At 47.5% G+C, this 70,085-nt stretch overlaps 2 protein-coding genes across 7 annotated transcripts; both read left to right on the top strand.

The window, feature by feature from the left end:
• Window positions 1–32,853: 32,853 nt before the first annotated feature.
• On the top strand, window positions 32,854–50,953 carry Erlin2 (ER lipid raft associated 2). 4 transcript variants are annotated; one of them, XR_009055683.1, is made up of 13 exons: window positions 33,379–33,669; window positions 34,354–34,475; window positions 37,181–37,262; window positions 38,368–38,414; window positions 38,866–38,927; window positions 39,065–39,190; window positions 42,620–42,693; window positions 42,849–42,907; window positions 43,486–43,577; window positions 44,799–44,888; window positions 47,475–47,554; window positions 47,915–48,317; window positions 49,700–50,953. XR_009055683.1 is itself a non-coding variant. In XM_057752690.1 (12 exons), exons 2-12 carry the CDS (start codon window positions 34,369–34,371, stop codon window positions 48,113–48,115), a joined length of 1,020 nt encoding a protein of 339 aa, XP_057608673.1. In that variant the 5' UTR covers window positions 32,854–33,048; window positions 34,354–34,368; the 3' UTR covers window positions 48,116–50,953. The 4 variants fall into 4 exon arrangements, 3 of the variants coding, with proteins under 3 accessions (XP_057608673.1, XP_057608672.1, XP_057608671.1); XM_057752690.1 differs by lacking the exon at window positions 33,379–33,669 and adding an exon at window positions 32,854–33,048 and having other exon boundaries at window positions 47,915–50,953; XM_057752689.1 differs by lacking the exon at window positions 33,379–33,669 and adding an exon at window positions 33,229–33,291 and having other exon boundaries at window positions 47,915–50,953.
• A 2,389-nt stretch (window positions 50,954–53,342) lies between these two features.
• Plpbp (pyridoxal phosphate binding protein) lies at window positions 53,343–68,474 on the top strand. Of its 3 annotated transcripts, none has more exons than XM_057752759.1 (8): window positions 53,343–53,500; window positions 55,849–55,956; window positions 56,035–56,070; window positions 56,580–56,655; window positions 62,231–62,365; window positions 64,603–64,745; window positions 66,197–66,295; window positions 67,204–68,474. In XM_057752759.1, the coding sequence occupies exons 1-8, from the start codon at window positions 53,402–53,404 to the stop codon at window positions 67,309–67,311; spliced, it is 804 nt and encodes a 267-aa protein (XP_057608742.1). In that variant the 5' UTR covers window positions 53,343–53,401; the 3' UTR covers window positions 67,312–68,474. The 3 variants fall into 3 exon arrangements, with proteins under 3 accessions (XP_057608742.1, XP_057608739.1, XP_057608741.1); XM_057752758.1 differs by lacking the exon at window positions 53,343–53,500 and adding an exon at window positions 53,667–53,769; XM_057752756.1 differs by lacking the exon at window positions 66,197–66,295 and having other exon boundaries at window positions 53,359–53,500.
• Window positions 68,475–70,085: the final 1,611 nt, after the last annotated feature.

Here is a 70,085-nt window from a genome sequence, read left to right as displayed (position 1 = left end):
CACGGTCTTGACTCCGAGTTGGTCGTGTTTTTAACCTTCCCAAGCAGCCTGTGTCACTCGGGAAATTCGCCATTCTCCATTCGTAGACAGCTCCGGCCGCCTAGCTCAGCCTAGCCTACTGCATGGTGTTCGTAGACATGCTAACTCCCTTCTCGTGTGTGTCGGGGCTGGGTAGAATCCGTCTTGCCATAATCCTGAGGTCAGCATTTCATTAATCATTCTGTAGGGGAAGCTCCACTCCGGTTTTCTGTTTGATTTGATTTCATTCATCCTGTCTTTTTGCAAAATAGATGGTTGGGCGCATCCGATAATGTATGGTTTAATTTGGAGCACTATGGGTTTGAATTACCATTTTCATAATGTGCTGCGCCTTAATGTGTTACATCATTTATAAAGAGGAATGTGCTAGGTTTCAAACTTTTCCCTCAAAGCCAAAGTCACCTGAAGGAAACAAAGCTCAGATTGCTTCTACGAGTCTCCTCCTCCCTCCCAGAATACCTCCTGCCTCCTCCACAGGGTCACATGGCCAGAGCTCATAAAACCAACATGAGGGTTTTCATTCACATAACGCAGGTGGGTGTGGAGGTTGGGGGGGGTGGGCGCGGTCAACGTGCACATGGCTGCCCGAGCTGTCCATGGCAGTACAAAGCGCCCCCTCATTATTGCCTAACAACGGTTTTGCAGCCAACCAGCTTGCGTTTTTCGCCTAGACCTCCAGTGGATGGCTCTCCGTCGACCCTAATCCCAGCATCGCCTCTCCCCGATGGCTGTAATAACACCAGCTGTCTGTTACTCAAACTCTGAGTGAGGAGGAAAAAGCACTGATTATCCAAATACAGTCATTAAAGGGGAAATGTGTTTTTAGGACTGTCAGGGTGATTAATGAGAGCGAGCCGTCTTTGCAAACGCGCTTGTTTAGTCTAACTGGCAGCTTCTATTTTCCCATTGATTTATTGCAGCCGTTGCCGGGCCTTGGTGTGTGCAAAGTCAGGGCACTTCACAACTGCGCCCTGTTTAAACAGGAAAAGCATGCACCAGGAGGGAGGAGACAGCCTGAAGTCTCTCTCTTCTAGGCAGCCTCCAGGGGTGCAGACCAACAAAGAGGACATTAAAACCTGCAAGCAAAGAGGGAAGGAAATGGGTTCCCCTTGGTCCTTCCCAGTCATTTTGCTCCAAGGTCAGTGGAGACATAGCAGGGCCCTGGACAAAGCCTGCCCTATTGTAACCCTCAGCCTGGCCACATTTCTCCTCCCCGTGGCCAGAATCCAGCTGTCAGTTACTGGGTCAAAGGACAGGAAAGGGCCTTAGCAGAGAAAGAGCCAAGAGAGGGAAACTGATGAAGAGGAGGAGGAGGAGGAGGGGAAGAGGAGGAGGGGGGAGAAGGAGGAGGAGGAGGAGGAGGAGGAGGAGGAGGAGAAGGAGAAGAAGAAGAAGAAGAAGAAGAAGAAGAAGAAGAAGAAGAAGAAGAAGAAGAAGAAGAAGAAGAAGAAGAAGAAGAAGAAGAAGAAGAAGAAGAAGAACCAAACCCGTGTAGTAGTCCAGCAAGGAAGGGGTGGGGCATGCAGTACATTGATAGACACTAACAATTGGGTTCCACTTTTAAGAGAGATAAAGGGACCACCAAAGCCTCCATCTTTTGATATATATGGTAAATAATGACCGGAAACAAGAGTGGCCACTCTAAAAGTCTCACAGGTTGGGGCACTGTACTTGCAGGTGGTGGTTTATGGTCCCAGAAAGGAGTTTACAGTTGGTCTGTGCCGGCACAATGCAGGATGCCATGCAGTACCAGAGGTAACTCGGGAAACCTCCCGCCCACGAGGCAGGGGACACTATAGGATGGTACTTAACTGTAGCTCTGCACAGCTGACCTGGCACCACATTCTGCCATGCAGCTAGAAGACTATGGAGAGGCTCAGGAAGGTACCATGATGCTGATGAGATTGTCACACTGCAGAAGATGGGACCATTGAAGGAACAGCGGTGGGACCTGGGGCTCCTAGTTGTCCTGAGGGCTTTGGGTTAGTTGAGGCATTTTGTAGTGGGGACAAGGATGGATGTGAGTCCCTAGGTCGATATTTTCCACTGTCAGAGCGAATCAAGACACGGGGTTTAGGACCAGAGAGACAGTTCAGTAATTAAAAACACTTACTGCTCTTCCGGAAGATGAGTATGGTTGGCAACCACCTGTTACTCCACTTCCAAGGGATCTGACTCCCTCTTCTGGCCTCCGCCAGAACTTGTACGCTTATGGTATTTACTCACTTGGACAACATAGACTTAAATAAAAGTAAAAACAATTTTTTTTTAAAGAAAGAGATTTTAATCTGTGATGTAAACTATAGGGCTGATGCAATATAGTGGTAAGTCCAGCACTTGGGAGGCTAAGGCAGAAAGATACCAAATATGAGGCCATCCTGGGCTACAGAATAAGGCCCTTGTGATGGTTTGAATAAAAATGGCCCCCAGAAACCCATAGGAAGTGGCACTATTAGGAGGTGTGGCCTTGTTGGAGGAAATGTGTCATGGGTGGGCTTTGAAGTCTCAGAACATCAAGCCAGGCCCAATGTCACTCTCCTCCTGCTGCCTGCAGGATGTAGAACTCTCGGCTACCTCCCTCCAGCTCCATGTCTCCCTGTGTGCTACCATGTTCTGCCATGATCAGAATGAACTAAACCTCTGAACTGTAAGCTAGTCCCAGTTAAATGTTTTCCTTTATAAGAGCAGCCATGGTCATGGCGTCTCTTCACAGCAATAGAAACCCTAAGACAGTTCTATCTCAAGAAAATAGAAAAACATCTGAATCACCACCTGTCCACTCTTTCCTGGTCAGCATGCACCTTCTGCACAGCAGTCCTCGGGTGGGAAGGGTTTCTACTTCTTCCTGAATGAAGGCCCTTCCCAACATTTCTAGGATATATCACCAGTACCATCAAAAACATTTCCTGCAGCAGGAAAAGCTGCCCCTGGATTCTGAGTTGCAGATGAACCAGAAGCATTTTTTTTTCTCAAGACAAAACAAACTGAACCTACGGCGTAGGAGAAAAGAGAGTGGCTGCACTCTATAAACTTCAGAACGGAGAGCCATGGGATCAGCACGCTTTGGTGAACTTGGAGACTATTATGGAAAGCCTGGGCTGCCCTGTCATTAATGCAGCTAGCAGGAAGAACACTGAGCTAAGAGACAGGAGACTTAGCTATTGTTCCGCTTCTAAAACCCAACTGGATAACAAAATCCATCACTTTGTACTCTAAGTTAAAGTAAAAAAGGGGAGGGGAGAGCTGGAGAGATAACTCAGTTAAGAGCACTGGCTGTTCTTCAGGAAACTGAGGTTTGTTTCCCAGCACCCATATGGTTCACAGCCATCTGTTAGCTCCAGCAGCAGAGGGTCCGCCACACTCTTCTGACCTTCATGGGCACCAGGCACACATGTAGTGCGCAAGCGTGCACATAGGCAAGACACCCATGCACACAAAATAAATAAGTGATGGTTTTAGTTTTAAAAAATTGTAACTTCGGGCCAGGAGTAAGCAGTGGTGCACACCTGTAATCCCAGCACTCTGAAGACAGAGGCAGGAGGATCTTGGGTGTAAGGGTACCCTGAAGTACACAACAACTTCCGGGGTGGCCTACTTAAAAATCATTGATTAATTACATTCAATAAAACCCAGCTGCTGCTGGCCCCTGCTGAATCTACTTTTAACTTCTGAAATAAGATTCTTAGGCCGTATACTTATCGCTTCCTGACCAGACTATTCTGTATTCTTAAAGGTAGGCTCGTGACATCCTCCTGCCTCAGCCCCTACAGTAGCTGAAACTACAGACATGTGCCACCATACACAGCTCCTACAGATTTATGAGCCATTTAAAGAATAAAGTACCATGATGATGTCACTGCCTAGGATGCTGCCACTGGTCCCCACCAAGTGTAACTCTAAAGTCCCTTTCAGACCTGGAGACACAGCTCAGTGGTACAATGGGCCTAGCATGCATGAAGTCCTGGGCTCCCTATCAGAGAAGACAACATGGATGGTCCAGTTGAAAAGTCTCCATGGCCTCACCTCACCAGCAGGCAGAGGAAAGGGGTGCCCATGAAAAGTTCCTGCAGTATAGAATTCTTCACCCCCAAAACTGACGCCTCCAAGGTGAATTGCTACAATGTTTTCTTTTTAAATCAAATGCTCAGTATAGGCCGAAACTGCAGGGATGGTTCAGGTAGGGTAGAAATTATTTTAAATAACTTTGAGAATCCTGAAGTTAAACTAAGATCTTCAAACAGAATTCTATTGTTCATAGCCTACAGCCAATGGCTTTTGGGGAGAAGGACTAGCTGGAGAGAAAAAGGAAAAGCGGATAAACATCAAACCACACTGGTGGCCTTTGCTCTCCATGGGCTGTGGCCATCTCTGCATGGTTCAGAACATAATGTGAAGTAGTCTTGGAGCTTAAATCAGAGCCAGATTTGAGACTAGAAAGAGCAGTTTAGAAAGTGCGCTTGCACGTCCCTCCACATCCTGTTTGCTCTCCTGGGGGTGTGGATTTGTGAGCAAATGTGTGTGTGCATGTGCTAGATGCAAGACAGTGCTCGGTCCTTACAGGAAATGGCGTGACTCTGCTTTTCCAGTGACTCACACATATGGAACTCTAAGTCAGGCGTGTCTGGGGAAATCAGGAAACATTGCTCTGTGTTCGTCATAACATACATATTGAATCATATATACATTTAATATAATAAGATATGCTCAGCACTTGGTTTCTCCTTCTCTGTGTGTGTGTGTGTGTGTGTGTGTGTGTGTGTGTGTCTGTGTGCTGGGGCTGGAACCCAGGGCCTGACACACACTAAGCTAGTGCTCTCCCCCGAGCTATATCCACAGTCCCTGCTACTTAATTTTTATGACAAATCACCATTTTCCTTTGATGATAGGCTGAGATTTAAAGTTAATTTCCAAGGTTTCATAGTTAAAGGACTGTGGAAAGCTGGGTGTAGACGCACCCAGCTGTGGTACCAAGTACATAGGATACTGAGGCAGGAAGACAACTGCCAGATTCAACAATGCGCTTCCAGCGTAGGTGGCGGCATAGGCGGCGGCATAGGCGGCGGCATAGGCGGCGGAATGAGACCCCATCTCCAGTAGAAATGAAAACAAAGGCTGTACTCACGATCTCACTGTTCTCCCGACTTTAAAACACTTCACGCTTATATCTCGGAGATCTCCAAACTTGCTGATCTGGAGGTTACTCATCCTTCAAAGTGTCTTGGACCGCAATGCCGGGCAGGAGGGTAGGTTCGAATCACTGAGTAAACAAAGTGACCACCCCGTGCCAAGTAGAACCAGCTGGACTGGAACCCAGGGTGCCGCACAGGTGGAGCAAAGTAAAGCGAGTGCTCGTTCTACCTCTGAGGCGGGCTTCTCTCCAAAAATATTTTTTAAGAGCTGCGTGGACATAGAAAATGACAAGGCTTGCATCTTGTCATCATTCCTTAAGCAATACAGTGTCACAACTATTTACACAGTGTTCCATTCTGTCAAGTGCTATGAGCAACCTACAGGTGGTTTAAAGGGTAAGTGTACCTAGGTAATATGAGAATCCTATGCCATCTTCTATAAGAGACAAGCATCCATGGATTTGGGCCCTGAAGCCAATCTAACTTGGTTGCTGGTACTATAATCTGACCTAGGGTTCAACAGATGTGGAACCAGTTTTATTTCAAGGAACTTATTGTTGAATGTGGCGTAGAGACACATTCTAGCTAACACATGTGTAATAAGGGACCCATCAATGCTGTTTCGATAGCTAGATTCTGTGGTGACAGACAATTAACACCGAAATCCCATGGCCTTAACACAATGAAGATCTTTCTTCTTCACTCACACTTCGTGTCCAATATGGACTGACAGGCATCCCATCATCCACACTTCAACCAGAAAGCAGTGGTCAGACACTTCTTCCAAGTTATTAGTCTAAGCAATTGTAGTGGCTAGCTATGCAAATCAGAAGTCTGTGGGGCAGTGGGAAGGAAGGGAGGATCACAAACACATGCTGGCGGGATCCATGAATTCAGGGGAGGCTTAAAACCTCTCTCAAAGGGCTCACCTGACTAGGCTCGGCTCACCCCAGACCATCTCCCTTTTGATCAACGTAAAGTCTACTTCTTAGGAACTCTGACTATAATCTGCAAAACTGTTTCACAGAGGCGCTTAGATTGGCATTTGATTGACTAATGGGACTATGGCTCAATCTCATCAAGCCAATGTGTCAGAAAGCATCACTCTCTGTGAACTAATCAACTGGACCCACTGACTAACAGGGACAATAGCAGAGGATCTTGAACAAATGGTTGCATGCTTCAAGCCAAAAATAGCCCTGGGTGTCTCTTGTGCCGCTAACTGCAAGACTAATATGTAGATAGTCCCAGTGAGCAGAGGGGGTGAGCCCAGTCAGCCCCTGAATGGGCACCTTCCACCCTGCCATCCTCATGCTCATTGCTCCTAGGGCAAACCAGGTCAGTGAAGAGATGGAGGTGTCCTGCAGACGCTGGAGCTCAGCTCAGCTCATCTCCACCTGCTTCCTCAGATCTCACCACACAGGAGGCTCCCCAAACCCAAGTCTTGCTTCCCTGGGAAAAGCTGATGTTGAAGTCACAGGGAGAGCGAGAGTTGATAGTATGGGTCTGGAAGACCAGCACCATGAGGGTAGAAGTAGAAGGGTCACAAGTTTGAGGCTAGCCTGGGCTACATGAGAAGTTCCAAGCCATCCCAGAGTGAGATCCTGTCTCAAAAATAGAAAGGAAGGGGAAGGAAATGGGGGGGGGGGAGAAACTATAAGAAACACATACACACTCACACCCCCAGGGATGTAATGGTTCAGCAGCTGAATCTGGCATCACTAAGAGTCAGAGCTACTCAGAGATCAAGACCTGTACCCTCCATAGAGTTGAGACCTCCCCCTTGCAAAGAATCGCAAATCTGAGCCCTTGAGGTGGCCTAGAAGCAAGCCTCTCTAGCAGAAAGCCTGGGGTGCTTTGATGTGTGTAATGATAACCATGACCTCGTGGTTTACAGGAAGCTGAAGGTTGACTCAAAGTGATAACGATCAATAGCCACAGGCATCAATGGTCACCAACAGGTGCTGTCAATAGAATGTGCTCCAAGTTCAAATGGAAAAGCTTGGGCCACCGGGATGGACCTGAGCGAGCCTATTGTCCTCTAGCGTCAACTGAATGCTTACTGTGCATCAGGCACTGAGCTGGCATTACTGCGCACACGCTCCCATCAACAATGCCCCTCCATAAATCTTGATGCAAAGTCACACGAAGAGACAGAAACAAGATCACCTGATTGCACTGCCTGTGTTCCACCTCCCAGGCCACCACACTATTGTCAAGGTAGAGCCTACATCAGCCAAAGCAGCGAGCAGGGCTCCACAGCTCCTATGAGACCCAGCCTGGGCTGCACCCACAAAGGCGAAGCAGCAAAGAGAGCCTTGCTCACCTCTGACCCTACACGCCAAAGACCAAGGTCAAAAAGGAGCCTTCAGGCCCTGGTCATAGGTTCCCCTCCTGGAGTCTGACACTAAGGATAGAATTGTGTCGAGCTACAAAAGACTTTTGGAGTCCAGTGTCGGACACCCTAAATCCCAGTCTTCAGGAAGCTGAGGAGTGAGGCCCGTTCAAGGCCAAGTTCAAAGCCTATAAAAGGATGTCTCACAAAGTTTTCTGGTTTTTGTTTGTTTTTTTTTTTTCTTTTTCCTGGAAAATTCAGTGTGTCTTAAATGTTATTGGACATATCCCGTGCACCAAATTGCCTACGATCCAGTATAAAAAACAAACACGAACTCATGCTAATAATGAACACGATAATGGTAAACAACGGAGATCCCCCCAAAAGTGCAAGGGCTTCAGAGTCCCCTTAGAGCCCCCGCCCCCGGAAGAGGAGGACAAGAGCTTGCTGAGAGGACAGCCTGAGCAATACCCAAAGCAGGACTGTGCAGAGGTATTGGGATGCCCCAATGAGTCTGTTGGTCAGCTTGTACCCAGAACAGAAAGATGCCCAAAGCCAGCAGTTCATTTTGCTTCTGGGTCACCTGCAGCGATGCAGCCACCCAGCCGGCAGACAGGAGAGGACCAGAGGCTCCATGCAGGGAAGTAGCATAGCCAAGGGATGTCAGCAGGAGAAAGGGGCAGCGCTTCACTGGGCGGTTTCGATTTGAAATGAGCGCCTGCTCACTCAGCCAACTTTCCAAGTCCCAGCTGCCCACCCTAGACTCGCATCCTCACAGGGACCACCTCTCTGGCTCTGTTAGAGCATCGGGGTCCAGAGCGCAGTGAGCTCTCGGGAACTTTTCCACGGTCACACCAGCAAAATGGGACCTTCACCCATGTCGAATTATTCAGTCACCTGTCTCCCCGGACTCAGCTCCTCCCTCCCTCCCCTCCGGACTGTTGGGGAACTCTGAGCACATTTCCTTGCACCCTTGTACCTCACTGTAACTCTCTCCCTTGTGCCCCTCCCCGCCGGGGCCATTCCTCCCCCAAGACACACTCACATGCATGCTCCCTCTCGCCCTCACCTCCCCCCTTTCCCTCCATTTGTTTCAATGAACAGACCCTTTTATCTATTCTGTAGGTACAAATGAAGCTGTCAAATTTGATCAGGCGCTTGATATGACAGGCTGTGGGAGTCAGGACCCCTTGAACAGAGTGCGCCTTGTCTGTCACAGCCCGCCTGACACTTCCCATAATGCCCAGACTGATGAGATTCTGAGTAGGGCCCAGCACATTTTCAACTCTATTTTGGGTGAAAACCCTTCTTGAAAGGTCTTGAAAGGAGCTGGCAGTTTGGCCGCCCAGATGATTAATGAGCCTTGGCTCCCCTGGATGGATTTCTCCTGGTGCCAACAGCCGTCCTCCCAAGAGGCCAGAACGTGTTGCCTCTGACTCCCCCAGTGCTTCCTCTCAGGCATCACCCCAAAAGTCCCTTCCCATCAGCCTTCAGACTGCCCCCTCCACCCCCCACTTCTTCCACCAGCCACCATCGCTCCCAGTCCCCCCAACAGCACCTTCTAATGGGGGCCTCCCTCACACATGGAAAAAGTTAGCCTCACAGCTAAGAGGCCAACTTGAGGCAGTAGAGCACTCTGGACATCTTTTGAGGAGTGGGGGCTGTGAGGGACAGCTGGGCAGGGACTGTGGAGGACGTTACCCATCGACTCCTTGTGTGTATTCCATGTCCCACATGGGCAGGGTGGGTTTTCCCTTCAGGGATCTCAGGGGACAAAGGCCCCAAAAGATAAAACATCAAATTCTTTATTTGTTTTTCTTATCTTTGGGTGTTTCTCAAACAGAACAGCTTACAGCCATTCAAGTCAGGAAGGCACCTGTGGAGGGTAGAAGGCCCTTGGACTGGAGACACAGCTCTAACAGCCACCATGGAGATAATTAGAAGTGCTCTAAATGCCCCCGAGGCACCGCCTGCTAAACCAGCAGCCACCTTACTGCAGAAAGCCCTTCTGGCCCAGGTACCTAAAAAGCCAGGCTTGCTCCCTGTGCAGCTTCATAAACTCCTATATCCTTCCAGTCCACTCTACTGCAAACTGCAGGGGCCTTCTCTTCCCTCCTTCCTTCCCTTATCCCTCCCCAGCCTCTCTCTCCCCTCCTACCCTCCCTCACCCCTCTCCAGTCTCTCCCCTCCTACCCTCTCTCATCCCTCCCCAATCTCTCTCTCCCCTCCTACCCTCCCTCACCCCTCGCCAGTCCTTTTCCCTCCTTCCCCCAGCAGCAGGCTTTCGAACTCAGAACCCTCCAGAAAGGAGCAGGCTGGAGGTAGTTGGGATTAGGAATTCGACGTGCCCTTCCTTGCTTGCTTTTTTCCTTTCTATCATTTTGACAGGATCTCCCGATTTAGGCCAGGCTGGCCTCAAACTTGCAATCCTCTTGTTTCCCTAGTACTGGGATTGCAGGTCTTCACCACCATGCACACGTGACTTCTGTTCCCTCTGAGACACACTGTAGCTATGTTGTCCAGAGGTCAGCCTTATGAGTAACAGCGTTTACAGGCACACACCACTATCACCAACTGGAAATTTATTATGTCTTCTTCTTCTTCTTTTAGCATTCATCAATTTCTTTTTCAAAATAGGTCTGAGGAAGAAACCAAGTCCCTGTAACCAGAGGGTCCCCTTTTCATCTCTTCCTTTTCTCTGAGAAGAGAGAAAGAAACTTCAGAATATACCCAGGCCTCCGGGTCAATGCCTAACCAACTTTGACATCCCCTCTCAACCCACACTTGAACCTGAGACCATCCACACTTTCTGTCAGCACCGTTCATGCATGACTTGGCACTGAATTGGCTCTGGGCAGACACCGGTCAGTCAAAACTTGCAGCTTCCCCCTTCATGCAGCTGACGGGTTAAGGAGATGAAGCCCACACCGATCAAGGTATAATTGGGAATTGTGGGATAATGATGAGGGCAAGGCCGAGTGCTGTATAAGTCATACAGGAGGTATAATGAGGAATCCAAACCTAGAACAAAGTTCCCAGAAGGCCTCATTGGAGCACGACACTCACACCAAGACCCAGTGGCTAAACGAGTTTGGCCAGGCAAAAAATGTGTCAGGCTGGAAAAGTCATGAGTGACTGTCAGCCAACCTCCTGTGATCTTAAGCTGAGACTTCGCAGAAGGACAGAAACTCAGAAACCAACCATACCTTGGCAGAACCATGCAAACAATGAGCTGGGGAGAGAGGAAAAGTCTGGAGATGCAGGAGGCCGCTGACCACAACAACCTGGGCAAGGCAGGACCTCTGACCTAAGGCTGGCTGCAAGAGTATGCAGAATGGGTGTCTCTCAGTGTGATACAGGGACCAATGGGAGGCTCTAGGTAGTCTTCTGCTCCTGGAACTAACTCTACAATCAGCCGCTGAGGGAGACAAAAACCAGCAGGTTATCCTGCTCATCAATACAGAACAATTACAAGCCCCTTGCCGGAGGTGTTTAACTTGAAGAAAACATCGTCTCTCCTTCCAGAAGATGATTTTTAAAGTAATTATTGACGAGTATGTTTCCTACCTCTGGAAAACTCCTAGGCTCTATCTTTAGTTTGTTTTTTTTGGGGGTGTGGGCTTTTTTTTTTTTACTTACAACAAATACTTGAGATAATCAACCTGTTTTTAAAAAAATATAAAGTTTGGGGGGCTGAAGAGCTGGCTTTGTAGTTAAGGGAATTTGAAGTTCTTGTACAGGACCCAGGCTTGGTTCCCAGCACCTACATGGTGACTCAAAACTATCTGTAACTCCAGTCCTGGAGGATCCAACACCCTCTTCTGACCTCCACACGCACCAGGTACATAAGTGGCTAACATACGTACATATAGGCAAAAGACTCATACACACAAAACAAAAGTAAGTAAAATTTAAAAAAGCATTTAACAGGAAGATGAAGTAGGGTTCTATTAACAATCAGGAGACAGAAGGAGGAGGAGATGGGGAGAGGAGTAAGGAGAGTGGGGGAGGAAATGCAGAAAGGGTTAAGGGAGAGAAAGAGGAGTAGATTCCCACAATCTTCCTCCACATCATGTTTCCAGTGACCCTAAACCCTCTACTGGGTCCTCCCCCTAAGGTTACACCAGCTCCCAATAAGGGGACCAAACCTTTAACACATGGGCCTTTAAGGGAAGTTCCACAACCAAACTATTGAGCAGGATGGCATTGGGCCCCATTTGTCTAAGAAGGCCAGACCTTTACTACTGCTGAAGTCCTGTGTCTCCAGCGTACCTACGTTGGCTATCAGCATCCTCACAGGAGCAAATGGGACAGTTTGCTGCTATCCAGCAATCTCTTGAGGACTTACACCTTCTTCCAAAGACGCCCACAGCCCTTGACGCTGTCAGTTTGCCTCTGAGCCCTTATGACAGTTTTGTCTTCGCTGGAAACATTCTCAATTCCTATTCCTCTCCTCTGTAACCCTCGTGTATTTCCCTCACGTCTTCACATAATGTGCCAGAAACCCCTTAAAGAAAAGAGGGTTGTTCTCTTCATCTTCATGTCCCCTCTGCCCAGGACAGTGCCCAGCACCTGGCAAGCAATCAATACGTGTTTGCTGTGTCCCCTTAATTAAAGTCACTGCAGGGGTAAACATTTGTCTGTGTCTCTGAACTGAAGTCATCACGTGGACAGGAGAGGAGCCCCCGGGATGAAAGGCAAAGGAGAGACCAAAGGTGGACATTGAGAGAGGAGAGAAAGCATGCATGGATGCTACCAAAAATTGGTTATCCCAGGATTCCTCTCTCTACTCAATCTCCCATACCCAGACCAGGCAGGTGGTCACTCTGAGGAGTCCAGCTTCAGCAACATGCTTTGGAAGCATACAGGAGAGACAAGTTAAACAGGACAGCAAAGACCCCCCTCCTCGACCAACGTGCAAAAATGGTTGAAATGTTCCCTTCAAGTCGTTGCTTGGAAAAAGAATTAAGTCATAAGAAAGCACCATAGTAGCCAGACAAGATGGTGCACATCTGTAATCCCAGCCCACAGCAGGCTGAGGAAAGATGACCAGAGCTTGTGGGCAGCCTGGGATTCATAGCAAGTCCAGTGCCCACCAGGATTAAGTAGTGAGACTTGGTCTCTGAAAAATAAACAAATAAATAGAAATATGCCTATAAGAATGAAAGGGAGAGGAGACAGTCCTGCTAATGCACTTGTGTGGAATACTCCCTTACACTGTGTGAATATATGTTGCTGTGATTGGTTTAATAAAGAAGCTGGCTGGCCAATAGCCGGACAGGATAAAGTTGGGTGGAAGAACCAGACTAAGGACACTGGGAAGACGATGGGCAGAGTCAGAGGAGTTGCTAGACAGACGCAGAGAGAAGCAAGATGGGCATGCCGTACTGAGAAGTATCAAGCCATGTGGCAAAGCATAGGGGAAAAAATGGGTTAACTTAAATGAGTTAGCTAGTACACGCCTGACCTATTGGCTGAGCATTTATAATGAATATTAAGCCTCTGTGTGTTTACTCAGGAGCAGCTTACAGAATAGAAACTTCCTCTTACACACTCGCGCCCACTAAAAGGATAAAATCCCACCTTAGGTAACTAGAATCAGGGTCTGAAAGCAGAGATAAGTTCAATAAAAGGTGAGCCTGTGCCGGGCCACAAACACGTTCCCAAGAAAAGCAGTTCCTGGGGGTGGGGGACAGATATTCCCTTTTTTGGCACTGGAGATTTCTCTCCCGCCCACCAGTTCCTAAATAACCACTCTGAGGCTTAATATTAACTACAAACTCTTTGGCCTGTTAGCTTAGGTGTATTATTAACTAGCTCTTACAACTTAAATCAACCCATTCCCACTAGTTTATATTTTATCACGAGGCTCATGACTCATTACTTCACACCTGGCTTCTCTGGCATCTCTCTTGACATCCCCTTCTTCCTCTGTATCTCTGCCTGGATTTTCTACCTAGCTATATTCTGCCCTGCCATAGGCCAAAGCAGTTTCTTTATTAATCAATCATAATAAAACATATTCACAGCATACAGAGGGGCATCCCATGTCACTTTTTAGATTTTTTTAAATTGTTTATTGTGTGTTTATATAAGTGGGAGTGTGGGTGTGTGGGTGTGTGCACAGACAAGACACAGAGCACATGAAAACATCAGAGAGGACGGTTTCTGGGAGCTGATCCTCTGATTTCACCACGTGAGTCAGTCCAGGGAATTGAGCTCAGGTCAGCAAGCTTGGTGGCAAGCTCCTTTTAAGCCCTGAGTCATCTTAAGGGCCCATGGATATTTCTTGACTATGAAATGTTTTCTTTAAAAAAAAAAAAAAAAAAAAAAAAAAAAAAAAAAAAAAAAAAAAAAAAAAAAAACTACAAGAGAATGAATGAGACGGTGAAAATGTGCTAAAAATAGGATTCTAAGGGAAAGCTAGTCTGTGCCCTTTGGATTCTGCAGCGGGACCTGGAAGGCACGCTGCAATGCAGTCTAACCCACTAGATGCAATACTTGGAATGAGCGGCGTGCATCTTCCAGCAAACCAGGTCTATGCCTACAACTTGGGAAAGATGTACTTCACAAATGGACCCACCCACACCTGGTCTCTAGACCACAACCGAGCTCTCTCCTGTTTTCGGGATCTCTTCAGGGAAAAAGTAATAATTTTCCCGCCCATGAAGCCAGAGTAGAAAAACAAAGCTAAAAAAAAACAAAAAACCACACCTACAAGGCAAAGAGTAGGCCAAAAACAATACGCTCACCTCTCATATATGTTCTTCCCCCTAGGACCTCAGCTTCTTTCCCAGTGGTAGAGGGCAGGGGAGCAGGGCAAGCCTCGTGACCCTCTGGGTCTTGTCAGACCAGAGACCCTCACATTCGGGGAGTAAAAAAAAAAAAAAAAAAAAAACTTCTCTGAAGCTGATTACCAAGACGGAAAGGAGGTGCATGGAGCACATGTGAGCAGCTCCTCGTTTCCAATTCAGGTCTGTCAGATGGTGATTAATGACTAACATCCACGGAGCGGCCGTGATTGCCAAGTGCCGTATTGTTAAGCCTGACATCTAATGAGGCTGGACACAACTCCAGCACAGTTGCACACCATCATCTGCAAATAGTGCTCGACGGACTTAATTGGTTAACTATTTGTGTGTGTGTGCGCGTGTGTGTGTGCGCGCACATGTTTATATGTGTGTGTGTCATGTATTGCGTGGCTGGGCAAGCTGTCCTACTGTGAGTTTGCCTTCTTGTGTGCAGTGTGCTTCTCTATTTTAATGTGCAGGGCTGGGTTATCACTGTAAGGGCTGCCTACCTATCCATTAGAACCTCTGACCCCAACGGGATGAAACCTGCCCACCTAACGACCTCAGTGCCCTGTTGCGGCTCCTCCTCACCACACCACTCTCCCTGACGCTGTCTCCGACAGGCAGCTGGAAGCTGGCACATTTGTGAAGTTAAAACACATGAAAGAAAATTGAAAGGAGTTGCCCAGAAGTGGGCCAGGCTCCAGGGCTCCTGAGAAGCCACTTTTCACTGGCTTCAGATCAACAGTGTCTTGGCCTGCCTCACTGGGCAGTTCCCCCTTTGCCAAAAGAAAACTATGTCACCCCCATTCCGGAACTCAGGATTCTCTTGGGAAATGGGCTGAATCCATCTTATTGTTCTAGAAACAATATCCCAGGCAGTAGGGGCTGAGAGACAGGCCTGGCATAGATTTTTTGGGGGGGCCAACTGAGCAAGGTGACATGGGGTTTAGGAGAGAAGATGTTGGCTCCAAAGGGCAGATCAATTCTGGGAACCAACGCCTAGAATGTACTGGCTCTCCCTCCAGTTTCGTGTCTTACAAGGACGGATGGAAACAAGTGACCATCTAGCTGGGCGGGGCGGGGCAGTGTGGGGCCGGGCAGAAGAACAAATGGACATGTAGAACAGTCTAGAATATGAATGCTGAGGAAAACCGGTAAATGCCTCAAGGGTGCTCATAGAGGCCAACCTACAGGGGCTGGAAAAACACATCCAGAAACCCAGAGTGTGTGTGTAAAGGGATCCGAAAAGTTGGAAGCACTAGGAAAGCATTGAGAGGGCCATCTTCCAGGTGGTGACTTGGGGAACATTAATCCCTGTGAATTAATTCCCACTAACTACCTTCAAGGCCTGTGCCCCCAGTTGTAGAAGATTTGCAGCATCCCCATGGCCTGGCAGTGTATCGTAACGCAGACTCTAGGACTCAACGCTAGACTCACAAATCCGCAGCTGTGATTTCACTTGAGCCCGGAAGTAACCATGTATACATTGTAGATGAGAGATGTCCTCAGGCACGCTGGCCAAGACACTGCACGGAACAGCAAGCCTGGTCCAAAAACATGATGCCTGGCAGTCCCCTGGTAGGAACCCACTGTTCTTCTACAAAAAAAAAAAAAAAAAAAAAAAAAAAAAGCCTCTGTGGACCAGATGTGGTGATGCTTGCCCGTAATCCTAGCCTTGAGGAGCTGAGGCAAGAGGAATTCCAGTTCAAGGGCAGCCTGAGCTACGAGGAAAAGGGATGGAAGGGAAAGGAAGGGGAAAGAAGAATGGAAGTGTGTGGAAGGGAGGGATGGTGAGAGAAAGCTTTAGAGAGGAGAGAAAACTTAGTCCTGGTCCTCTGGCTACAATGAGAATACACTGAGAAACTTTGCAAGGCACGGTTTTCCTGTACGCTGAAGGGCTCAGGTCAGGGGCAGGGGCAGGCAACGTTCTCCTGTGGGTGTCCCAGCTCTGGTGTTTCTTCAAGGTCAATGGTTGGAACCTAAGGACCCCACGCTGAGGAATTCAGCTCGTTACTGCGGCCTGGTATAATTACTGCCAGCTACAGTTCAGCCCGTCAGGCATTCCTACCCTCCCATGATTGCCCTGCTCCAAACCCTCCAACTGTGGGAGGGCTGTGTGCCTCAGAAAACAAGAATTAACAGTATTTTCCAACTGTGACTTGCCTAGGGGTGTCCCTGCTGGGGTTCAGACCGCCATGCCTTCCCACCTCAGCCTCTCCTCTCAGAAACCAGCACACACACAGACAGTTAGGGCCTTACCTCCTGGGCACCGGCTTCTCTCCCTGTAATAGATGATGCTCCTACGGCTTCTGCCACCCAGAGTCCCAGGTTCTAGTTCTGTGTTCCAAGTGATCATGCCCCATTATTGGCCTCCATCTTCCTCCTTGGAGAATGTTGTGATTTGATAGAAACGTCCCCCACAGACTCACAGTCCTGGTCCTATTGGCAGGGTTTGGGGAGCCTGACCGCCCCTTTAGGAAGTGAACTCTAGCAGGTCCCCAGGAGTAGGCTTCTGAAAGATACAGCCCAAGGCCCTAGTTCTGGCCAGTCTCTGTTTCCTGGTCAGCAGTTATGTGAACAGTCTGGCCACACACTCCTGCTGCCATGCTTTCCCTGCCAAATCCTTAGCGGAAATAATCCTCTTCTCTTAGGCCATTTCCTTCGGGCATCTGAGTCACAGCTACAGAAAAGTCACTTGTACTGACACATAGAATAAGTCATCGCATGAGGCAGTTGATTTTCCATATCCTTTTCCGACACTGATTTTATTAGAGAATGGTTTTGAGAACTACAAAAATGAGAAATGTTAAAATTCACTAAAGCATCTTTTTGTTTTTAATGATCTATTTTTATTTTATGGGGATTGGTGTTTTGCCTGCGCGCGTGTCTGTTGGATCCCCTCGAACTGGAGTTTAGAACAGTTGCGAGCCACTATGTGGGTGCTGGGAGTTGAAAGCTGGCCCTCCAGGCATTCCTTACTGCTGAACCATCTCTCCAGCCCCTCCTACAGCATCTTTAAGGACTCTTAGCACCTGGACCTATGGAGACACTCGTGCTCACTGGAGTCCCGGCCAGTGAAGTGTCCTGGAAGTGCGCTGTTGTTTTCAGGGCCCTATGTTCCTCACCAGATGGGAGGTGACCTGAGAGCCATGATGGAAGCATCCATTTCTTTATGTCCTTCCAATGACTGACATCCACAGAAGCCACTGTGTGCTAGCAGCAGACGGGTATTCACTTAAATAGAGCTGTGAGAGGTTCAGTAGGAAAGCCGTTACAAAGTAAAACCACTCTCGTGTATGCGTGCGTGTGCGTGCGTGTATGTGCGCTTTTCACTTCTCTGGAAGAAGACAAAATTAGTTTAGCTCTCAACATTAGCTAGAGTTGAGCCAAGCTAGTGTGTGTGTGTGCGCACAGGCAATCACAGTACTTGGGACTGGCGCTGGAGAAATACAATCTTGAAACTGGCAGGAATGCCTAGTGAGGTCCTGTCTTTTAAAAAGGTTGCTTGATGGCTCGGTCACTAAAGGTGTTTGCCTGCCATAAGCTAAGTTTGTGCCCACTTAGAAAGGTGGAAGGGGAGAACCAACTTCACAAAGTCGTCCTCTGGCCTATACAACACACACACACAAAAGAAATAAACTAAAAAATTTTAATTATCCTTTTTTTAAAACAATCTTTTCTCATTTTATATACCAATTCCAGCTTCCATTCCCTCCCCTCTTCAAACTCCCCCCCACCTTGTTCCCTCCCCACCCCTCATTCACTCCTGAGAAAGGGTGAAGCTCCCCATGGGGAGTCAACAATGCCTGGCACATCACTTTGAGGCAAGACCATGGCCCTCCCCACTATATCTAGGCTGAGCAAGGTATCCCTTCAAAGAGAATGGATTCCAAAAAGCCAGTTTAGCACTAGGGATAAAACCTGGTCCCACTGCCAGTGGCCCCAGGGACTGCCCCAGCCCCACAACTGACCCCACATTCAGTGGGCCTAGTTTGGTCCTATGCAGGTTCCCCTGCTGTCAGTCCAGAGTCAGTGGGCTCCTACTAGCTCAGGTCAGCTGATTCTGTGGGTCCCAAGGATAACCCTAATAGAGACATACATCAACTGTCTTTCAAACCCATATATTGCAGATACTCTCACCCTTGGCCAGAGAGGGTGTCTTTCCAAAGTTGCTGAGAATAAGTGACCGTTGAGTGCTCGGTTCCAAGGGGACATCTATATCAACCGCCCAAAGGCTCAGGGGACATCATAGGAGAATGTCCCTATTTACAGCAACATAGGGTGCTGTAAAATGCTGTCTTCTAGACACAACATGGCCAATGCTCTCAGGAACTGACTGCCCCAGAGTTTGCTGCACACGGTCAAGCCAGCAAGCTCAGTCTACATTCCTGCACACAGACCCAGGAGAGTCACCGGAGGAAAGGGAGAGCGCCTGAAATTGAGTCGGGGGTGTCTTGGGAAATTCCTGAAGGGGCATTGGGAGGGAAGAGTTGGGGGGGGGCGTGACTATGATCAAAATACATTTTGTGCATGTATGAGATTGCGAAATAATAAATAAAATATATTAAAAATATTTTGGCACGCGAAGTGATTTTAAAGCTTTATTTAGACATCCAAATGAAATTTCTTATACGGCCTTGCAAATGAACACCACACTAACATGTCCACAGTTTAATTCCACTCCCCGGGTTCTTATTGAGTGTGTTCTCTGCCAAGCTCTGGCTCAGCAGTAAGGGAAACGTGGAAGCGATAAATGTCACATGACTGTTTGAGACAAGGTCGCACTCTGAAGTCCAGCCTGGCCTCCAATACACTAGATAGCTGAGGCTGGCCTTGAACTCTCGATCCTCCTACTTGTGCCTCCCAAGTGCTACCATTACAGGCACGCACAGCAGGACTCAGCAAAACAAACACTGCCCATTCCGAATGGCCACTTTGAAGGATGCAAGGATGCATGCCTATTGCACTGTGCTGCCTTGCTCAAGTCCATCTTTAAAAGCTTGTGGCCTTCTGTACAGGATGTTGACACGTCTTCACGTACTGATGAAGAAGGCAGGGGGTTTGTAGGTTTTCAACCACTGGGATAACGTGCCTGAGATAAATCAGCTTATGAAGAAGAAAGCTTTGGTTCCTAGCTTCAGAGACTCTAATCCACGGTCACTTGGCCCTGTTGCTTGGGCCTGCAGTGAGACTCTAGTCCATTATCACTTGGCCCTTTTGCTTGGGCCTGCGGCGTGTGACAGGAATGCATGACAGAGGCAGCCTGGTTACTTTATGGCATCTGTGGCACAGAGAGAAAGGGGTTAGTTCCTTGTTATCCCCTCAAAGGGCACACCTTGCTACTAGGTCCCACCTTGTAATGCCTTAACCACCTCCTAGTACCCTCACAAGCTGGAGACCAAGCAGCCTTCAAGACATGGGATTTTAGCCGGGCAGTGGTGGCACGCGCCTTTAATCCCAGCACTCGGCAGGCAGAGGCAGGTGGATCTCTGTGAGTTCGAGGCCAGCCTGGTCTACAAGAGCTAGTTCCAGGACAGCTAGGATTGTTACACAAAGAAATCCAGTCTCAAAAAAAAAAAAAAAAAAAAAAAACCAAAAAATTAAAAGATTAAAAAAAAGAATTATAGGGCCCAGCAGCGGTGGCACACCTTTAATCGCAGCACTCAGGAGGCAGAGACAGGCAGATCTCTCTCTGTAAGTTCAAGACCAACCTGGTCTACAGGCTGGAAGGCTCCAAAGCTACAGAGAAACCTTGTCTTGAACCCCCCCACAAAAAAAACCCATAAGCATAGGATTAGAGAAAACATAAGGGGCAAAAGAAATAAGGAAGTACAAGGAATTGGGAAATGGGCCTGAAGTACTATGGTCCTCTCCATCCTCTCCATTTTATTCTCCTCAGAGGAAGCTCTACGAATCAACTGTGACCAGAGCTACCATCCTCTTCCTGCTGCTCTGAGGAGTAGCGAGAAGTCAGTTCACGGACAGAGCAGACAGCACCAACTAAGGCAGCCAAGGCCCCTGGTCCGTGTGAAACTCCAGGCCACAGGAAGGTGTGGGGAAGTAAATGGCTATTTCCAGCCACTGGAAAGTATGTCGCAATTTCTCCCTCCTTGGCGTTAGCAAACGGCTTAGTCTCCAATGCCTGCCAACGGAGCCCAAGCATAGTAGCCCTCTGAGGCCAATGTCTCAGAACGTCTTGGCTAACCCTCACGCCCCTTGTCCCTCTACCTGCTGTGAGACTGAGCAGAAGTCCAGTGTCCTCCTTCCAACTGACAGCTTGGTAAAGTGCTCTGAAGTACCTGCAATGTGACCTTAAGAACCAGGCTGTCCCCTAGATGACCCGTGAAGATTCTCTGCTGTTGGGAGCAGTGAGACCCCATATCCTGAATTTCTTGTAATCCCCTGATCTGAGTGCCTACAGCTGCTCTGAGCACGAGTCCTTCAGGAGTTCCTGATGGCAGGAGAGTGGTTTCTGGTGGGTTTGGCTGGGGCATGGCGATCTCTATATAATCTGCCCCTGAACACAATAAAAGGGGCATTCTTGGGGAATTCAAGGATGACCCGTGTTGCTGTCTCTCTGTCTGTGTGTGTTTTAACCTCCAGCCCCCTTGCCCGAAGCTCGCGAACTGGGTGCCAGCGCACAGAGCGCAGACACCGGGGGCGCGGTGTGGCACTCTGCACTCTGCTTTCTTCCTCTGGGCCCTTTCTCTGTGCATATAAGCCAGAGGGACAGAGCATGTAGCCAGGCTGATCTCCTTGTGAGTTGACTTCGGGGGCTCCTCTACACCTCTGTCGCCACACACACACACACACACACGGGGGGGGGACTTTCCCTCTCTCTACCAGACATCTCTTCTCACCATATGCCCCTACTAGGAATGAAGCTGGGAAGACAAGGGCCTCTGGGAATGGAAAAGATGGAGATGAAGTTTCCCTGAGAACAGATTCTGCTTATTTGAGAGTGAAGGGTAGGGGCCAAGAAAGGAACATAAAAGAGAGGATGCTGGCATTCGGTGGCGGAGACCCGGGGGGTATGGAAAGGTGGCCTAAAAAACCGATGACAACCCTCCAGATCTCATGGCTGCCAAGGGCGCAAGGCAGGCTCTGGAGGGCAGGCCCCTTCCAACTTTCTCATTCCCCTCTGATCCTTGTGTGCAGAAGCAGGGCTGGGCTTCCAGGCTCTGCCATCCTGTGGCCTCCCTACACTGCAAAGGGCCCTGGAAAAGCCGCCACGGGGAGAAGAGACCAGGGCGGAGCAGGGAACCACACATCTACCCAAAGGAAACTCTAAACTCCAGTGGGCCCGGGGAGGGGGGCACGGGAGAGGGGGAGAAGTTTTTCCACTTCCATTCGCAACTGTCAGGCGGGTGATTAATGGCCAACAGGTTTGGAATCGCCTTTATTGCCAGATCAGTATTGTTGCCCGTGACAGCTAATGAGGTTGGACAGGCTTCTCCACACTGAGCTTTATGGAGGCTGCACCCTCCCCTGCAGAGCTCACGAGCCTTGCCAGCTTTTGTGCGCTGGAATGTTCAAGCCCTACCCCCCTTTCTTCATTCCTCCACCACCACCTCCCCCAACTCCCCAACCACCATCTCACCCAGAACCTCACCCATCTACAAAGGAAGCTGGGGAGTGGAGTGCTGGAGATACTCATCTGTGACACCTAGGTCTCCAAGGCCTCTCCATAGCCACCCTGGAGCTTGAGCAGTAGGACCGGAAGGAGGAAGAGGAGTGGGGACAAGCCTCACAGCCTAGGCGGCAGAGCGAAGCGAACGATTGTGTGAAGGCTTGCACAGGACAGCTGCATCTGGGTCCATCACCCTTGGCAACCACTCGGGTCAGCTGTAAATCTCAAGACCGATTTTACATACTCACTGTGTGAGTCTGAAATGTGTTTAGGGGCTGAGGGTGTCGGAACAATCCGAATGGAGAAAGCTTAAAACCGTCAAGAAAGATTTTCAAAGCAGGGCGCCTGCTTCAGCTCCTAAGTTGGGCACTGGCGTAGTAGCATGAACAAGTCCTTGAGTGCCACCCCAAGAACAGAAGGAAATGCTATTTTAACCCTCACATTAAGGGAGATCCACAAAGCCAAGTTTGAGTTCAGAAATCAGGATTGTCCTCGTCTGAGGGCTAAGACGTGAAGGAAATGCTGGTTTCACTTTCTTCCCTCTTACAAAGAAGACTTACCTTTGTGCTAGCCCACATCTTGATACGGTTAAGCACATGCTTGCCTGTGGTTTAATATTTGGAGGAGTTGGAGCAATGTAATAAGCAAACAGCTTAAAAGGCCCAGAAAGACCCCCTCAGCTTAAAAATCTATTACTTTTCAGTGTGATATAAATGCATTTTGCTTCTGCTTAGAGCAATTTCCTAGTTTGCTCTTATTAAACCAGGAGACGGCTTAGCAGCGATCTTGATTTATGAAACACATACTAGATTCATTAAAACCTTAAAAGATTTAATACATTTTATCAGGACATTAAATCTGTGCAGGCTTTTTAAATCAAATACCTGCCATATTTCATTCCCCATGCCCTGTACACTTACTTAAGGACACCGAAATCTGGACTGACAAACATTATGGGTATTTCAGGCCTGATTTCCAAGTGCATTAAAGTCTTCCCTCCCAGGATTTACAGCCCCACCTCTCCCCAAGCGTGATCTTTCCAAGGAACAAGTGATTCGTCTCTTTGGAATTCGGTTCAGTAGGATGGACTGACATCCGTATTTCTTACAACACACCAGTGTTCCACCTCAGCCATCACCAACCACCAACCAGTGGTTCCCAACCTTCCTAACGCTGTGACCTTTTAATGCAGTTCCTCATGTTGTGGTGAGCCCCAACCATACCATTTGTCTTGTTGCTACTTCGTAACTGCAATTTTGCTACTGTTATGAATTATAATGTAAATATTTTTGGAGATAGAGGTTTGCCACTTTGCGACCCATGGATTGAAAACTGCTGCCCTAGACAGTGGGTTCTGTTCTCTTGAGTTCTAGAGGAACCTACCCTCCCCATCAGCCATCTTCCTCTGGAACTTCTCGTGGGTTAAGTGGGTTTGGATCTTCACTATGCCCCCAAAGGCCAGTCAGTCACCAGCTATGACTGCTATGTGCTGCGATGGGGTGTGAAGTCACCCTTAGGACGCTGGGCCTCGGGGAAGATAGGTCACTGGAGAAGTGCTCTTTGAGGGGTTGTTAGAGCCCTGGTTCCTTGCTCTCTGCTCTTCTCTCGGGCTCCGTCCTAGCCAGCATGAGGCACACTGATCTCCTCCTACCACACATCCCTGCCGTGACATATGGTACCAGACCAAAAGCAGCACAGCCCCACAATCACGGTCTGAAACCTCTGATGCCACGGACCAAAATAAACCTTCACTCTTTGGAGTTCTTTACCCCAGGCATTTTTATCACAGTGGCAGAAAGCTAACATGTTCCTGCCATGAACCCAGCCAGGCCCACATCTCAGCCACCCTCAACTCTAGTAGCATGGCCTGTGCAAAACCACATCAGTGCAACATAGCAGACTTGGGAAGACAGCAGGCCTCCCTTCTTGTTCTTAATGCCTCACCTTCACTCCCTCCCCCACCCAGGGTTTCTCTGTATAACAGTCCTAACTGGCCTGGAACTAGCTCTTGCAGACCAGGCTGGCCTCGAACTCACAGAGATCCGCCTGCCTCTGCCTCCCGAGTGCTGGGATTAAAGGCGTGCGCCACCACCGCCTAGCTTATTGCCTCATTTTTAAAACCTCGTAGTGATGCTCTCAGCTAGGACGCTTTGGTGACAATACAGAGGGGTGGAAATGAACATTGGGCACACCTGACACATACTTGTTGGCACAACCGGATGAGGCAGAGTGCTGCTGGCCCCTAAGGACAGACACCAGAACTATCACTCACCATCTTATACTGTATGGGTGCCTTCCCTACTCTGTACTCACCAGGAGGAGGGGAGGGGAGAGCAAGAGTCACCCAACCTGAAATGACAGCCACATAGAGACCACGAAACTTTATCATAGCATCACAGCAAGTTTTCTGCTGCTGTAACAAAAATGCCTGAGATGATCAACCTATAAGGAGGACAAAATCATTTGGACTCATGGTCTCAGAGGTTTCTGTCCGTGGTCGCTGGTTCCATTGATTATCGTGGCAGGGAATAAGCACAGAGGGGAACAAAGCTGCTCAGCTCATCGTGGCGGTCAGGAAGCAGCTAGTGCAAAGCCCCTCCTCGCAACCCCATTCATCTATGACCCTGTCAGTGAGCTGAACAACTGATTATATCAGAGCCTACACAAGCCATTCGCCTTCCAAAGACCCCCCCACCTCTAGACACATAAACTTGGGAAGCTACGGAAGAGTCAAAGCCTAGCGAGAGGCATCAGGGGCTCCTTGTTCAGAGTGTGCTTTCGTTTGTCTCAGAACCGGCTATTTTCCTACACAATAGCATCCACAAATAACCAGACAGTTCCAGAGTGAGCTGGAAACTGGACTCACGGGTCAAGAGATGGAGGAGAGCTCAGGCTGTGAAAGCATCCTTCCTCCGAGCTCGAGGACTGGATTTTTACTAGGTTGTGAGGGGTGTGGTACCCATGTTGTGCTCGGAGATTTTCATGGAGAACAAGGGATTTCCAGGCATCAGGGAATTGCTTGCTTCTCTTCTTCTCCAGTTCTAAGCATGGTCAAATCCGCTACACCAAAGGCTGTTTTCGATTTTTTTTTCATTGCTTTAGTGAAACTAAAGTCTGCAGCATTGTTATGGCACCCAAATCACACGAAAGCAGTCTGGATTCACCTGGGCAGCTAGAATGTGTGATAACCTGCTGGTTGTTGGTGGGAGTGCGTAGCTATTAACATCTGGCTTTAACTTACTCAAGCAAGCCGTATAGGACACAACAGGCCATCAGCAGTCCCAAGGTTCAGTCTAGCATCACAGTCAAATTGTGGCTTATAGCTTGTGCTTGTTTCAATGAATGCTTGTTGAATTAAACCAGATTTCTTTCCTGATACCTTGACACGCTTCCAAGTTACAAGTGTACAGGAGAAAGTATTGGATTTAGAATCGAGTGATTCTGTTCAAGACCCTGAAGTATGTCTAAGATGCTTCAGGCACAGAGAAATGTTAGGACGAGCCTTGAAAGACAAAAAAGTGTTGGTATAGCAAAACACACACACTCGAATGTATCAAAAAAGCTGGAGATGTAGGGAGGGGATCACATTAAAAAGTCTATAGGATAAGATAAAAGATTATAAGTTTTTTCTGTGAAGAACCTATTATTACATATTTAAGTATAAAAGTATACAGCCATGCTGGGTGGTGGTGGTACATGCCTTTAATCCCAGCAAGCAGGAGGCAGAGGCAGAAGCAGAAGCAAACAGATCTCTATGAGTTCGAGGATAGCCTGGTCTACAGAGCAAATTCCAGTACAGCCAGGGCTGCACAGAGAAACCCTGTCTTCAAAAACCAAATAATAATAACAACAACAATAATAATAATAAACAACAATAATGATAATTAATAACAATAATAACTAAGAACAGCATTTTGCAGGGCTGGGATGGAGCCCAGGGTCTCCTGCTCACTAAACATGCTAACAACACCCAGCCCCAAGCATCTAGATTTTCAACAATAGTCACCTAAATCTTGATTGGGTACCAAACATTCTGAAAAGTGACTTCTACTCTCTCTTTTAGAGCCGACAGAAAGAAACACCTAAATCAGGAAAACTAGTTTCTAGCGACTTCCACTTCTATGATGTAAGAACCAAACCAAAGACTGTGAAGGTCGCAGGCCCTTGGGGTTCTGCCGGTGACACTTTTTAAAGTGAGCTCCAGTTGGGAAAGAGGTTGGCTCTCTTAGGAGGGCACACTCATTATTACTGGTGGACCAGCCAGGCAGCATCCCAGAGATGGGGAGATAGCGACTTCTGGGAACAGCATTATGCTCTCATCCCATTTCCTACTATTTGGATCTTGAGCATCATCCAAAGACTGGTGTGTTGAAGGCTTAGTCTAACCTGTGGTATTACCAGGAAGTGGTGGAAGCTTCAGTAGGTGAGGCCTAGTTCAAGGAAGTTAGGTTACTGGAGACACGCCCTTGAAAGAGAGAGGCCAGTACCTTCCAGCCTCCTCCACCTCACTTCCCCCAGGCTCTCTAGGGCTACAGCAGTCCCAAAACCACGAAGCCAAGAGACCGTGAAAGGAAACTAGAAGCTGGAGAAAATGCCTGAGGCTAATGCTCTCGGGCATTTTGTTACAGGGGTGAAGGACGAGCATATTACTGCAATCTACAACTGCAAGATGAACAACAGCGTGGAACCCATTCACAGGCTCAACAACAGGATGCTGGTGATGTTCATTTTAGAAATTCGCAGCATCTGGTCACCATCTATGTTCCTGAAAGGCTCCGTGTGAAGTAGCAGGTGTTCTGAGCCCGAGTCTGTGTATATATGTATGGGGATGTTTTAAGATGAAACATTTTCCACCATATTTACTATAAAATAATAACAATAATAATAACAATAGAGGGCTGGTGAGATGGCTCCATGGGTAAAGGCACTTGCTGTGCAAGCCTAGTGACCTGAGTTCAATCCTGAGAACCCATATGAAAGTGGAAGGAGAGCAGTGACGCCACAAAGATGACCTCTGACCTCCACACATTTAGCATGATGCACGTATGCACATACACACACACCATGCACATGCACATAAAAGCAACAACAATTTTTTTTAAATAAAATTAAAATAAACCAGAGACCATCTGCATTCTGCTACTGCAACTCACAAGCTTTGGGATTGGACTGAACAGCTTTATGTCGACGCCACACAAGCTCAAGTTATCTGAGAGGAGGGAAACTCAATTAAGAAAATGCCTCCCTAAGACTGGGCTGTAGGCAAGCCTGCAGGGCATTTTCTTAATTAGCGATTGATGGGGGAAGGCCCAGCCCATTGTGCATGGTACCACCATTGGGCTGGTGGGCCTCGGTTCTACAGGAAAGCAAACTGAATTCCAGGACAGCAAGAGTGGTTACACAGAGAAAACCTGTCTCAGAAGAAAAAGAAGGAGGAGGAAGAGGAGGAGGAGGAAGAGAAGGAGGAGGTGGTGGTGGTCGTACATGTCTTCACCCAGCATTCAGGAGGCAGAAGCAGGTGAATCTTTGTGAGTTTGAAGTTAGCCTGGTCTACAGAGCAAGTTCCAGGACAGGCTCCTGGAACTACAGAGAAACACTGTCTCAAAAAGGAAAGAAAGAAAGAAAGAAAGAAAGAAAGAAAGAAAGAAAGAAAGAAAGAAAGAAAGAAAGAAAGAAAGAAAAGAAGGAAAGGAAAGGAAAAGAAAGGAAAAGAAAAGAAAAGAAAAAAAAAGCAGGATGAGCAAGCCATTAGGAGCGACCCAGGAAGCAGCACCCCTCCCTGACCTCTGCATCAGCTCCTGCCTCCAGTTTCCTTCTCTGTTTGAGTTCCTGTCCTGACTTCCTTTAGTGATGAACAATGATATGGAAGTGTAAGCCAAATAAACCCTTTCTTCTTCAAGTTGTTTTGGTCATGGTGTCTCATCACAGCAATAGGAACCCTGGCTCGGACTGTGATCTTAGCTAGGCCCTTAACTTCTCCAAGTTCTGCTCCCTCCACCACGGAGTTTTAGGACAAACCTTAAGATTATGTAAAATGAGAAAGCCTAAATCTTCAGACCTTATAGAGAGACAATACTCAAAAATGCTTCCTGAAATCAGTTTGGTAAATACTTATTATAGTATAAACGCCATAATCCTTATCCCTTTTTCTGATAAAACACTTTATTTTTTAAAATGTTCTTGCATTAATTTAACTGGTGTGTATGTGCACGCATGATATGTCACAGCACACACATGGAAGCAAGAGGACAGCTTGCAGGGGTCAGTTCTCTCCTTTATCCGTGTGTGTGTGTGTGTGTGTGTGTGTGTGTGTGTGTGTGTGTGTTTCGGGAATTGAACTCAGGTAGGCAGGCTTGGCAGCGAGCGCCCTTACATGCTGAGCCATCTCTCCAGGCCCAGAGACTTTATTTGATTATTACTCAATACCACAGAACTTTAAGTTTATTCCGCTCGCATTTTCTGTCACATGAACAATCTGAACCTACAAACATGCAAGAACATGTTTATAGAAAACCTGCCACTTAAAATCAGTACTTTATGAACACTTCTAAAAGGTGCCACATGTTATGTTTTTCCTTGAGTCTCGCAGTGATATTAGAAGGCCTGTGCTGTTAGTACCTCCATTTTACAGACAAAGAAAATGACACAGATAGAGTAAGCTATTTTCCCAAGGTTGGCAATGCTAATAAAAGATGACTGCTGAGCCAGGCGATGGTGGTGCACCCTTTAATCCCAGCACTCGGGAGGCAGAGGCAGGCGGATCTCTGGGAGTTCGAGGCCAGCCTGGTCTACAAGAGCTAGTTCCAGGACAGGCTCCAAAACCACAGAGAAACCCTGTCTCGAAAAACCAAAAAAAAAAAAAAAGAAGAAGAAGAAGAAGAAGAAGAAGAAGAAGAAGAAGAAGAAGAAGAAGAAGAAGAAGAAGAAGAAGAAGAAGATGGCCGCTGTGGTTTAAAGCCAGATGTTAAAGCTGCTGGGTACCAGAGCTTGGCTACTATTCTGTGCTATAAGCCTAAAGAGACTGCATTCTAAGCACTTTGCTAAAGAAATTATTGAGCTTACCTGCTTGGTAACTTGGATACTGAGTCTTTAAAAAAAAGGGGGGGGAGGGGGAACGAACTTTCCTGCTAATCACAGAGTGTCTTAATTAGGGTTTCCATTGCTGTGAAGAGACACCATGACCACAGCCACCCTTATAAAGAAAACATTATTGGGGCTCACTTACAGTTTCAGGTGGTTAGTCCATTATCATCACAGAGGGAAGCATGCCAGTGTCCGGGCAGACATAGTGCTGGAAAGGTAGCTGAGAATTCTACATCTTGATCAATGGACAACAGGGTGTGAACTGTGTCCCATACTGGGCGTGGCTTAAGCCTATGAGACCTCAAAGCCCACCCCCACAGTGACACACTTCCTAGTAGTGCCACTCCCTATAGGCCAAGCATTTGAGCCAGGACCTCTGGATAGACGTTAAGGTTGTGTAGCTGGGTGCTTTGTGGAGTCCTAACAGCTGGAGTGACAGGGTGTCTCTATGACTCTTTTGCCTACTCTTTGGACCCTTTCCTCCTACTGGGCTGCTTCATTCAGCATGGATATGAGGGTTTGTACCTAGTCTTATTGTATCTTGTTATGCCATATTCGGTTAATATCCCTGGGAGGCCTGCTCTTTTTTTTTTTTTTTTTTTGAAGGGAAACAGAGGAAGAGTGACTGGTTTGGGGGAGAGGGGAAGTTGGAGGAAGGAATAGGAAGAGTGGAGGGAGGGGAAACTGCAGTAGGAATATAATATATGAAAGAAGAATAAAAGAAAAATATGTTTTTAAAAAGAAAGGGCCTTTTGGAACTGATCAGTTATCTATTGCACCCCCCACCCCCCCAAACCTTTAGAGGGACCACTCACAGTTCACCCCAGGGCCTAGTGAGGAAATTCTAAATCACAATTAACATTTTATGCTGTAGACTGGGCCCACTCATTAGGTTGATAAGCCTCAATGTTTTCATTTTCCACATATATTCACTCAACTGTATTTTTAAGATTAAGGTCCCCTAGGTAGTCCAGGTTTGCCTGTACTCTCAATCCTCCTGCCTCACCGTACCAAGTACTGGGTGTACAGGTGTGTGCCATCATGGCAGACTCTCTCAACTATTAAACATTAAGCATTACCTAGTATATGAGAAAGATATTACTTCCTGATAGGGTCAACCAAGAAAGTGGCCACATGTGTCTATCTGTGTGCTGGAGCAGAGGGTACAGTGATTGAGAAGAGAGGCACAAGTCCCTGTTACTAACCACGTTCTCCCAGGAGCCCTTTGCTCCCTAGGAAGAGGAAGGAAACCATCGATTGCTGACCAGGGCCTTTTTAGCCGTCCACTGAGAAGAACAGAAGTTCCCAGAGAAAATGACTGAAGTGGAAGCCAGGAAAGTGCAGCATTTGTAGAGGGACAGGCAGCAGGAAGGAGAGCAGAAAACGGAGGAGCTAGCCGGTCTATGGAAAGACCTAGAGCGCAAAGCAAATCCAGTTATGTCTGCGCACCATGTTTGTGCAGTGCTCGCGGTGACCAGAAGAGGGCATCAAAGTTCCTAAAACCAGAATTAGAGACCTCAGTGAGCTGCCCTGTGGGGGCGGGGAATCAAACCAGGGTCCTCCTAAGATCCCCTAGTGCCCCTGACTGCTGAGCCACCGCTCCATCCCTCCTATTTGATGTTTTAAGTCTTTCTTGAGAAATCACGTCTTATTGGGGAAGCGGGTAATTTGAGAGGACGGTCCAGGGACTTTCTGAATCAAGGCTGTCCTCAAAGGTTAGTGTTGCGGAACCTCTTTCTGTTAGAATACCCTCCCATATTTCCTCTACCTCTTCTCCAGATGCCATTCAATCACAAATGTTCCATCGTCAGTCAGAGTATCTTTTCCCCCCAAGTGAGCTTTTTAATCATCTGGCAAATTCTTCCTTCTATAAGACACGGCTCGCATAAAACCCTCCTCAGAGATCTTAAGAAGCATGGGTTAGTACAGGGGATGGGAGGGTGGTGTGGCAAGCTTACTGCACAGCCTGGCAGCCTGAGTTTAAGCCCCCTCTATTTGCCATTTTATTGCGGGCATTTCTGTTGTGGTCCTGCAAGACTGTTGATTGGAACCCGACAAATTCAGGCCAGCAGTTTTGGTTGTCAAGGGGATATTAGGGCCAGATCTACATCTAATTTGAGGCCCAATTGTTTGAAAAAAAAATTTTAAAGCAAGCCAAAGGACTGTCTTTGGGAACAGAGGGACTATTGCTCATGTTTGTAGGTCTAAAAATGGGCCAAGGGCAGTTTCCTGGTCTGGAACGGACTCCGGGGACAGAAGTTTCGCTGGAATGAAATTCCCAAGAGTTTCCCGAGAGACAAATGAGAGAGTCCTCAAGCAGAGTCAAATTCCCAGGATGCTGCTGCGTACAAACGGACCCTTACCCACATGCGTGCTAAGACCAATGCTGGGTGCAGTTCTAGAAATAGCATAGGCCTCTGGGCACTCGGGGTCTCCTCAGAGGGTGAGAGCAAGAAAGCTTTCCAATTCTGACGACAGGACTTCAAGCTAACCCCCACCCCACCACGGCTCCATTCACTTCCCAGTGAGGCTGCTAGGGCCCCAGATGGGTGAAGTCTCCAGGTAGGGACCCGCTGTTTAGCCTTGGTGAGTCCTAAGGGTAGAGGAGCACCTGAAGAGAAAGAAACTTGAGACGGGAGATAAGGGATAGGATAGAGGTGAAGAAAGGGCCCCATGGGGCTATAATATCCCGAATATCCTGGAAGCCCTTCCTGGGCTTTGGTACCAATATGTAGGAGTATATAGTAATTACTTGTAAGGACAAATAAAAGATTAGAATTTAGAAGACCTCAAACAGCTGAAGTAGGCTTTTCTTTTCTTTTTTTAACGACAGAGAGGTGCCTTCTCAGGCTGTGACCACACCCTGATCAGGACACAGGACACAGTCACTCAAAGACCAGAGTTCAGGAGACTGCAAACCACACGCTTCAAGCTAGGGCTTCTACCTAAGAGTGACCCAGGGAGCCGGGCTCATTATGGACAGAATGGAGAGTTAGCCGGTTCCCTCAGACAAGCTGCTTTTGAAACTACAGGGTCTGCTGTCTGCTTTTGCAGCCACTGGGTAGCTGGGGTTGGGGGCCGCTGCCTTTCTTCTGCTGTCCCCAAACATCCGCTTCCCAGAACTTTGAACTCGGTTTCAGGGCCTTGACTTTGGGAGAGGTACTTTCCTCTCCTGAGCCCTAAAATCCTCTAACATGGGCAAGGGGCCATCTACTGTATAGAAAAGTTGTTCTATTTACGAAAAGCTGGTATTAGAGTGAGCAGTTCCTGTTCTACAAACAAAATTACCGCAGTGGCTGGTTCAGTAATTCCCTGCTAAGGAAGGAACTTGGGGACAGAGTAGGGCTACAAAGTCCTTGGTTCCATGCCCGAACAAAATAGGAGAAAAGACTCGATATGAACGTCCCAATACCACCCTGCTTTAGGGTGACGACAGGTGGCAGCCTTAGCTAGGAGGCATGAAGTCTTGATTCTCTTCCTGGTCCATTATGTCCCTGGTTGCGTTTGGCAGATACAAGCTCACCATGGCAGGTGTTAACCAACGCAGGGAGCCCCAAGTATTAAGGAAATGCAAAGGAAGCTTTCAATGACTGTGGTTGGCCTCGGCCCTCACAGAATTCAGATTTTGTTCATTAAAATCGGGGCAATAATTCCTTGTTAATTACTTCATGTTGCTGTGGGGACCTCAAGGCTAAACAAAGCTCTCGGCAAAGTATAAAGAGCAGCTCAGAGTAGGACTGGTGACTAGCGACGTCATAATCTGCACGTTTGGAAGTTTTTTTCAATTTTTCTTTCCGGGGGCTGGTGCAGCAGGAAAGCAGCAAGCAGGGGACGAGACCGCTGCGTCGCGCTGGTACCTGCTCCGGAAGAAGAAAAAAAGAAAGAAAATAAATCCAGCTCGACCTGAACCTAAGGAGAATACCTAGGCATCTCGAAAGTCGGAACCTCGGAAGGTGACACCAGAGTCGTGGTGTGGGGAACCCACTCTCCCTGCGCTGGGCACCTGCACAGCGGGCATCCTCAGACCCGCAACCCCAGGTTCGCCTGCAACCGCCGGGTCGGTTCGTGGTCTCCCCCTGGCGGCACGGCCGAGCACTGCCGCTCGCCTCGAGGGGGCGGGGCAGGCGGACGAGCCCGGGGGTAGGGGCGGGGATTTTGCGCGACTTGATGGCGTCATCGAGGCGCCGGGCCCGGAAGGAAGTAGCGTGCTGAGGGGTGTGGCGGTTTCTGCGGTTGCACGGGGGGTTCAGACGTGTACGGAGCGCCTGGAGGGACAGCCTGGTACGCAGCCCCCGCCCCTCAGTGCACGCTGGGCCTCGCTGCGGCTCGGGGATGGAGCTGACCCTGGCGCGGCTCCGGAGCTCAGGCTCCCGCTGCCGACAGAACCCCCATGTGTCCAGTCTCCTGCCCACGGGTCCTTACGCGAGTCGGAGCGGAAGCTCTCGGACGCGCCTGTCTCGCGGAGGAGGGCGGGCAAAGGGCGCGAGGTGGGGCGGGGTGGCGGTGAGGGCGTTTGCAGAGAGGACGTCCTGCTCCTGCTGCTCGGTAGCTGGAGGCCGCCACGCTAAAAATAAGTTAGACCTGAGAGTTGGCATCCGCGCCCTGGGCCCACGTGCCGGTCCGTCACCCTAGTTTTTCCAGACTCTCCGTCGCATCTCGGTACCTGGATGTTTGGGACCCTCCAGGAGTCCAGAGTATCCCAACCTGAGGCACTCCCAGTTTCCTGTCCCCACTGGACTTGGGGGCAAAGATTACGCGAGGTTTTGTTAAGAGATCCGTCCTGTTTCGGTCCAAAGGAATAACTGGGAAGGTGGACGGCAGGCCAGAGACTCCTACCTCGGAGCTCAACTGCCTGCTGTCTCTCTCCCCAGAGTCCCAAGGGAAATGACTGATGGTTTCCTTCGAAATAGCAGGCAATTAGAAGTAGGAGGCGCTGGCCAGAAACACACAGCCACAGCTGCCTGTCATTTGACATCCTCTGTAATTTAAGCCAACCCGCTGCAGCTGCCTCTCTTCCCTCGCTTATAAGTGGCTCCGGCGACAACACGTTAATGAAGAGAAGGCTGTGTTTTGAGCCCTGCGCGATTGGCACCGGATCTATCTCCCTTGGGGGGGGGGGGCAGTATCTGGACTTAGTGCCTGTCGCTGCAGTGGGCATTATACTTCCACAGTTAAGGGATGGGATGTTGACCGAGAACAAGGCTGAAATGAGCTGTTGTTCCGGCCGGCGTTGTGTTTGTTCTACAACAGGCCACCTGTGCATCACTTTCCATGAGCCTCTCTCGGTGGCGCAGCCTCTCTCCTGAATGTCAGGTCACACATTGTCCCTTGTCTCATCTCCAGGATATCAGTTCACTGATGGCTCAGTTGGGGGCAGTTGTGGCTGTGGCTTGCAGTTTCTTCTGCGCATCTCTCTTCTCAGCTGTGCACAAGATAGAAGAGGGACATATTGGAGTGTATTACAGGTAAGGCAGAGACTGGTGGCTGCTTTCCTGTCACCAGCTAGCAGATCCTGCTAACATCTGTTTATGTTGTTAAATAGGGGAACCCTTTTCAGGTGCAGTTTCTAAGTCGGTGGCCATGGGTAAGGGTACGCGCGCGCGCGCGCGCGCGCGTGTGTGTGTGTGTGTGTGTGTGTATGTATGTATGTGTATTTATTTAAACTTAACATTGTCTCTACTATGTGATGCTGATAGTGTATTTATAGGATTAAAGGCAGAGAGCTGAAGGAATCACTGCTCTGTCAAGGGCATCTCTGGGATACTGTTGTCTCCTGCATCACTTGAAGACTCTTGTCTCCTCGCACCAGGCTACCTCTCCAAAAGCTGACAGTCCCAGTTCTTGATGACAGCTTATGAAGTGGCACTCGAGAGAGACTGGTTTCTGTGTTGTTGTTGAGTCTGTTTTTTTTTTTTTTTTTTTTTTAAAGTTGTGTAGCCTGGCTGTCCTAGAACTCACTCTGTAGACCAGGCTGGCCTCAAACTCAGAGATCCACCTGCCTCTGCCATCCAGGTGCTGGGCCACTGGGCCTGGCTTGAAAGACTGTTTTAAAGTGAAATTTCAAGAAAGTGTAAAGGCTCTGCAGGCTGATTGCCACCAATCAGGGAAGCTTTGGGAGAGCAACTCTTTTAAATACTTGCTTACTTTCCAGGGACTTCTTTAACCAAGGTTTTTGTTTTAGGTTTTAGAAGGGGGATTTGCTTGACTGATAGTTTGGTTTGTGGTGCTGAGGATCGAACAGTGTGTTGAGCTGTTGCTCTACCACTGAACTACACCCCCAGCCCTTGCTGTAAACCTTTTGACACCGCCCCCTTTTTGAGACAGGGTCGCACTGTGTAGATCTGGCTAGTCTGAAAGACTATGTGTAGACCAGGTTGACTTGAACTCACAGAGATCCACCTGCCCCTGCTTCCCGAGTGTTGGGATTAAAGGCGTGCATCAACATGCCTTCTTTTTTTTTTTTTTTTTTTTTTTTTTTTTTTTTTTTTTGGTTTTTCGAGACAGGGTTTCTCTGTGGTTTTTGGAGCCTGTCCTGGAACTAGCTCTTGTAGACCAGGCTGGTCTTGAACTCACAGAGATCCGCCTGCCTCTGCTTCCCAAGTGCTGGGATTAAAGGCGTGCGCCACCACCGCCCGGCCATGCCTTCTTTTTTATATGGGTCTTATGTCATGCTTTCTTACGGAATACAAGCTCTAAGATGCTCGTTGAATTGGAGCTGTAGCTCAGTGGAAGCACTTCTGACATACTCAAGACCCCTAATTAAAAACAACAATAATAAAAAGGTTTAAACCTTTGTTGAGTTCCCACTTGTTTAGTAATTTATCTCTGCCATCTGTTTTCTTGTCCCCCAAAGCTTTTAATTTTGTCACTCATATACAACTTGATCAGAAATATATATGTCAAAAGATATATTATTTATTTAATATATATTGAAAGGACTTTAAAATTGCTGTTGAACCAAGTATGATGGCTCAACATCTGTAATTCCACCCCTTGGGCGAGGGCTGAGGCATGAAGACTACTATGAGTTTTAGGCCATCCTGGGTCTCATAGCAAGCACTGCACAAATCGGGGCAATGTAGCACGATCTGTCTCAAAATTAGTGAGATCATGTGTGAGTCCTCAGATGCTTCTGGAACATGGTCAGGAAAGGCAAGCGAATTACCCTCTTGTTTACGCTGGACTAAAACTTTGGTTAAGATCCTCTCCCTTGCCGGGTGGCGCACGCCTTTAATCCCAGCACTTGGGAGGCAGAGGCAGGCTGATCTCTGTGAGTTCGAGGCCAGCCTGGTCTACAAGAGCTAGTTCCAGGACAGGAACCAAAAGCTACAGAGAAACCCTGTCTCGAAAAATCAAAAAAAAAAAAAAAATCCTCTCCCTTCCTCTGCTAATTAAATCTCACTTGACTTCTCTATCATGGAGTCCGTCACTTTATATTAAAGTATGCTTAAGGAGCAGGGTGTAACTTGTGACAATATAGTACTTTACTAGAATGTGTGATGCTCTGGATTCAACCCTAGCACTGCCAAAAAAAATGATTCTTTTAATTGTCTGTGTCACTGGCCTCCCAACAGTAATGCTGCTGGTTGATAACTGTGTTCCTGGGTCTCACATGCTGGTGATTGCCACAGGCTCGGCAGCTGTGACGGACTTGCCTCCCATCCTATGTGTAGCCAGGGATTCTGCTGTCTTTGTCCTGCTTCCTCTACATCATTACTTCTCAGATGGAAAAAGTATAATGGGTTTTATTTTCCCATCAGGCTCCCTAGAATGTTCAAATTGAGACAGAAGGAAGAAAGGGAGAGGGGGTGGACATGTCATTGGCATGTGTCACTTACAGTATATTTTTATAGAAGCAGAGAGATAATTAGCCCATAAGTATTGATCTAAGGCAGTGGTTCTCAACCTTCCTAATGCTATGACCCTTAATACAGTTCCTCATATTATGGTGATCCCCAACTATAAAATTATTTAATTGCTACTTCATAGCTGTAATTTTACTACCATTATGAGTTGTAACATAAATATCTGTGTTTTTTGAGGATCTTAGGTAACCCCTGTGAAATGGTTGTTCAACAATCCCCCCAAAAGGAGTCATGGCCCACAGGTTGAGAATCGCTGACTGAAGGGCTCCTGGGATACTGAACCTCCCTCTCTCCCTCCCCTACAGAGGTGGTGCCCTGCTGACCTCCACCAGTGGCCCTGGTTTCCATCTCATGCTCCCATTCATCACATCCTATAAGTCTGTGCAGGTACATGCGCTTGGGTCACGGTGTGGTTGGCTCTCTGCAGACTCGGGCTGTTACCTGATACACACTTTGAAATCATTTAGCTGTTAGATGAATAAAACGCCTTTTCAGAGGCTTACGTAAGGATCTCTCACACACACATGCCGTGCAGGGGGGCTCTTATAATGTCACTTGATGATTGAAATAGCTGAATGGAGCCACTGCCTTGCCTTAACCTCTCAACCCCAAGTGGAAATTATTCCCTCACCTTTGAAGTGGGGCTAAAGAAGAATTTGTTATAAATATTTAGAAGAAAAGTCAAGTATGTGTGTTTAGTAAATCACAGGTTACCATGACAGATTGAAATAAAAGATGGAAATTTGCTTGTACTTGTTTGAACTTCAAAAATGTGAACAATAGTTGTGTGGGGAGGGAAGCTGGTTGGGTGAGGGCCAAGGCCATGTAAAATAGGAGTAAGGCTAGTTGAGGCCGGCTTCCTCCTGGCTGAGGTAAACTAAGTGTCTCTACAGTATATCCAACAAAGAAAACTCAGCCACCCCAGAAAGGGGTTGGGGATGTCACAAAGAGACAGAGGCAGGGACAGAGGCAGTTTGTACCAGGGTGTGTGCTCAGTTCCCGGCAGAAAAGAATGAGAGGGAGCGGAGGTGATTAGCCCAGCAGAGTGCACCCACCTTCCCTGTTAGAGGGAGCGGAGGTGATTAGCCCAGCAGAGTGCACCCACCTTCCCTGTTAGTCTTGCCTTTGCCTTGTTGTGTGGACCTCACAGTGCTTTGGGTACTTTTTCTTATCTGAGGCTCACAGTAATGCTAGCAGGTACTGTATTCTGAAACCAGTCCGAAGGGAGTCGGCTGCTGCAGCACTAGTGAAATGCACTCTTCGGGCTCCAAACTCAGTTGTTTTCTTCATGCTCCTGCCCGTTCATATGTGCTTCACATACATGGACACAGATTCAGCCGGTAAAGGAGGATTAGGTGGGACAGTTATATTTAGCAAGGACAAAGCTCAGTCCAAACAGGCAGTCAATTACAAAGACTTTGAGGCTTCCAAATAGTAGGTTGCTCTCTGTCGCTGCCTGTTTCACATTATTTCATGTTTCCTCTGTCTCCAGACCACTCTCCAAACAGACGAAGTGAAGAACGTACCATGTGGGACCAGGTAAGCTACCAGGAGTAAAGCTGAGGAGCCCAACAAGTAAGAGGGAGGACGGCCTGGTGTCTGCAGTGAGGAACAAATGTGGAGGATAGTGAAGGAAAGGCAGTGCCTGACGGGCGTGCTGGTGAAGCCAGGATGAGACAGACTTCCAGACACCCAGTGCGCTCTGAAGCCTGTTAGTCCTCTTTATTCTTTCCCATGTAGTCCCTTTGATCAGAGGCACTAGTGACTCAGAAGATAGGAGCTACCCTTTCCTTCCTGGTGCTGCAAAGGGCTTGTAGTCTCCTTGTGGAGGTTATAAGCTCCGCACATCTGCTCAGAGGTGTGAGCTGCCTCACATTCCATGAACACTGAAATCCTGTTCTTCCGGTCACATGTCTTAAGCCATATCCTTAGGAAATTTCCCCAGATTCCAGAGCTCTGGTAACATCTTTGTCACGTCTCCCTCCGATAGTGGTGGTGTGATGATCTACTTTGACAGAATTGAAGTGGTGAACTTCCTGGTCCCGAATGCAGGTATGTCTTCTAGCCTGACCAGCATGCTCGCACCATCTGTGGGTCACAAGAGCACGGAGAAGTGAGGAAGGCGAGAGAGTTTGGAGAGGTTTGCAGTCTTGGGTCTTTCTTACACTGAGCCCTCCCTCTCCTCCCAGTGTATGACATTGTGAAGAACTACACTGCCGACTACGACAAGGCCCTCATCTTCAACAAGATCCATCATGAGCTCAACCAGTTCTGCAGTGTGCACACGCTTCAGGAGGTCTACATTGAGCTGTTTGGTAAGAGGGTGGTGTCATCAGGGTGGCTCCACCCCTTCCCTGAGGCATGTCAGCCTTCAGCAGCCCTCTGTCCATCTGCTTCTGAGCTACCACGCCACAGAATGGGGAGTACACAGGCGCCAGTCACCAAGAGAGTTCCAGATAATACTGAGAACAACCAAACATGGTGGCCCATATCTGTAATCCTCACACTCAGGAGGCTGAGACAGGTGAAAAACAAGTTCAGGGCCAGCCTGGGCTACAAAGTAAAACTTTTCCTAAATAAATAAACCCCCCAAAAGAAAAATACGATGTTATAAACAAGGGAAAGATCCTTGGAGTAGTCAGACATAACACTGCAGTAAGAGTGTGATGAAAGAGTCCCGGCTGGTCTGGTCTGAGCAGAGGCCTGGAGCAGACTGTCCCGGGAATACGGTTCTGTAATGAGAATGCAAGCGTTTCTAGAAGATTCCGACAAGGCCATGTAGCGTAACGTAATCATTTTAAAATAAGTATGCTGAGACCAAGAGCGAGAGAGAGAGAGAGCTGTTGCTAGTTGACAACAGAGCTGCAGCCAGGCCCTCCTCCCCGCTGTCCTTGAGTGCTCTTCCCACTGAGTGCAGGCGCCAGGGGTGTGCGGTGCGAATGGTGGGCTCACGTTTCGTTCCCGAAGTCTACATAGCTCCAAGACAATCAAGGCTACATAGTGAGACCCTGACTCAAAATAATAATAAAAACAATCAAATGGTTAGTTGTTTTACACTTTTACTCTGAGATTTAAGAAATCATTCAAATCACTTTCAATTTTTCTATAGTAGATAATGAACCTAAATTCACTTTAAGAGTTTGTACTCTTTTGTTGGTTTCCGATTGATTATATTTAAAAAAAAAAAAACTGAAAAATTTACTGTATCTTTTTATGAAACACCAGTAGAATTTAATGAAATATTAATTTTATAGCCATTGTTTTAGGACTTGTACCTTGTCAAGGCATATGAAACATCAAAAGACAAAGGATCTCTAATGTCTCCAGAAGGAAATTAAGATACATCGTTTCATATTTGAAAACTGTTGCTGTCCAAACAGATACACGTAGTGCTTACTAAACTGTTGCTTCTGTACAGTGGAGCTGGGAATGAGTGTTTGCCTTGTAACTCTTTTTCTTTGCGGGTTAGTGTCCTAGTTCTCTTTCTATTACTGTGATGAGACACCATGACCAAAAACAACTTGATTTTTGAGAGGAAAGGGTTTATTTGGCTTACACTTCCACATCAAGGCCATCCATCACTGAGGGAAGTGAGAGCAGGAACTTGGAGGCAGACACTGAAGCAGAGGTCACGGAAGAATGCTGCTTACTGGCTTGCTCTCCGTGCTGCACTCAGCTTGCATTTTTATACAGCCCAGGAGTGGCATAGCGCAGAGTGATCAAGAAAATGCCCAGTAGCCTTTCCATGAGTTAGTCTGAGGGAACAGTTCTTCAGTTGAGGTTCCCTTTTCCCAATTGTCTCTAGTTTGTGTCGTAAGAATCAAAATATAGTAAGTAATCAGGTGTTTCTTCTTTCTCTATCTCGTGTGTGTGTGTGTGTGTGTGTGTGTGTGTGTGTGTGTGTGTGTGTGTGTGTGTTGCTAGATGGAATTCAGGGCCCGCCTTACGCATGCCCAGGAGTCACTTCCCCACACCATCCCCAAACCGGAAACTTCACATGTTCGGTGCTAGCTAGCTTCCATAGGCTTCAGTTTGAGCATCTATAAAGGAAAGGAGACTCACTGTTCCTCAGAAGCTGCTGCTTGGGCACAGCTGACTAACGCAGATGGCAGCTCACAAGAACAGTGGTGATTGTGCTCGGATATCCTAGCCTGGCTCTGCTGACTCTTCTTCCAGGATCTCAGGGAGATCTAGGAAGAGGAGGTCCAGGCCACAGAGGCAGCTTTAGTGTTGCTGTCCATGGAGTGGACCAGTGGCAGCCTTTACCACACTTGCCTGTCAAACAACTCATTTGAATTCCAGACTAGGAAGCAGAACCAAAGCAAATTTATGAAAAGACATGAACTGGGCTGGGAGATGGCTCGGTAAAGCGCTTGCCTCAGATGTGTAAGGGTCTGAGATTGACCCCAGAACCCAGAGCACGTGGAGGTAATAACACGGAGGACTGGCAGGAGGAAGCCTGGGCCTCGCTGGCCAGCCAGTCTAGCCTAATCGGTGAGCTGAATACCACTGAGAGATTTTGTCTCAAAGGAAGTCGATAGTGTCCTAATGGCTCCATGGTGCTCCCCTGACCTTGCACACATATTCACACCCATGTGAACAGACAGCAAACATTAGACAAAAGGATGAGCTGATTTTCAGAACAGGAAATTTCATTTTCTCCTTGTGTTCATAGAATTCATAATGAAAGCAATATGAGGTTCTCCTGGTTTTTCTTTTGTTTTCTTGTGTGTATGCACACACACCTGCATTTGTATAACCAAATGAGTGGGTGCCATGTGTGGTGGAGGGGAAGTGTCTGCAGAGGCCAGAGAGTAAGTCAGATCCTTTGGAATTTGTATAACCAAATGAGTGGGTGCCATGTGTGGTGGAGGGGAAGTGTCTGCAGAGGCCAGAGGGTAAGTCAGATCCTTTGGAACTGGAGTCACAGATGTATGTGTGTGGCACATGGGGCTGGTAACTGAACTCGGGTCATCTGGAAGAGCAGCAGGTCATGTTTGTTTTTTCTATGGGGTCTTACGCTGTAACTCAGGCTGGCTCGGAACTCGCTGTATAACCCAGACTGGTCTCATATTTATGACACTCCTGCTTTGGCCTCTCTAATGCTGGAGTTATACACATGAGCCCTGCTCCCATACCTCCAAATTAATTCTGGATTTGATAATATCTTTAATACTGCAGCAAGTGTTTTTGTTTTAACCACTGAGCCATCTCTCAGCCCCTTGTTTTGTTTTTTAACTAATAAAATTACTAGATTTAGTAACTACCTTTTGGTGACAAGACCTCATAGTGTAGCCCAGGCTAGCCCTATGGTCCTTCTTCAGTTTCCCAGGTGCTGGGTGACAGGCATGTGCTTCCATGCCCAGGTTGCTTCTTTTCTGAAAACCTGACATAGCCATTCTGTCCTCCTCCGAGAAACCATGGGCCTGCCTTCTCTTGATTCCAGTTGGGAAAGGCTGCTCAAGGAATGTTTCAAAATTTCTTTTGTTTCTTAAGCTCATACAGCCTGGAAGTTCTGACTAGTGTTTTAAACAATGAAGGCGCTTTATTTTGAAGCCAAAATGAGGTTCCGCTTAGCTCTCCCTTCACAGAGGACCACTCCAGGGTCTCAGCTGGGTTCCCGTGTGTTAGGTACAGTGTTTGGAAAGGCGAGTCAGTGGGCCATTGCTTTTGCTCGTGCTTTCCCCACATTCTTCTCTTACCTAGACAGTAAACAGCTCCCTTTGTGTCTTTCTTGATTCCAGATCAAATTGATGAAAACCTCAAGTTAGCTTTGCAACAAGACCTGACTTCCATGGCACCGGGTCTTGTTATCCAGGTAAGCATTGCCTCAGTGGGGAGTGCTTACATTGGACCCTGCGTATTCTCTCCTAAGGGATGCCCTTTTAGCGCAGGGACACCAAGAGCCAGATGGCCCTCACGTCCCTGACCATTTCCATTCTCCCTTCAGTTGCTATTTGTGTCATTCTCCAGGCTGTACGAGTGACAAAGCCCAATATTCCCGAGACAATCCGCAGGAACTATGAGTTGATGTGAGTATGCCTGTGCCTAAGCTGTCCACCATGAGCTCCCCCTAACCATCCCCAAGTGGCAAGCTGTGAGCTTTCCCTCCCTTGAGCATTTGTTGGTCTGTTGTACTACAAGGTTGGGCAGGCGTTTCAGCACTTGGGGCCACAGCAGAGCCCTGGAGAGCAGCAATGCTTTTAAAATGTGAGAGAATCATAGCAGAAATGGAGATAACAGGGACAGATGATAATCTTGCTGGCAGGTCTATTTCCTTAAAGTGGAATATGTTTCTCTTTTATTTTACTCTGAGCGAGGCCTTGAGTGTCCAGGCTAACCTCAAACTTCTATGACTAAGCTGTTCCTCTGCCTCAGCTTTCCAAGTAGCTGGGACTACAAGCATACACCTAGGCATTGTGTTTTATTTCTCACAAAAGAAAGCCTTAGAATAGATGAGTAAAGGCTGAGCCACTGAACAGCCTTGGGCAAGAGAACAAAGACACCCTAGTGCGCCGCTCCTCAGCCAGAGTTGGGTTTCTCCGCGGAGCAATGAGGGTCTGCAGAAGCTACTAGGACAGCTTCACAGCTGTGTGTGTCTTCCTTCCAGGGAAAGCGAGAAGACGAAGCTTCTCATTGCTGCCCAGAAACAGAAGGTGGTGGAAAAGGAGGCAGAAACAGAGAGGAAGAAGGCCCTCATTGGTCCGCACATGGTTCTCTAAACCTTCAGGGAAGAAGGGTTGGAGATGATGGGATGGTGTAAGGACAGCCAGGGCACACTTAGGTCCTCCAGAGTGCTTCCAGTATGCTGGGGTGGCATTCATATCCCCAGGAGCCCAGTGGAAATGGTCAGGCGGTGGATGTAGGTAGTGAGTCTTGAGATTTTCGTATGGGAAGTAATGCAATCGTTATATCACCACCAGAGGAAAGTGCTGTCATTTGCCTGGACTTTTCTGTTTGGTTGGTTTTTAACTTTTATTTTGTGTGGTGTGTGTGTGTGTGTGTGTGTGTGTGTGTGTGTGAGAGAGAGAGAGAGAGAGAGAGAGAGAGAGAGAGAGAGATTGCTGTAACTAGGAGCTCGTATGCCGTGGCACAGTGTGTGTGTGTGTGTGTGTGTGTGTGTGTTGTGTCTCTAACTAGGAGCTCGTATGCCATGGCACAGGGTGTATGTGTGTGTGTGTTGTGTTCCTGTAACTAGGAGCGTGTATGCCATGGCACAGGTATGGCAGTCAGAGAACGACTTTGGGGATGGTTCACTCCTTCCACTGTGTACTCAGGTTTGCCTGGCAAGCACTTTTACCCACTTGGCCACCTGGAGGTGCTTGCTTTGTTTTACTAAACTCAGATTTGTAACCATGTCCGAGGTCATGTGACAAATAAGAGGGCACACTGGAGCTCTCTGCTCCAGATCTCTGGTCACAGCAATCAGCTGAGCTGTTTCCTAAAGTGAGTGTCAGGTGAAACCCATGTAAAGGGTTGGCTGGGGAGAGAAGTTAGGTTCTTCCCGGAAGCATGCTTTTCTCCTGGGTCATCATCTCCCGTTAGTGTTTGATGCTGATATTGTTCTCCTGTGCTCACTGGGCCATTCGTCTCCCAGGTGTGCCTATTGCCGCTGCCCTCTGTGGACTTGACTTTATGAGCATACCCATTCAGGTATTAAGGCCCTCAGTAAATCAAGGTTTTCTGGTTTTACATTTCTCTCTGTGTATGAGTGTATGGGCACATGCATGCCATGGTTGCTTATGTGGAGGCCAGCAGACAACCTGTGGGAATCAGCTCTCTCCTTCCACCCACGTGGCTCCTGGGGTTGAACTTGCATCATCAGACTTGGCAGCAGGCACACTTACCCACTGAGCCATCTCACCGCCCTAGCCAGCTTTTGACATGCCACCGCTAAATCGTTTCTCAATTTTATTTACTCAGAGGCAGAGAAAGTGGCTCAGGTTGCAGAAATCACCTATGGGCAGAAAGTGATGGAAAAGGAGACAGAGAAGAAGATTTCAGAAATTGAAGGTGAGTAGTGTGATGCCATGCCTGACGGAGCATGGGGTAGACATGATGCCATGCCTGACGGAGCACGGGGTAGACATGATGCCATGCCTGACGGAGCACGGGGTAGACATGATGCCGTGCCTGACGGAGCAAGGGGTAGACATGATGCCGTGCCTGACGGAGCACGGGGTAGACATGATGCCGTGCCTGACGGAACACGGGGTAGACATGATGTCATGCCTGACGGAGCACGGTGACTGAGTCACTTCCTGTTCTCTTCGATCTATGATCTGGGTGTTATAATATCTCAGAAATACTATCTCTCCTCTGCTTAGACCCGGGTTTAGAACTTGGAACTGGCCCTGCACAGTAAGCAGATTTTCACAGAACATTCACTCAGCGAGTGTTAGTCATGTTGGTCATGCGCTGGGCATTTTGTTGGGAGGGATGGCTGTGTGTAATGTTTGCTGCACACCTAAGAAGCCTCATGGTGGAAAGAACCAACTCCTGAAAGTTATCATCTGACCTCTGTACGCTCACTGTGCCGTGCTTGTACTCACACAAATAAATACATGTTTATAAGTAAGTAATCAAATAGGACTAAGAGCAAAGGTATCAGTCCGGGCATACTAACATATTCCTATAGTCTCAGCTCTTGGGGTAAAAGTGAGTCAGAGGATATCCTGGGCTACAGAGTAAGAATGTCTCAAAAAAAAAAAGAGAGAGAGAGAGAGAAAATGAAGAAAGCAACATAACAGTCCCTGCCGACCTGGAGCTCAGTCTAGCAGACATCTCTGAGAATTGGGCATTAACTCTGACACTGGGCTCAAATAGCAGCTCTCCTCTAAAGTCCTCTGGAGGCACGCATGGTGATGCACTCCTCTGTCCTCCCACAGCAAGATCCTCCTAGGGGAGGGAGTCTGTCCTCCGGGTCCATGCAGGTACTGCATTAGCCTTGATGAAGACGCTCTTCAGCACCAGCAGCCCTGGAACTGACGAGAAGTGTCACTCACTAGCTCTCGGACCACTGCTCACCCTCCGGAGCCCTCGCTTCCCCACTACCCTCACTTTCTTCACGTAGTGCTTCTGTCGAGATTTCCAGGACAAAGGCCGCAGGGTTCCATGTAACTATGCAGGACTTGCAGGGCTGACCCACTGGAGAGCTGCGCTCTCACCAGGAGCTCTTAGTAAAACTGTACTTTCATTTTCCTATAAATACTTATCATGGGACTGAGAGAGGCACAGCAGCTACAAGAGTTCACTGCTCTTGCAGAGGACCTGAGTTTGGTTGCTAATGCCCACATTGTACAGGTCACAACCACCTATAAATTCTACTCTGGAAGAATCTGACACCTCTGGGATCTTCAGGCTTCTGCACTTATATGCACATAATCATATATAGATACACATTATTAAAAACAAATGAATCTTTAGTAAAACATGTCATGCTAGGGTGCAGTAAGATACCCCAAAGTGTAGCTCAGACTCTAACATATTTGCCTACTATGCTCAAGGCTCTGGGTTCAGTAGATAGCAGTGAAAAAAGTAATGACTTAGAGTGGCCTGGTATGGTAACACCTGTAAGCCTATGACTGCGGAGGTGGGACAGGAGGAGTTAACATTCCAAGCCATCCTGGGGTCACATAGAAAAACTGTCTCCAAGACATCAGCAGGCCAGCAAGATGGCTCAGCCCATGAAAGCGCTCGCTGACAAGCCTGACGACCTGAGTCGGAGTGTGGCTGAAGGAGAGAACTGATTTCCCCAAGCTGTCCTCTGATCTCCACACGTGTGCCATGGTGTGCATGCCCCACCCCCACTCCCAATAACTAAAAAATAAATGTAATAATAAAAAGGTTTTAATTTGTTAAAGGGTGAAAGGAAATAGCATCAACCACAAAACAGCATCCCCAAAGAGTGACCTTTGGCTCTGAGTGTTTTGTTATAAATGTGACTGGAATGAGGCTGGCGGGTTCCCGTGGCGGGGGCACAGTGTTGAGTAGGAGGTACACTGCACAGTGAGATGGAACAGGTCTGAATCCAGTGTTCCTCTGGACCATCCTATGTAATCCTAGAGTTAGCCAGCTTAATCACTGTGGATCCTTTGGGGAAATGAAGTTGGAGAGGGAACTGAGCTATTTTTCATTTGTGGTATTCAGTCTTAGGGTGGACCCGTGAAAGGCGTGGCAGTGCATGTCTGTAATCCCAGCACTGAAGAGGTTTAGGCAGGAGGATGCTGTCGGGGTTTTCCTTTATGCGTTAAACTGAAACTCTGCCACACTGTAAAGATCTTGGGTTACTTTATTTTAGAGAAATGCTTTCCCTGTGCTAACAGGGAGGCTAGATAGTCCAGCACTAGCCTTAGCTATAAGGTGTGACCATTTCAAAAACAATGCACACAAAAAGTGGTCTCTCCAAGGTCATAGAGACCAGGAATGTCTTTGTTGGTTTTTGTTTTCTGCAGTGCCAGGAATGGAAACTGGGGCTTTGTGTGTGCTGGGCAAGTGCTAGCCCACTTAGCTGTAATGCCAGCCCCCAGAGCACAGGCTTCTGAACCTTCCCGTGTTTTATTTTACTTAATCCATCTCCTTGTACCCTTCACCCCTTAGATGCTGCGTTTCTGGCCCGGGAGAAGGCGAAGGCTGACGCAGAGTGTTACACTGCTCTGAAAATAGCAGAAGCAAATAAGGTAAAGGCCTGGCCCCGCCCCCATACTGAGGATGTGATTGGGTTCACTGCTCCCTGCCCCGTCCTCACAACAGTTCTGAGGAGCCCCATGTTGGTAGAGATAGGCACTTCTCTTAGCGGGGAAGCCGTAGGAGAAGTTTTCATTCTTGTGTTAGACATGGAAGCTATCGAAACTGTTGCTACTCTGTCATAAGACCTTAGATCACTTTCTCTTAGAAAAGTGTTTTCTGGGTAACAGGAAGAGCATGGAAAGTAGAAGGAGCTTGTCTACTTGACAGAGACCCTCTCAGATGAAAGTTGAAAGGGCACCACCAAATTTTTCTCTGATGTCATCTCTCCTCCGCTTTCTTGTGTGGTCCAGCTCAAGCTGACTCCGGAGTATCTGCAGCTGATGAAGTACAAGGCCATTGCATCCAACAGCAAGATTTACTTTGGCAAAGACATCCCCAACATGTTTATGGACTCCGCAGGTGGTCTGGGCAAGCAGTTTGAGGGGTTGACTGACAAGCTGGGTTTCAGCTTAGAAGATGAGCCCCTAGAGGAAACCACAAAGGATAATTGAAAAAAAAATGTATACACCCTCTGATTGACTCTTAGAGAGAGCTTTATTTTTTAAGATGAAACCGAATGTTCCTCCTTCCCACACTACCTTCTTTGACTCTTCAAGTTACTGTGGTAAAAAGGAAGACGTGGACATAAATCTACCCCCTTCTGGGAAGGGCAAGCAGATGGAGAATTGTTTTTTAGTTTTACTTTTGATTCAGGTAAGTGGGTTGTGTGACTTCTGGTAAGGTGTGTACACCGTGGATTCGACCTCTGATCTGCAGGCACCAACCTTGTCCCTTTGAAGCTGGCTTAACTGAGGATACTATTAATGAGAAGCGGGAGGTGTGTGGCTACTGCTTCCTCGTGGTTTGAAATCGTGCTCCACAGTGCTCTCCTTGCCTCTAACGTAGGCTCCCACTGACCAGGCCTCTGCTGTGGAGCACCAGCTGCAGAGAGAGTGTTCTGACGCTCTATTTTTACAGCGTGAATGGGTCATTCTAGAGTTAAGCTGGGTTGAGCCCTCCTTAGGAAGAACCTGGTGCTAGGTTTTTTGCAAGATTTTGTATACACTGTACTTTTGCCCTAGTGTTTTCTGACTACATCTCACCGCAGCAGGGTTCAGTCACTCCACACACTCCTTTTTTAGAATGTTCACCTGATCTGTGATTTGATTTCTTCTTGAATCACCTATCCATTAGTTCCACTCTGCATCAAGATGGGAGCAAACAAGTGTCGTACTAGCTGATGAAGCAGGCTCCTTATACCCGTTAGCCACTGTACTGCTGTTTGGCATTTATGTCTTTATCATTGTGGAGATTCTTCCTTGAAGAGCTCTTGACACTGGAGAGAAAGGGCCAGCCAGTAGACATCCAAGTAGTAGTGCCTATGCCTGTGCAGGGGCTATGTGACACACTGAGAAAGGGGTCGCCTAAATCTAGACAGTAGGCACTGCTTGGGAGTGGACGGCAGAGCAGCTGCACAGATGCAAGTCAGAGTTCATGCCCATGCCCCTGCGGGCTGCATTGAGTCCCCATGTTTTGTTTTTCATTGCTAGTGAGGAAAACAATGAGTCACCCAAGGATAACAAATACGAGGGAAGAACAAATAGAAAGGTATTTCTTAGATCCTGAGATTAGCCCGGGCGGGGGGGCAGGGCTGCACAGAAGGCCTTTGTGGAGGGCAGCTCTGCAGAGTTCATTTACCGCAGTGCGGTACCCTGTGCCCATGCCTGGCTTCAGCTTAGGACACCCTCCCACACACACAAAGCACCTACTGTTATCTTTTAAGTGAATACTATAAATGATATTTTCTAGCATTTCTCATTCTTGGTTCTATAAGGCAGGCCAGTTTGCTTCTAAGTGGCTGGCACTAAAAAGGCTTGTCAAGTGTTTGGGTAGCATTTAGCCTGCTTAAAAAGAAGCAAAGTGTTAACTCTGCCTGCTTTGGATGTTGCCCTTGTCTGTTCAAACTCCTCATACTGAGATGTCTCAAACCACTGGTCCTGGTTACAGTTTGTACAGTCTACAAAATGTTTCTGGAAGGCATAGATTTTTAACATGCTCAAAAAAACTTTTTTGGGTTTTTTTTTTATTTCACCAAGATCAACTCATCTTCCTCCCACTTTCTGCGCTAACCACTTGTTGAAAGCGACATGCTACACCCAGCGTCCCCTCTTCCTCCTGAGCCTCGAAAAACACCATTTCCCTGGAGTCAGTGCAGGAGTAAGGGTATGTCCCCAAACAGCACCCTCTTTGTCTGAAAGTCTGTCTGCTACTACCATTCAGATAGCTCGTCCCTTGCTCACAGAGCCTCAATAAAGTCCTGCTGCAAGTGCTGCTTCCCCGCCCCTTGAATGTCACTTCTTTAACAAAGCGTATGAGTGTTCCCCTGTCACTAACATGGATTCAGTAGTTGTCAGTGTCTGTCCCAGCAGTGAAATCATGGAATTCAGCTATCTTTTTAGCATGGGATACCTAGCCCATCTGTCTGTATGACTTTGTTTTTTGTAATACTAGAAAAGGTGATTGTAAAGCATTTAAATTCTAAACATGTAAAATGTGATAAGCCTACAGTTTTGTAGGCAGTAAAGTCATGGCTGCTATTTATATAGAGAACTTATATCAAAATAAGTTACTGTTTGTAAAATTCAGTTTTTGTAGGATTTTCCCAAGGCACAGCCACCTTGGTAGAATGTTTCTCACTCACTAAACTTTGCAGAAGCTATTCATATTTGGAAGAGTTTTTAATCATTTTTCAACATATGGTCAGAATGTTTGTGAGAAAGCCTAAGTCTAATAATTTTTATAGCTAAAATAGAAGTAGAGGAATCAGTATGGTCACTGAGTTGGGGACCAGTGAGTGAGGCTGTGTAGTTCAGTTATCTAAAAAGGGAGCTGTTTCATAAACGATGTGTGGGTCTGTGTGTGTCTGGCGCTGACCTGGACTATCGCAAGGTGGAGTTTGGTAAACTGTACCATGACAAGTAGCTGCTCTGTAAACTTCACCGACTTTGCTGTCTTCAGTGGCATTCTAGCCACTGCTTGTTTCCCTATAAAAGCTGTAATGGGCAATCATGTGTACTTCCATTCCTTTTTGTCCCTACTTCTGTGTAAACTGGTGATTGCATAGTCAAAGCAATTTTTCCAGTGTGCCTCAAGGGCATTAGTAAGCCTTTATAACTGAAAAATTATTCTTATTCTGTTAATCATTCCACAAATGATACTACTAGATTAATTACCTTGGGTTACTAGCTCCAGGAATTGTTTAGACAACACAAAAGGTCTCATGTGAATATACTTAACATTTTGGATTTAATTTCTGTCTTGCTAAATAAAATGTCTTTGTCTTAATGGCACTAGGTTTCGATCCTAATACATGAACTGGCTTTGTGGGAGCTTAGCCTGTTTTGATGCTCACCTTCCTGGGCCTGGATGGAAGTGGGAGGACCTTGGTCTTCCTGTAGGGCAGGGAATTTGGACTGCTCTTCAGTATCGAGAGGGAGGGGGAATGGACTGGGGGGAGGAGAAGAGGAGTGGGGATGGGGGAGGGGAGTGGGGGGAGGGGGCAATGTGTGGGAGGAGGGGAGGGAAATGGGAAACGGGGAGCAGTTGGAAATTTTAATTAAAAAAGAATAAAAAAAAATGTCTTTGTCTTTACGTTTTTTTATTCAAATAAAATTTGCCAGTAGCGAATACTAGGATAGGTGATAGACATAAAACTTCCCTGTTAGGCTTTCCTGAAAAATGTATCCAGGGGATATTCTTCCCAGCCTGGTGTTGCTTTAGTCCCAGCACTCAAGCAGAAACAGGAGGACCTGTTTGAGACCATCTTGATCTGCATAGTGAGACCCTGTCAAAAACAAACAACACACTGCTGCATTTCATCAAAAGATAACTGCATTCCCAGTTGACCCAAGTCTCATGTGGCAGCAGTTAAAGCAGGTAACTTCCGATCTGCCTAGTCTAGTGTCAGCAGACACGTGACCTTACAGCTCGGTCCCATTCCAGGTGCTGCACGAAACTTGGACAGAAGTATTTGCTCTTTATCTGAAATCTACATTTAACTGGGTATTTTAAATAACAAGTTTCAGCCGGGCAGTGGTGGCGCATGCCTTTAATCCCAGCACTTGGGAGGCAGAGGCAGGAGGATCTCTGTGAGTTCGAGACCAGCCTGGTCTACAAGGGCTAGTTCCAGGACAGCTAGGACTGTTATGCAGAGAAATCCTGGCTCAAAAAAAAAAAAAAAAACAAGTTCCATTTTTTTAAAATGTGTGTGTAGTACAGAGTGTTTTGCCTGCGTATATGAATACTTAGGAAGTCCAGAAGAGGGTGTGAAGCCCCTGGACTGGAGTCACAAGCAGCTGTGAGCTGCCATGTGGGTGCTGAGAGTCAAACGGGCCTCCTGAAGAGCAGCTAGCTCTTACCCTCTGAGCCATTTCTCCAGCCCTCTGGTCGTATTTTTCATTATTGTCTTCTTATATCAAACTACGCTTTATTTCTTTTTGCAAATGATTCAGCAGACAGTGGTGGCACACACCTTCAATCCCAGCACTCAGGAGGCAGGAACAAGGTCAGCCTGCTCTGCGAGTTCCAGGACAGCCAGGACTACACAGAGAAACCCTCCCTCGACAAAACAAAAACCACTCCCTCCAAAAGAAAGAAAATGATTCTTCCACATTGCACTTTGATCATTACCACTCCACACACACACACCCTCTTAGTCTCTTCCTGCCGACCAGACCTCTTTCCATCAAGACCCTTCCTACTCTGGCTGCTCATGAGCCCCAGTGGGGAGTTCCTGGGGCGAGGGCAATGCCACGGCCACAACTGCCTCAAGCTCCCCCAGTAAGCTCCCCAGAGACTGGCTGGGCCTCACGTCCTCCGTCCTTGTCCACAATGGAATGTTGATGGACCCAGTCTTGTACAGGTGACGACTGTTGCTGTCCACCATGCCATACCCAGAAGATCACATGACTTCACAGCTCTCCTCCCTGGTCTCTAGCTCCCACATCTTTTCCCACCCCTCTCTTCCAAGATGTCCTTTGAGCAATGGCAGCCATAATACAGATGCTCTGTAGGGTTTAATAGTCACTTATTTTGAACACTGACCAGTGGTGATTGCATTAATCATTACTCGTAAGAAAAACAGCTGAAGTCAGCACTAATCTATAGATATACTTAGAAGTCAGTTTGATACCATGTCCATTTAGCAGAACAGCAGTAGTAGGTTATCCACTAGGTCCAACGACCTCTCCACCCATGGACTTTTGACCAGGTTTCCAGTAGGCGTGAATTCCCCCTATGGAGTGGGCCTCAAATCCTGTCAAAAAGCAGTTGGCTGCCCCCATAACAGTCACAGCACTACTGCTGTGCAAGTATCTAGCCAAGCAGGTTGATAGTAGCTCGTGAGGTTCAATGCTGAGTACCACGGTTGAGTTTTCTCCCCCAGTAGCCTGCATAGCACCCTCTGGCATTATCAAAGTTAACCAGCAAGGAGGAAGCTTCCAGCTCAGTTCTGGTCTGGTTTCCTCTATGTCTTGTAACCAAAGAGTATGGTGTCTCCAGCAACCGGATCTCATCATCTGGTTAGGCAACCGAGCACTGGCTTTGGCAGGCGTTCGGCACTCGGGGGCACTCAGCCGGGGTAGCCTCCGACCTCCCCAAGATGGCGCCATCTTCTGCCACCAGCCTCCACCGGGGGCGGTGGCTGGGTGGTGAGCGGCGATTGGGCCTCGCGGCGAGGAGGCGGGACCGGAAGTTGTTCTCCGCGGGTCGCGGGTCCTCAGCTGGGCACCCACCCGGGAATGTGGAGAGCTGGCAGCATGTCTGCGGAGCTGGGAGTCGGGTTCGCGCTGCGGGCGGTGAACGAGCGCGTCCAGCAGAGCGTGGCACGGCGGCCGCGGGTGAGGACGGGCTGAGGAGGACGCCTGCGTGGTTCCGGGTGTCACAGGGACGCAGAAGGGGGTCCCGAAGGGGTGGGGGCTCGCGAGGTTTCCTCAGCGCCCTGGCTTTGAGGCTGGGGCTTCCGGGAGGTTGGCTTGGCTGGAGAGAAGATGCTCACTTTAGGGAAAGTGACTCGCCATTCGTCGTTCCCGTCGCCACGGTACTAGAGCCCACAGAGGGTCACATCCACTCTCGATCACGTGCTTTGTGGCGGAGACCCGTGGTCAAGGTGCGAGACATGGCAAGGCGTTGCCGCCATAGAGTAGCTGGGAGCTGTCAGGCGCCCAGTCACATGCGTTTTTAATTTTCGTATTAGTTGTTTTGTCCCCTGTTGGACTTATTATTAGACCAGAGTCAGTTATCTGCCTTTCTCCGTGCAAACTAAGCTACGTTGTGTGGTGAGACAGAAAAGAAAATAAAAGCCCTCTCTGGTCTAGTATTTACGGTCTCAGACTTCAAAATGATGCCTGAAGACACAGTCTTTTCTTAACTGATGTCTAGACGTTAAACAAGTCCTGTTAACTTCTCTTGCCCTCGATTTCCTTATTGCTGAAAGAAATAAGACGACCCTGGGAGCTCTTACCTCTTTCGTGGTAACAGTATTCTGTTTCTCCAAAGATAGATCTAGCTGGGCATGGTGGCGCACGCCTTTAATCCCAGCCCTCAGAGGGCAGAGGCAGGCGACTCTGTGAGTTCGAGACCAGCCTAGTTTAAAAGAAAGTGAGTTCCAGGACAGCCAAAGATAGACAGAGAAACCTTATCTTGGAAGGAGAGAGAGAGAGAGAGAGAGAGAGAGAGAGAGAGAGAGAGAGAGAGAGAGAGAGAGAGAGAGATCTTAGGAGTTCCCTGATGCACCTCGCTGGGAGATTCTTAGGAAATTAGGCCTGCTTGTATCAGGAAGCTTTGTCCCTGGAAGCCTTCAGTTCATCAGTGTGATGCCAGGAACTAGACACAGTCCCTCAGAAGGAAGCAACACAAGAGACTGTGTGATAATTAATGTGACTTCTCTGAGTCCTTGAGAATACCGTGGTTCAGTGAAAGTCTCAGAAATGGCCGGGTACGTGAAGATAGCTGTGTGAGGATCCCTGCGCTGAAAGCAGGGAAACCCTGAATTTTATGTAACAGATGTGCGAAGAGTGCGGATGAATATGATCCTGAATACAGAATTGTTGGTGTCCTGGTTGTCAGCTCTGTTATTGGTTGGTTGAATCATAGGTTGACCAGTACATTGTATGCCTTTACCCCAGTCGAGCCCCTGTCGGAATGAAAGCAACATTTTCATTTTTTTTTTTTTTACGTTTTAATAAATTACATTTAGAAATGAGTTTCTAAACTGTTGACTTTGTGGCGCCGGAAGCCTGGAGTAACCTCCCTGCTTGATAGGTTGCTGCCTTCCCTTAATGAACTGATTCTGTTGCGTTTTGTTTTAGCTATTGTTTGTATGTTTGGGGGGCTGGAGATACAACTCAAAGTTTCACAGTGTCTGCCATTGCCACTGTAACTGTATCCTCCACCCTGTAAAGTGATTCACGGACATGTGTTATATAGGTGTATGTACAAGTGCCTGCCTTGCATGTGCGCACACACAGGTGGATGAGTGATGTACTCAGGGAGGTGCAAGTGCACATGCCCGTGCATTGGTGGAAACCAGAGATCAATGTCATCATCTTTCTCTATCACTCTCTGTTTTATATTTTGAGTCCTTGAACCTGGTGCTAGCTAGCCAGCAAGCAAGCCCCAAGGATCCACCTGTCTTGACCCCCCCCACTCCAATGGGGTTACAGACAGGGGGCTCTGCCCCTATCTTTTATATGGAGTTGGGGTCGAAACTTTGGCACTTGTCTTTGTATGCCTAGCATTTTACCCACTGGGCTATCTTTTCTGCCTCAGTGCCAAGCTGAGATCTGTGCCAATCTCTTTTATAAGGTGTATCTATCTTTTGGAGGGGAGGGGTTGTTTGTTTTTTGAGACAGGGTTTCTCTGTATTGTCCTGGAACTCACTTTGTAGGCCAGGATGGCCTTGAACTCACAGAGATCCATCTGCCTCTGCCCCTTGAATGCTGGGATTAAAGGCGTGCACCACCGGCACCCGGCTGTTTTTTGAGACAGGGTTTCTCTGTACAGTCCTGGCTGTCCTGGAACTCACTTTGTAGACCAGGAGGGCCTCGAACTCACAGAGATCCGCCTGCCTCTGCCTCCTGAGTGCTGGGATTAAAGGCGTGCACCACCACTGCCCAGCACTACAGGTGTATCTTATTGAAGCAATATTTGTACACTTGCACTCATGTGGCTCTTTCTTTCTTGGCAGGATCTCCCAGCCATCCAACCCCGGCTAGTGGCGGTCAGCAAAACTAAACCTGCAGACATGGTGATTGAGGCCTATAGCCATGGTCAGCGCACTTTTGGAGAGAACTATGTAAGACACCTCTTATAAAGAGCCCTTGCGGGAGTTGTGACTGCCAGGCTTCTGACTCGTTCTGTTCTTGCTCCTTAGGTTCAGGAACTACTAGAAAAAGCATCAAACCCTACGGTGCGTAGACATGACAAGTGTTGGTTTTGTATAGAAGTCTTAGCTCTTAGCTGAAGGTTTGACCCATGTTGGTGATGGAGTTTTACAGCAGAAAGCTGGGCTAGGGACAGAAATTGTCCACACTTCCCTGGAGCCCCAGATAATTCATAGCTAGCCTTTCTGCCTTTATTCAGACTTTAATATTCTCTTTGTGTCTGTTTATGAATAAAGATTTAGGAGCTCACCGAGTCTCGGGAGATTTGAAAGCTTAAATCAGAGGCTATAGGATGCAGCCCAGTGGCAGAGTACATGCCTTGAAAACAAATCATTTTTGTCTCTAATGAATACCTGATAAATACAGGGAGTTGATGGGAACAAGGAAGGGAAACAGCATTAAGTTTGGGTGACTCTCTGGGTTTCCTTGTGTCTCGGTGGCTGAAGAGGGCAATGGTGGTTCAGATATGCGTGAGGGGCTGAGCTGACAGGGCCTCCGTGGAGTCCATATCAAATGATTCCCTTTTTATCTTCAGGTTCTGTCTTCCTGTCCTGAGATCAAGTGGCACTTCATTGGCCATTTACAGAAACAGAATGTCAACAAATTGATGGGTAAGACAAAACTCTATCAGTACGAAGATAGGTCTTCCCTGTGACTGTGTAGCTTCTACCACCTTCTGAGGAAGCAGCTCTGAGAACCCTCCTAGCTCACCATTTTGAATAAAACATAGTAAAATAAAAATAAGAATGAAGCATAAGGATTGGGAGGGGGTGTGGCTAAGCAGTCGAGTGTTCCTAGCACTTACAAGGCCCTAAATCAATCCACAGCACCATATAAAATAATTTACTAACTACAGAACTGTTTCACCATGTGGCATGTGAGGATTTCAAATAACTTTTCTCAGATATCAAAATTTAGGAAACCTGTATTTTTCCCCCCTTTTTGAGGGAGTTAGGGTGAGGCCGATTGTATGTATAAAGGTCCAAGGACAACACAGAGGGTTTGGTTCTCTTTCCATTATGTGGATCCCAGGGATTGAACTCAGGTTGACAAGCTTGGTGGCAGGCACCTTTACACTAAACGGTCTTGTCTCCCCTGGTATCAGCATTATCAGAGTACAACTGATAAAAACATATCCAACTACAATAAATTGCGCACATTGAAAGTGTCTGATTTGGTAAGTTTTGACATAGCATTACAACCTTGAAACTATTCAAGAATTAAAGCAGTGGGGCACCCATCACCCCAGAGGCCCCTTCCTGTCCTCTTGTCCAGGTGCTCCTTGTCTGTTTCACTGCTGCAAATTCCGTGTTTTAGAATTTTGTGTAGCCGGGCGGTGGTGGCGCACGCCTTTAATCCCAGCACTCGGGAGGCAGAGGCAGGCGGATCTCTGGGAGTTCAAGGCCAGCCTGGTCTACAAGAGCTAGTTCCGGGACGGGCACCAAAGCTACAGAGAAACCCTGTCTCGAAAAAACCAAAAAAAAAAAAAAAAGAATTTTGTGTAAATGCAATTATTTTTTTAAAAAAGTATCTGATCTCTCAGTCCTCATCAGGCATTTGACCTTTGTCATGTTTGTGTGGTTCCTTCATCTTCTTATTCAATATTATTCAATTCAATTCAATAGTATTCCACTGCATAAACATATTACAGTTCTTCATTCACATTAATGAATATTGAGTTACTTGTAGTTTTGCAGTATTACAAAGAAGCTGCTATGCCAGATGTGGTGGCACAAGCCAGAATTCCCAGCACTCAGGATTAATAAACGAATGTAATAAAAAATAAAAGAAAAATTTGAACCATTATTTCTTCACACTTTGTTTTTTCTTCTCCAGTTTCTTATTATACTATTTCAGAATTCACTATTTGTTTTTGTTTTTTCTGCAGAGGCAGGCAGAGCTCTGTGGTAGAGGCCACTGGTCTACACAGAGAGTTTCAGGCTAGCCTGCCCCAATAAGATAAAATAGAAGGGGTAGAGAGATGGCTCAGAGGTGAAGAGCACTTTCAGAGGTCCTGGGGGTTTGAAAACCCAGAACCCATATGGCAGCTCACAACCGTCTCTATTCAGGGGACCCAACACCCTCTTCTGGCCTCCTCAGGCACCAGGCACAAACCTGCACAGATCTTCCTGCAGGCAAAACATCCATGTGCCTAAAATAAAATAAAAAATTTAAAAATAAAACTTAAAAAAAATTACGTAAAAATTCCTCCTGTATATTATTTTGAATTGCTTTATTTTGTTGAGACAAGACCTGGCTATGTAGGATAGGATGGCCTTGAACTCACCTCCCCCTGCCATGTCACCCAAGTGCTGGGATTATGAGTATATGCCACCACAATCTTTAGTGATTTAAATTTGATAGCCATGTAGTGTGAGGTTTGAACATGTAATATACATGTTGACCCTGGTACCCAAGAAGTTTCAGATTTTGGATCTTCAATTTTCACACTATAAATTCTGAGGCCACCATAAAAACTATAAAACAAGGATTATGGCTAGTAAAAGCATAAAATGAGATAGCCATTATAGAATTAGCCCCAAAGGCAGAGAAACAATAAGAAAAGTCAGGCTAGGGAAATTTAAAAACTTGCCCAAGATTAAGCACTAAAAGGTGGCAAGCAATACCTGGCAGCCAGAACACCACCACCACCACCACCACCAGAACCCCAGATCGCTGCATGTTTGGACTGGGGTCCATGTTTGCTTTTGTTGATGTGATGAAGACCATGACCAAAAGCAACTTGGGAAGAAAGGGGGGTTTTGGCTTACACTTCCACATCACTTTCCATCACTGAGGGATGCCAAGGCAGGAACTGAAGCAGACACCATGGAGGAAATGTTGCCTGCTGGCTTGCTCCCCATGGCTCATTCTGTCTAGTGTCTTAGACAACCCAGGACGACCTGCCCAGGGATGGCACAAATCAGTGAGCTGTGCCCTCCCACACCACATCCATCATTAATCAAGAAATGCCCATGGACATTTGCCTACAGGCCAGTCTTAGGGAGGCATTTTCTCAGTTGAGGCTCTCTCATCCCAGGTAACCCTGGCTTCTGTCAAGTTGACAAAAACCACAACAACCGGTTTTGCCATTCTGAGTGATGTCATTGGCTGTGCCTAATGCCTAATTTGTCAACTATCAGAGTTTGACATCTGATACATTGTAGTTTGGAGGAGGGGTGTTTGTTTTTGCTAGAAGTTTGAGTGTTTAGATTACATGGAAGAAATAATTGACTGTCCTTACCTACTAATTCTTTCCTCCACTTTGGATCAGTTTCAGCTAACGGAACTTCTCATTATACACCATCCTGTGAATAATTCTTCTTTTGTTTGTTTGGTTTTTGTTTTGGTTTGTTTAGGCAGTCTGATTCTAACCCAGGTTGGCCTGGAACTTATTTACTCTGTAACCCAGGCTGGCCTGGAACTTACTCTATAACTGGCCTAGGACTTATGGTGTTCCTCCTGCCTCATCCTGAATGCTGGGATTGCAGGCATGAACCACTAACACACCCTGCAAGATGCCTGACAGTTTTGTTTGGATTTCAGACATGAATTTTATCGTGCTCAGTTCTAGCTATTTTTATTATCCTATAAATATTCTTCTCTTTGTTCCGGAGCATAGTTTACATTTTATCAGAACAATTTGATCCCTTTTAGGGTTTGGGATTTTTGTTTATTTGGTTGATTGGATTTTCATGATAGGGTGTCTCTGAGTAACTCTGGCTGTCCTGAAACTCTTTCTGTAGACCAGGCTAGCCTCAAACAGAAAGATCTATCTCTGCCTCCCAGGGCTGGGATTGAAGTTGTATGCCACCAATACCCAAGCTTTTAAGGTCTTATTCTTAATATCAGTTAGTATATAACCAAGCCAGAGCTGAGTTTAGGATTAATTATTACACTGCCAAGGCTTAGCCGTCCTTTACATCCTGACCAGTACTCCACGTCCTTTGTGAAGCCCAGGCCGTTTTTCCTAACCTGTAACTTCCTTGCATGCGTGCACACGTCAGTACTCCCCTGAACAGCCCATTCAGATCAGTGGTTCACTGAGTGCAGCTCTGTCCTCACTCACAGTCTGCAGAGAGCCCTGGCCCTTATTTATTTATTTGTTTGTTTGTTTGTTTGTTTGTTTATTATTACGCATACAGTGTTCTGCTGGCGTATACTTGCCAGCAGGGGGCACCAGATCTCATTACAGATGGTTGTGAGCCACCATGTAGTTGCTGGGAGTTGAACTCAGGACCTCTGGAAAAGCAGCCAATGCTCGCCCTCAACCTCTGAGCCGTCTCTCCAGCTCCCCACCCCCACCCCTACCCCTTGGGCTAGTTTACAAGACAAGAGGAAGGTTGACCAGATGGCTCAGGGAGTGAAAGCACTTTTGAACAAGCCTGACATTCATGAGTTTGAACCGCCAGTTCCACAGTGGAAAGAAAGAACCAGCTCCCATAAGTTGTCCCCTGACCTCCATACATGAACTATGGCACACACATACATCATATACATATGATAATAGAAAAATGATAATAGAATCCGGTTCCTGTACTTTTTTTTTTCTCCCAGGACTGGGCCCCTCATATGCTAGTCAAATTTTCCACCACTAAACTATTTCCCTGTCCCTTTTTCAAAGTTTGAATTAGGCTGAGTTACTTAGGCTAGAGTTGAACTCATTTTGTAATCCAGGTAGGCCTTTTTGCCTCATCCTCCCAAGGAACCGGGATTTTACAAGCCTATGCTGCCAACCCTAGCCTGAGAAGTCTAACTGTTTTTGGTAGAAAGTTTCATTTAGCCTTGTTTGGCCTCAGTCTCATTGTATAACTGAAGATGACATGGAGTCTCTGGTTCTCCTGCCCCTGCTTCGTAAATGCTGGGACTACCAACATGCAAGAAAGAAAGAAAACAAGGGGCTGGAGAGATGGCTCGGAGGTTAAGAGCATTGACTGTTCTTCCAAAGGTCCTGAGTTCAATTCCCAGCAACCACATGGTGGCTCACAACCATCTGTAATGGGGTCTGGTGCCCTCTTCTGGCCTGCAGGCATACACACAGACAGAATATTGCATACGTAATAAATAAATAAATATAAAAAAGCTTTTTTTTTTTTTAAAAAAAAAAAAGGAAAGAAGACAAGAAAAAACAACCTAGTGAGGCCCTGATTTAGTTATTTTTCTGTTTCTGTGATAAAATGCAATGAACAAAATCAACTTAAGGAAAACGTTTGTATTGGCCTGTAGTTCTAGAGGCTAGGATCCATCGTGGTGGGGGAGGCGCAGCGGCAGGAGAGGACGCTGGCTGATCACACTTTCTTCCACACAAAGGAAGCAGAGGGAGAGAGAACAGAACGTGTGAAGAGACTCAAAAAGCCCCTCTCCATGATGTACTTCCTCTCTCAAGTCTCTCCCTCCTAAACGTTGTATAATAGTCCCAAACAGCACCTTCAACTGGTGACCAAGTGTTCAAACACATGAGCCAATGGGGGAACATCTTCCATTCAGACCACCACAAGCCCTATCTCACAAAAAACAAAAACAAACAAACGCAAATAGTGAAGGCTGGGGATGTGTGGGTCAGTGGCAGGGCACCTGTCTCTCATGCACAAGGCTCAGGGTTCAGTCTTCACCATGGAAGAGGGAAAAAGGAAGAAAAGGATGGAGGGCAGGAAAGTGCCAGCACCTGGAAGTGCTCAGTACAGTAAGCTGCTGGGGTCACATCACGGTCCTTTGTGGCAAGAGTCATAGTTCATCTTCATAGCAGTGGCTTTGATGACCTCACTGTCTGCCCGAGCATCCAGGAAGTTTAGGACCATGACCTCCTTCCCGGCTAGCATGTCAGCCTTTGGATGCCTCTGTTCTCTGTCATTTGGCCCGTTTCACTCAGTTTGAACTGAGACATAGTTAGATCGGACCTGCTATTCAGAATCTCAGTTAGCAGCTTCTGAAAGTGGTCTCCACACAGATGCAGCCTGATTGTGGTGTGTTAGTGTTTTCCTTATCCACCTTTGCTGCTGAGATGGGGCTTGTCTGCCTTTGAACTTCACGTCTAGTAAACTCCCTTGTTCATCTTCTTAGACAATCATAATGTTTAACTGTCCTTTCTTTGCCCGCAGTATCTCCTTCTATGAGATCAAAGGCCTGTTGTGTGCTTCCTCCGGCAACAGGAAAATGAAGCCCGCTCCCTTCTCTTTCTCATTGCAGCTGTCCCCAACCTCTTCATGCTGGAAACCGTGGACTCCGTGAAGCTGGCAGACAAGGTGAACAGTTCCTGGCAGAAGAAGGGTTCTCCTGAACGGCTAAAGGTGATGGTCCAGATCAACACCAGTGGAGAGGAGAGTAAGCGCCCAGCCCTGACTGTAGATACTGGTGCCTTAGGTGACTGGAGCTGAGGTGGGGTGGGGAGTAAGCATCTGATGTGGACATTGTGGGAGACCCCAGCCTTTCAGTTAGCTGCTTTGTCAGCAGTGTGTTGACCCTGGTAGGTGCTGATTTTGAGCAATGAAAACTTTGATGTCCTAGCAACTGTCAGAGATCTTCCTCAGTCCCCTCCTGAAAGGGATTGAGAGCTGCATGCATAATACTCCTTGGGTGTTGTAATATGAGTGGCGGCAGGGCTGTGTCCCCGGCACCCAGCCGCCCTCATGGCTAGCTTATGCCCCGAAATAATTACACGGAAACTGTATTTTTTTAATCACTGTCTGGCCCATTAGTTTTGGCCTCTTATTGGCTAGCTCTTACATATTGATCTAACCCATTTCTAATATTCTGTATAGTACCACGAGCTGGCTTACCAGGGAAAATCTTAACCTGCGTCTGTCTGGAATGGGAGAATCATGGCGACTCCTAACTCGGCTTCTTTCTCCCAGCATTCTGTTCTGTCTACTCCGCCTACCTAATTTTCTGTCCTATTAAAGGGGCCAAGACAGTTTCTTTATTACTTAACCAATAAAACAACAGATAAAAAGATGACCCACCTCCATCACTTGGGTCTCGGGACAGTCACCGAGTGTTCCATGAGGCCAGACTAGAAGAGAACCTGCTGACCCCCAGTGAGGGGCTGTCTCATGATGCCCGGCACAGCTGTGCTGCAGCTGTGAGTCACAGAGGAGCGTGGGCTTGCACATCAGATGAGTGCTCACGCTCCACCGTTTTCTGTCTTTGGAGCTTTCCGTCAGTTACCTAATCTCTCCGTCCCTGAACTCCCTTGTGTGGCAGTGGCATTGGGGGTGCCCCCGTCAAGAGTATAGTGAGGGTTCCGTGCCATGATACAGAACCCTGGATGTCTCCCTTGCTTACTCTTTGCTAGGAGTGAATGCGAGGCTTTAGCCTGGAGCCGTCTTCTAAGCGCTCACGTGTAGCCGATCCTGGGCTCACATCTCAGGTTCACAGTTCTAGTCTTCTAGCCTTAAAAGGGACTTAGCCTGCCTGCCTCAGTTTCCTCTGGAGGCTGATACTAGTAAGAATACTTGCAGTGACTGTATAAAATGTAAAGTCTTAGGGCTGGCAGTGTTCAGTAGACTTTAATGGTTACACACACACACACATGTATGTATATATATATATATATGCTCCAGAGTGTCTTTATTACATTTCTTGACAATTAGCTGTGATTTTTCCTAATTAAATCATAGTGAAAATTCCTGACAACTCCATTTAATAAACGGGGGCAAAGGAAAAGCAATATTAATAGTTATTAGACTATATAACATAATTATCTGCTGCAGTTCCCCCAACCGGTCTCAGCTAGTAAGATAAGCTTTGCAAATACACAGCCCCGAATTTATCATGTGTATTTTTTTGCATTACTATTAATAAATTGGTGAAACCATACAGATGCCAGGATTAGAAAAAAGTTCTGAGATTCATCTAGGACATTGTCAGTGTGACTCTCCCTAATGTTGCAAGACTTATGCTTCTATTTCTGTGATAAAACACCATGACCAAGGCAACTTACAGAGGAGGGGTTTCTTTGGTTTATGGTTCCAGGGGGATAAGGTCCGAGGCAGGGGATCATGGAAGCTGGGACAGCAGCTAAGGGCTCACATCCTAAACCACAGACATGGAGGAAAGGCAGAACTAGGAGTGATTCATGGCTTTGAAACTCCCCCAGCCAGCACCCATGACATCTGTCCAGCAAGGCCACATCTCCTAGACCTGGCTAAACAGTGCCAACCACTGGGAACAAAACATTCAAACACAGGCGTCTATAGGGGACATTCTCATTCCAACCACAGCACACTTTTCCTTTTCCCTTTCCCTTTCCCCAGCCATTCTCAGCGAAAACCCTGTGGGGTACGGCTTAGTGCGTAGAGCCTGTGAGTGCAGAACCCTGGGTTCAGTCTGGCACTGAAAAAAAAAAGTAGAATCCTGCAGTGGAGTAAAAAGAATCTGATCAAACGTAGACCTGAGTGGAGAGAGGCAGGCGTGGAGAACTGCACCTACACAGTCCCTCTGGAGGCTCAGTTACTCCATCAGCTTTCCATCCGAGCCACCTCTGTGTACGGAAGGGATGAAAGCATAGACTTCTGCGTGTTTAAGTTATTGGTATACTCATCCTGTTTCTTTTTGTGAAGGTAAACACGGCCTTCCGCCTTCAGAGACCATAGCCACGGTGGAACACATAAAGACCAGTTGTCCCAGCCTGGAGTTCATGGGGCTCATGACCATAGGAAGCTTTGGACATGATCTTAGTCAAGGACCAAACCCAGACTTCCAGGTACTGGGGTCGGGGTGATGCTCTTGTGGGGCTGTTTGTGGAGCCCGCTGGTGGGGTGTACCCAGCACATGCAGCGCTTGTGCTTGATCGCAGCCCCAGTGGGGTGCAGTGACATTACACCCGCTTACAGGGCTGGCTGTGTGGTGTAGGCAGACTGCCAGTCCCCAAATAACCGACATGGAGCCTTAAGATTAATTATAAGTGGTCAGCCAATACTCAGGCTTGTTACTGGCTAACTCTTACATTTAAATTAACCTTATTTCTTAAGCTTTGTGGTGTGGTTTGGTCCCTTTTCTCAGTACAGCATGCCCATCTTACTTCCATTTCTGCTCGCAACTCCTGTGACCCCCCCCTTCTTCCCATCATTCTCAGTGTGGTTGTCCCGCCTATACTTCCTGCCTGGCTACCAGCCAATCACCTTTTTATTAGCTATAAGAGCAACACATTTTCACAGTGCACAGGATTATTCCACAGTAGTGTGGAACTTCAGGGACCTCTCAGAACACAGCCTGTCAGGTGCACTCTTCCAGCCTCTTCCGAACTCCCCTCCAGAGAAAAAGCAAGACCAGGCCCCCAGATACACACAGACTTTCCTTAACTCAGTTTTAACTTTGTTTTATTTCACTTTGGGTGTTGCTGGGTTTTGTCCCTTCTTCTTGAAGTGGAACCCGGGGTCTGGAACATGCTTTGAAAGCATTCTACCCCCAAGCCACACCCACCCTGGCCCTGGTGATTTTCTTGAAAGTAGGAAACATGATGAAAACACTTATAGTAACTTCTGATAATTATTACCCGCCTCAAAATCACGAAGGATAGAATCATCAGAAATGGTTTGAAGCTGGGTGGTAGTAGCACACGTCTTTAATCCCAGCACTTGGGATGCAGAGGCAGGAAGCTCTCCCATGAGTTCGAGGCCAGCCTGGTCTACAGAGCAAGTTCCAGGACAGGAACCAAAGCTACAGAGAAACCTTGTTTGGGGGGAGAAAGAAAGAAAGAAAGAAAGAAGAAAGGAAAGGAAAGGAAAATTTTGGGTTTGGTAACTTTCCTTTTGTTTCCATTTTGATGGGTTTTGCTTTTCTGTCTTCTGTTTTGTTTGTTTTGCAGACAAGTTTACCACCCTGTGTAGCCCAGGCTGGCCTTGAACTCAGGGTTCTCCTACCTGTTCCCAAGGATTACAGGCTAGCAGCACCATACCCAGCAGACTTGGTCATCTTTTTTTTTTTTTTTTTTTTTTTTTTTTGGTTTTTCGAGACAGGGTTTATCTGTGGTTTTGGAGCCTGTCCTGGAACTAGCTCTTGTAGACCAGGCTAGTCTCGAACTCACAGAGATCCGCCTGCCTCTGCCTCCCGAGTGCTGGGATTAAAGGCGTGCGCCACCACCGCCCGACTTGGTCATCTTTTGACATCCCAGGAAACAACCAGAATAAAATGGTGACCCTTATGTTTGGTCAGGTGTTACTGCACCTGCGGCAGGAGCTGTGTGAAAAGCTGGGCATTCCTGTGGAGCAGGTGGAGCTGAGCATGGGCATGTCCGGGGATTTCCAGCATGCTGTAAGTGTGTTTGCCGGGCGGCCGAGAGGGGCAGGGTGGGTCCTAGACGCAGTGATTCAACCTTTTTAACATTTATGAAAACTACACTCAAGTGCTTAAAACTCAGTGTAATCCACTACATGTAACCTGGGAAAAGGCTGAGGTGTGGTTCAGGTTTTAATGAATGTGTTACATTGTGGACTTGCTCTCCCAGCACCAAAGAAGAAAGGGAGAACTGATTTTCAAAGGTATTTCCTACATAATCCCTAGGCGTTAGCTCTGGGACCATAAGTATAAGCCAAGGCAAGTGCCGAGCTAGCAGCTCACTCGCCTGAGTTCCTAGGGTAAGGAATAGTAACTGGGCACCGTGCACACGCCTGTAGTCCCAGCACTCGGAAAACAGAGTCAACCGGGCTGCTGTTGAGTTTCAAACCAGTCTGGTACCCCATAAGTCCCATGCAAGCCAAGGCTACAATACTGAGACCCTGTCTTAAAAATAAACAACAAACAAATAAATAAATGCAAAGTTTAAAATCCAAGTACAAAATTGCATTTTGGGAGTATCATATACATTACAACAGTGTAAAAATTCTAAACTTTACTTAGGTAACTACTTGTTCTTTCCATTTGGCCAACCCTGGCCCTCGGTCGTGGAATGCAGGGCAGCTCTTGCTGTGCCGCTCTGTCCCACACCTCAGTCCCTGTCATCCTTTGTCCCCACATCGATAAACTGCCCAGCCACTGTGCAAGTTTCCTCTCTCTCGACCACTGCCTCAGCAGGGGCCCTGATCTGGGGACTCAGAGCACTTAGCCATCTTCAGCTTGGTCATTCCTTACGCAGCCTCTGGGCACCCAAAACTCTGTACAGCCTCAGCACCAGCTACATTTAGCCTTTGAGTCTCTCTTCTGTGCCCTCTTCTCTCCCACAGATTGAAGTGGGATCCACAAATGTCCGGGTAGGAAGCACCATTTTTGGAGAGCGGGATTACTCCAAGAAACTCACCCAAGACAAGACTACAGCAGACCCAAAGGCCTGAGTGCCAGTGGCACAGGAACAGCGAGGCTAGGTCAGCTGGAAGACGGACTACGCACCAGCCTGGGTTTTCCGTCTGGTCCGCATGCTCCCAGTCACACTCTCCTGCGGCCCGGATAGAACGCTGAGGATCACCTGTGCTGATGGAAACCACCTGTGCTTTGCCTCGCTGTAGGAGGCTCCGTTCAAGCAGTGACTTAGGCTTGAATTTGAGGAGTTCCAAGACTTCAGAACTGACGCCGAGTCAGTAGCCAGGAACCAGACACTGCCAGGAGCACCCCAGCCTCCATGAATGCCTTTCCCGGGGCAGCTTCTGGGTTACTGGTGTCTATAATGGAGAAAATCAGGGGGATTCCCATTTGCCCTTCCACCCTGATAGAGCGCCCTACAGTTGTTCCGACAAGTCCCCACTGAACACTCACTCGCTCCTCTGGAACGAGATGACTTTTGCTGCCCTGGCCAGTGTTGCCTCTAGCCACAGCTCCTCTGTGGCACTGGCCTGAAATTCCAGGGTGAAGAGCACTTGGGCCTTTCTGATATCCTGCTGAAAAGATGGGACTTGGAGCTTGGTCTTTGGGGACTATAGTGATGGAAAGTGGGGGTTTCTTCTCGATCATGATCCTTTTCTGGCTTTAGCAAAGACTGCCCCCCACTTGGAGGCAGACACCCTTCAACATCAGTTCCAGCGCATGGTTTCCAAGGCCTGACTCACCTTTTCTTCTCTGGGATCATATTTCCCAGGTGTCATATTTCCCAACACACACACTTTATTTATAAGCCAGAATTTTGCAGCTCTTGATTGTTCGTAATGTAACAAGATCGTCAAAAACCTGGAAGCAGCTGGGCATAGTAGCACCTGCCTATAACTCGGCATTTTGGAAGTACAGGCAGAAAGAACAGATGCCAGAGAAAGGTTAAATAACAGAACAGACTCGGAAGCACAGTTCTCCAGTAACCATAGAAGAGCACCAGTGGGGGCTATTTAGTTCCCGATAGATTTTTTTTCTTGTTTACTCCAGCCCTTGTCCTTCAATTACTTACCCAATAACTTCAGAACCTGCTGCTGAATGTAATTTCATAAATTTAAACTTATGGTTCTTGTTCTGTTTCAATCAAAGCTAGTGTGGTATTTCAGAGTCTTAAATACAAACGTGACCTTGAATTATACCATCTGTGCCAACTGCAAAGTGATTAAATCTTTATTTTTATGAGCCGGTGTCAATGAGTGGATGTAGCAAAGGGGGCGTCGGGGCTGATAGGAAGCAGCTGAGTTCGTTGTCGGGCCTCATGCCAGCTGGCTCTGGAGAGGTATCTCCTTGAGTCAAAGATGCCGCCAAGGCCATGCCATATATACAAGAAGAGTTGTGAACTTCAAGAGCAAGAAAAAAATCTTTGTAAAGCTTTGTGACATGCCTGTAAACACAACACACGGACGGTGGCAAGTTCTAGACCAGCCAGGGCTACATACCAAGTTTCATGCCACCTGGGCTGTAGAAAGGAGCCTGCCTCCCGCTGCATGAAGTTCTTTTGATTGCCTCTAGGTGGCAACATTGCTTAACCTGAAGAGCACACACATTTGGCTCCATCAGCTGTTTCTCCTACTGGGGACTGTTCAGATTTACTTGCTGTGTGAGTAGAAATGGAGGCACGAGAGGACATGTTTTCCCAGGTGACCCATGGACTTTCAGATTTACGGGTGTGTCTGGCAATCTCACATCCATGCTGACTTGGTTTGACGGTGACTCTGGAAACTTTGGGGGAAATGAAATGGTTAAGCAATTAAAAGTCTCCCTGGCTTGTGCCTAGAGATTAATAACATGGCAGAGGAGAAGCCAAGAGAGGCTGTAGCCCAGTTGAAGAAATCCAGACTATATCCAGTGACCCTCAGCAGGATGACTCTCGAGAAAATTTGGCCAGGCTATGAAACTGTCTTTTGTTTCATGTGAGGCAGCTGGTCGGGTTACTCCCATGTTTTTATAGCAGCAGTGACAGCATCGGGGCAAGTTTTAGAGTCCGACCCACCCATCCCCCCATGCAGAATTTGCCACTGCTCCCTAACAGCCCATGCCCTGGGCTTTGTTTTGGAGTGTGTGTGTGAGCATGCGTGCACACAACACATTCCCTGTATTAGGGTTCTCTAAGCAACAGAACAGATCATGTGTGTGCGTGTGTGTGTATGATTTCTTAGAGTGGCTTACAGGCTGTGGTCCATGCCATCCAACAACACATGTCTCCTGCTGGAAAGGCCAGGGATCCAGTAGTTTCTCCGTCCACAAGACTGGATATCCCTGGAGCCAAGGAGGTCCTAGAGAGCTGCCAGTTTTCAGTACACATTGGAATGTGGCTCAGGATAGACAAAGCTTGCCCGCGAGAGTGGGGCAGGCAGGCAGAAAGCAAATTTCCTTCTTCCGCGTCTTTACGTGAGCTGCCAGTAGAAGGTGTGGCCCAGATTTAACGTGGGGTCTTCTGACCTCCAAAGATCCCGACTTCAGCGGGTCTTCCCACTTCAAACAGCCAACCAAGAAAAGCCTCTCCCAGGTGTGCCCAGCCGCATGGGTTTTAGTTACTTTCAAATGTTGTCAAGTTGACAGCCCAGATCAGTCATCACGTATCTCGTAGCCAGCACCAGGTTTGAGAGACTCAGAAGACCCCTGGTGACCTACCAAAGATTTGATCTCTTGGGAGGATACAAGACACACAGACACATGCCTGTGACCCTAGGAGATAAAGAGAGTGCCCCGCCCCAAGGTTGCACCCTGACCTTAACTATGTTACACC

Source organism: Chionomys nivalis, chromosome 20 (genome assembly GCF_950005125.1).
Source record: "Chionomys nivalis chromosome 20, mChiNiv1.1, whole genome shotgun sequence".
NCBI lineage: Eukaryota > Metazoa > Chordata > Mammalia > Rodentia > Cricetidae > Chionomys > Chionomys nivalis.
Note: the sequence above shows the minus strand (reverse complement) of the source record. Positions and strands in the feature narration are given on the sequence as shown.

Excerpts from the sequence above, each read along its gene's own strand:
- Erlin2 (XM_057752690.1), top strand. The coding sequence starts at position 34,369 with ATGGCTCAGTTGGGGGCAGTTGTGGCTGTGGCTTGCAGTTTCTTCTGC. Across the intron at positions 37,263-38,367 it reads CATCCTATAAGTCTGTGCAG|ACCACTCTCCAAACAGACGA; the intron begins GTACATGCGCTT and ends CTCTGTCTCCAG. Across the intron at positions 38,415-38,865 it reads AACGTACCATGTGGGACCAG|TGGTGGTGTGATGATCTACT; the intron begins GTAAGCTACCAG and ends TCCCTCCGATAG.
- Plpbp (XM_057752759.1), top strand. The coding sequence starts at position 53,402 with ATGTGGAGAGCTGGCAGCATGTCTGCGGAGCTGGGAGTCGGGTTCGCG. Across the intron at positions 64,746-66,196 it reads GACCAAACCCAGACTTCCAG|GTGTTACTGCACCTGCGGCA; the intron begins GTACTGGGGTCG and ends ATGTTTGGTCAG. Across the intron at positions 66,296-67,203 it reads CCGGGGATTTCCAGCATGCT|ATTGAAGTGGGATCCACAAA; the intron begins GTAAGTGTGTTT and ends TCTCTCCCACAG.